At 54.4% G+C, this 70,191-nt stretch overlaps 1 protein-coding gene across 2 annotated transcripts; it reads left to right on the forward strand.

Moving 5' to 3' along the window:
* Positions 1–4,346: 4,346 nt before the first annotated feature.
* Positions 4,347–42,599, forward strand: ACOX3 (acyl-CoA oxidase 3, pristanoyl). Of its 2 annotated transcripts, none has more exons than XM_059380096.1 (18): positions 4,347–4,508; positions 9,472–9,629; positions 9,936–10,166; positions 11,253–11,327; positions 11,705–11,794; positions 14,515–14,658; positions 17,892–17,980; positions 20,568–20,664; positions 22,270–22,452; positions 24,159–24,281; positions 25,806–25,926; positions 28,410–28,532; positions 28,701–28,814; positions 32,286–32,401; positions 35,921–36,095; positions 37,477–37,544; positions 39,495–39,581; positions 42,024–42,599. In XM_059380096.1, the coding sequence occupies exons 2-18, from the start codon at positions 9,486–9,488 to the stop codon at positions 42,141–42,143; spliced, it is 2,100 nt and encodes a 699-aa protein (XP_059236079.1). In that variant the 5' UTR covers positions 4,347–4,508; positions 9,472–9,485; the 3' UTR covers positions 42,144–42,599. The 2 variants fall into 2 exon arrangements, with proteins under 2 accessions (XP_059236079.1, XP_059236087.1); XM_059380104.1 differs by lacking the exon at positions 4,347–4,508 and adding an exon at positions 9,204–9,333.
* Positions 42,600–70,191: the final 27,592 nt, after the last annotated feature.

Genomic DNA, 70,191 nt, shown 5'->3' on the forward strand with positions numbered 1-70,191 from the left:
TCTCTCTCTGTCAAATATAATAATAAAAAAAATCTTGAAAAAAAAACTGATGTACTGTATGTTGGCTAATTGGACTCAATATAAAAGTAACAGGAGGGGCGCCTGGGTGGCTCACTCTGAGCTCAGAATGGGGAAACCTCTTCCTCTGCCTCAGGCAGCACCTCACCTTTTCTGCTCCCCCACAACCCAGTGTTCCTCCTGTTGCGACACAACCTTGAGTGTGGCTTACATACCTGTTTCCTAACCATCTGGGGGCTTCTGGCACCATTGGCCTCTCCTCCTAACCTCACTGTCCAGAAGGGAAAAGTAACCACTTGGACCTAACACTGTCCACTTCAGATTTCCCCACTGGTGCACCAGGTACCACTTGACAACGGGGAAGAAATTTATGGACTTTTCAGTGGACCTGGGTCGAACTAACTTGTATGTGAAATATAAATATAAACTAACTCGTATGTGAAATAACTTGTAGTTTGTTGGTTTAATTAAGATAGACACTTCTTTAGAGTTATCAGCATTTAATAAGAAACTTCTATTCTACCAAGATTTACTGACGGTCCAATAAGCTCGTGCTATCTCTGCAGCAATTTGTTAGAAAAAAGATGACTTAAAGGGGTGCCTGGGTGGCTCAGTGGGTTAAAGCCTCTGCCTTTGGCTCAGGTCATGATCCCAGAGTACTGGGATTGAGCCCCGAAATGGGCTCTCTGCTCAGCAGGGAGCCTGCTTCCTCCTCTCTCTCTCTCTCTCTCTCTGCCTCTCTGCCTACCTGTGATCTCTGTCAAATAAATAAGTAAAAATCTTTTAAAAATGAGTTAAAATGATGGTTAATTTCATCTATCTCAAGATGTTCATGGGTCATTGTTAAGATAGCTTTCAATGTCTTTGGTAACCTGAAACTTTAAAGTGTTGCTCGGATGGTAAATGAGATTGAAATTGTTGGATATCTACATCTCTTCTACATAGGATGGAGTGCTAAAGCACTGATTACTGGGTGTAGGTTTGTGCTTTGGACTGCTTATTGCAGAAAAACTAAGGATATTTGGGTCCGGTGCTAAATATGCTTTGTGTTTTCTCTAAAGATTGTACTATGAAAAAACATGTTTTAAATTATAAATTATAAAATATATTTATATTTATACATTTCAGATATAAATAATTATGGCATAACAGTTCACAATTGATTACACTTAGTTTTCATGGGAGACTAATGCTTCTAAGAGTAAAAATTCAGCTAAATGTAATGAAGATTGATTTTTAAAGAAGGGCATAGGTCAAAATAGGAATAAATAAAAATGTTGTAGAAGGCTTATGAAGGAAAATCTTTGGAATTTTATGTGCTGTCAGGACTAAGACTGAAATGAATGGATTTTTAAAAATTTTTTTGAAGATTTTATTTATTTATTTGACAGAGAGAGATCACAAGTAGGCAGAGAGGCAAGCAGAGAGAGAGGGGGAAGCAGGCTCCCCGCTGAGCAGAGAGCCCAATGTGAGGCTCAATCGCAGGACCTTGAGAGGCTTAACCCACTGAGCCACCCAGGAGCCCCTGAAATGAATGGATTTTAAAAGCACACTGGTATAAGACTGAAATTCTGCTTTTCTCTCTCTTTAAAAAGACCTCGGTGTTTTTTTTTTTTAATGTCTGCCCAGAAAACCAAGTTTTCTATATTTTGTCTTTATCGGGTTTTTAATTAAACAATTAAAACTCTTCATTCAACATTAAAGGAGCTGAGTTTTGCTAACAACCATATAACCCAACATACTTGTCTTTGAAGTCTCTCATTCCCAACTTAGTTGAATAATTAAATTTTAAGTTTTATAATGATCTGTAATCCTATTTAGGCATGTGATTTGTAACTTTCTGAGGGTTTTAACAAACTTGCCCCATTCCCTGCCATAACAGATGATCCTTTTTGCTCAAGGAGACTCCCATATGTTATCAACTCCAGATACAGCTGCCTCAGCCTTTCCTAACTCCTATTCATTCCTCAACTGAGCAATCTTAACCCATAGGTAGGGACACATCTCCCATCTCCACCCCCATCCAGCAGGATGCTGCTCCAGAAGATGACACCGAGCCCCCAGCAATCTTAAAGATTTAAGGGTCAAATCTGTTCAGGGGCGAAAATGATGAGGGAAACAAAGGTGAGAGAAACGTAGCTTAAATTAAATATTACAGCTTGCAGCCCACGGACTCTTAAAACCTATAGAGCATGGCCCTTCCCAAGGAACTCAGGGCTGCCTTAGTGCCCTAATGTTTACATTTTATTAAAGACGAAAAGTAACCTGACCTTAGCAATGGCTATCCCCTCAAGGTCCTGAAAGCCTTGCTCCCCAATTCCTTATGGTATCCCTAACACACACTAATTAAAAAGTATATAATGAGCCACTTCTCACGACCCCAGTGCAGCTCTTTCTACCCACAGGTCTTGTCCCATGCTTTAATAAAAACACCTTTTTGCACCAAAGACCCTTCAAAAATTCTTTCTTAGCTGTTTGCTCACAAATCCAAAACTTCCAGATTTCATCAAGAGGCGTCTTAAACTTCATGCATCCCAAAAACTGAACTTGTCTTCCTGTGACCACAGTGTCAATCTCTCAGATCCCTTTAAACGGAAACCTTCTGACTTGGTCTTCCTTGCTCTTCTTGTGGTAAATTGCCAGATCCAGTTGCTTCTGATGTGATCTGATGCAGTGTGGGGTCTGGAAGTGAGTGGTCCAGAAAGAATTCTTGAGATGTTTTGGGTTAAAAAAAAAAAAAGTGGCATTATCAAAGCACAGGGACAGGACCCACAGGCAGAAACAGGTGCTCTGGGGGAGTGAGGAATAATTGTTTATACAGCTTTGGGTTGGGAGGGGCAGACATAAACTAAGTTTTCGACAGGATTTTCACATTTAAAAAAAAAATTATTTTTTCAGTGTTCCAAGATTGATTGTTTATGCACCATACCCAGTGCTCCATTCATTACGTGCCCTCCATAATACCCACCACCAGGCTCACCCAAACTTCCCACCGCCTCGCCCTCCGCTCCCCTCCCAAACCCTGTTTGTTTCTCAGAGTCCACAGTCTCTCATGGTCTATCTCCCTCTCCGATTTCCCCCAACTCACTTCTCTTCTCCATCTCCCCATGTCCTCCGTGTTATTCCTTATGCTCCACAAGTAAGTGAAACCATATGATAATTGACTCTCTCTGCTTGACTTATTTCACTCAGCATAATCTCCTCCAGTACCTTCCATGCTGATACAAAAGTTGGATATTCATCCTTTCTGATGGAGGCATAATATTCTATTGTATATATGGACCATATCTTCTCTTTCCATTTCTCTGTTGAAGGGCATCTTGGTTCTTTCCACAGTTTTGCGATTGTGGCCATTGCTGCTATGAACATTGGGGTACCTACGGCCCTTCTTTTCACTACATCTGTATCTTTGGGGTAAATACCCAGTAGTGCAATTGCAGGGTCATAGGGTAGCTCTATTTTTAATTTCTTAAGGAATCTCCACACTGTTTCCCAAAGTGGCTGCACAAACATGCAAGTTGGTGCAAGATTTTCACATGTTAAAGAAGACTGTCAGGGGCACCTAGGTGGCACATTTGGCAAGCTTCTGCCTTTGGCTCAAGTCATGACCCCAGAGTCCTGGGATAGAGGTTCCCCCACCCCTTGCTCAGCGGGGAGCCTACTTCTCCCTCTGCCTGCGGCACCCCCTGCTTGTGGTCTCTCCTTCTCTCTCGGACAAATAAATAAAATCTTAAAAAATAAATAAATAAAAAAGGAAGACGACGGCGACGACGGCTGTTTATCCGTCATAAGGTGGGTCCACCAGAGAAAGGCGGCCCCTGCCTGCCTGGAGTGTCTGCAACTGGCGGCGGGAGGCCACGGACTTTCATCTTCGTCTCCTCTGTTGTCCGCGCGTTTCGGGGGAAGGGGCCGGCTCAGTCTGGAGCCCCCACACAGCGCGAGACAGGGCTGGGGAGCGGTGTTTAGGTTTGCAACTGCCCTTGGAAATAGCAGCGCGGCAGCGGGCAGCTGGTCCAGCCCCGGCAGGACTGCGGGGTCGAAGACTGCCCGGCGAGGGGGCCAGGGAGCAGCCGCCCGGGGGCCTGGGAGGGACTGGGTAGTAGCACCGCTCGCAAATATCGCTGAGCACGCGGTGCAGCAGCTCCGGCCCACGGTTCTGTTGCCCTGGCTCCGGAGGGGGCCCAGGAATCAGCATACCGAGCAAACACCCCAAGACCCGCACACAGAGTGCATAAGGAGACCCACCCGCCCACAAGGCAGGTTCTCCCCAAGCGCACCTCGCGTCTCCCAGGCAACGGGCCGGCGGCGCGCTGTGATGACGTCGACGGGAGGACGGTGGCCGGGAGGCGTGCGGCGCTGTCAACCTGCCTATCTGGGCGGTGCTCGCCTTTGGATGTCTGTCATGCCCCAGAGGACATTCGTCGGGCGTCTGCTGTGTGCGCTGGACGGTGTGGGGGACCCAGCGACCAGGAGGGACGGCGAAATTCAAGGTCGGGTCCGTGGGGCCGGGGGCCCAGCGGCGCGGGCGGCGCCGGCGGCTCAGGGGCGGGGGGCCTACCGGGAGGGGTGGGCGTGGGGGGGTGGCTTGTGCAAAGGCCCCGTGGCACACCGGTTCCCTGCCAGAGCTGCTGGGGGCGAGACTGCCGGCGCCTGGACCTGGCAGATCAACTGGAGAGACAGTCTGAGGAGGTCAGACATTGTCCCCCAAGGTAGCCACAGAGCTGTCACCTAAAGGGAGAATGATCAGTCTGCATTTTAGTCACCTCTCTGCTGCTGAGAGGAAAACTGACTAAAGGCGGCTGTAGCTATTGTAATGATGTCTTGCGGCGAGACTGCTCCAGGGCCCCCTGGGAACTGCAGCAGACTAGACACTAGACACTAGACTAGCATGACCGTGGGGTCACCCTAACACACAGAGGGGTAAAGTGACTGGCTAAGTGCTCCCAACTCAGAAGTGCTAATGTTGGTGTCTCACGCCAGGCATTCTGGCATCAGACTCCTTGGTCACCACGGCGAGACCATCATGTAGTTATGTGGGTGACCTCATGTGGCATGGAGTCCTAGGGGCCTCCCTGGCTGCTTAGGATCTTGGGATTTGAGGTTGGGTGTGCTAACAGCTGTGGATCTCAGGCAACTTCTTCCATCTTACAGGCTTCCATTCACTCACCTGCTGAGAGCACTTCGGATTGTGAGCAGCGCTGAGATCATGTAGCTGCTTAACATTCACCTACAGTCAGGGATTGCTCGATGATTGGACAGTCTTGGCATTGGTTTAATAGTTGTGGAGGGAAGAAAGGATTCAGTAGGTGTTAGAAAGCTGCAGTTGGGGGCTTGGTAACCAATCAGTTCTGGGGGCAGAGAAGGGAATTCCAGCATGGCACTCAGGCTTATTGCTCCGGTAACCCAGGGCTGCGGAGCCCTGGGTTGGACCATTCAGAGCTCGAGGGCTTCTAGATTGTGTGTGTGTGTGGTGGCGGGGGATGGGGGAGGTTTCCCAGGAAACTGCTGACTGACCTTGCAGACCTGTAGGGTCCTGTCTGGGGGCCCTTGATGCATCAGGGACAATGTCAGCAGGTGATGAAGAGTGAGTGTGGCTGAGACTGAGAGTCTGCAGGGAGCTCGAGGGGCGCAGGAAGGGACACCTGGTGTGGTGTCCTGGACCTCAGGGAGGGAGCATGATGGGTGACCAGGATGCATCGAGGGCATGGAAGTCCAGAAAGATAAGAATTCCCCTTGGACTTCATAGCTTGCATTTTTGGAGCACTGGAATTCTGCTAAGAGTGTGGCTTACCTTTAGAAAAGTCTTGTTTGGTTGAGACATAACACACTATACAATCCATCCACAGCCATCCAGTGTGGTGCGACCACCACTACTTTTTATTTCCAGAATGCCTTCATCACTCCAGAAGAAATCTTGGCCCCATTAGGAGTCATTCCCCAGCTGCTGGAAGCCGCCAGTCTGCTTTCTCTGTGTATTTGCCCACACTGAACGTTTTGTTAAAGCAGGCTCATGCAATATGTGATCTTTGGTGTGTGACTTCTGTCACTTGACCTAGCACTGTCAAGGTTCATCCAGTGATATTTTATTGTATGGATAAACTACATTTTGTTTATGCATTCGTCAGTTGTTGGACATAGGGTTGTTTCCACTTTGGGGGAGTTATAAATAATGCCATGATGAACATTCGTGCACAAAGTTTTGTGTGGCTATTTCTTTCCATTTTTCTTGGGTGGGTACCTGTGAGTGGAGTTGCTGGGTCATGTGGTGGCTGTGTAGCTGAGCTTTTGAAGAACCATCAGACTTTCCCAAAATGGTTGTGCCCTTCTGCCTTTGCACCAGCAAGGAACGAGGGTATGAGGTTTCCACTGTCTGCACGTTCTGTCTCTGCACTTTCTCATCAATGCATGTTACTGGCTGTCATTTTGATCCTGGACATCATAAGGGAGGTGAGGTGGTGTCCCATCATGGTTTCGGTTTGCCCTCCTGGATGGCTAATGACGCTGAGCATCTCTTCACATGCTCCTTGGCCATCTGTCTATCCTTGGAGAAACCTCTATTTGAGGCCTTTAAATTGGGCTATTTGGCTTTACTATTAAGATTCTTAATATAGTCTGGAAGCAACTCCCTTATCAATAAATGATTTGCAAAACCTTTCTTTCTCTGGGTTGCCTTTTCACTCACTCATGGGTATTCTTTACAGCAAAAGTTTTTGATTTTGATGAAGTTTAATCAATCTACTTTTATTGCTTGTGCTTCTGATGCCGTGTCCAGGAAGGTGTGATCTCACTAAAGGTAGTGAAGGTTTAGTCCTACCTTACCTTCTTTGAGGTTTTAGTGTTAGATCCTACATTGAGGTGTGTGTGTGTGTGTGTGTGTGTGTGTGTGTGTGTGTGTGTGTGTGTAAAGAGTGGGCCCTTATTCCTTTGCACGTGGACATTGGGGACCCCCAACACCAGTTGAGAAAACTGCTCCTTCCTCAGGACATTGTTCGGGCGCCCTGGCCAAAGGCAGCTGACCCTACATATTAGGGTTTGCTGCTGGACTCTCAGCTCTCCCATCAATTTGCATACATCTGTCTTCACGTGGTGCCATATCAGTCCCTTTGCGTCAGGTTTGGACATCAGGCAGAATGGATTCTCCAACTTTGTTCTTTTTGAGGAGGTTTTGACGATTCTGGGTTCCTTACATTTCCGGTATATTTTAGGATCAGCTTTTTAATTCCTGCTGGGGAAAAAAAAAAGCCAGCTGGGATTTCGATGGGGATGACATTGGCTCTGTAGATGAGTTGGCGAATGTCAGTATTTTAACAGTGTTTAGTCCTTCTGACTCGTGAACAAGGGATGTCTCTCCATTTATTGAGGCCTCAGATTTCTTTAAAAAACGCTTTGTAGTTTTCAGAGTATAAGTTTTGCATTTCTTTCACTGAATCTGTTTCTCTGTATTTTATTATTTTTGATGCTGTCATAAATTGAATTTTTTCTTCATTTCATTTTTGAGTTGTTTGTGGTGAGTGTATAGAAATTGAGTTGAGTTTTGCATATTGATTTTGTACCCTGTAAATTGGCTGAGCTAACTGATTCTAGTCGTTTTTTAGTGGGTTCCTTGGGATTTTCTGTATACATGATCGTATCATCTGTAGACAAGAGATGGGTTTCTAATCCAGATGCCTTTGATTTCATTTTCCTGCACGACAGCACTGGCTGGAGCATCCAGTAGTGTGTTGATGGGAAGAGGCAAAGTGGACACCTATGTCTTGTTGCTGGTATTCGGAGAAGGGCACTCAGTCTTATTAACATGTGATAAGAGCTATGGGCGTTTCATAGACACCCTTTTTAGGTGAAGGGCATACACTCCTGATTGTTCAGAATTTCTGCTATGAAAGACCGTAGGATTTTGTCAAACGCTTTTTTCTGCATCCTTTGACACGATCATACATTTTTGTCCTTATCATGTTGGCATGGCATATTAAATTAATTGACTTTATTTCTTTCTTTTCTATTCTTTTGGGGTTTTTTGTTGTTTAGAGAGAAAGAGAGAAATGGGGAAGGGCAGAGAGAGAGATAGAGGACCCCCCCCCCCCCAGTGAGATTCTGTACTTAGCCGGGTCCTGACTTGGGGCTCAGTCTCACAACCCTAAGATCCTGAGCTGAAATCAAGAGTCTGACACTCAACTGACCGTACCAGCCACATGCCTTCTGATTGACTTTGTCCTGTTGAGCTGTGTGTAGTTTCCTGGGGGCACAGGTCCTTGTCCTAGTGTGCAATCTTTCTCCGGTGGGGCTGGATTCAGTCTGCAGGACTTACCGAGGAGATGTGCCCCTGTGTTCATAAGGGACGTTGGCCTGTCATTCTCCTTTCCCGAGATGTCTTTGGTTTGGGGTTCCAGGTGCCACTGGCTTTATGGGGTACCTTATGGCAGTGTTCCCTGTGCTTCTGTTTCTTGGGAGACTTTGTAGATAACTGGTATGTTTCTTTAACTGTTCGGTGGAATTCTTAGTGGAAGCCCCGTGGCTCGTCTTTGTTGGGAATTTGTTGGTTCTCCCCTAGTGTCCGTGTCTGCTGTAGGTCTGCTCAGATTTCCTGCCCCCTCGCACTTGCCTTGGGGGGAGTGCATCCCCTCTGTGCCTTTCCCCTCTCGTGCAGACACACACAAGTTCTTTTGTCCAGTGTTCAAGCCCCCATTGCTTCTCAGCAGTACTGAGCAGCCAAACTCAGAACCCCATGTCTGAGACTGTTTCCACACTCAGCAGAAACAGACCCAGGTTCCTGGAGGTGTTAAAGATTCGGCTGGGTGGGCAGGGGATGGTCCATGCTTGGGACCGCACTCTGCTGCTCTTCCTCTAGGTCTGGGTTCACCAGCCCTTCCTGTCCTGGGCCTTGATGAGCCACGGCACTGTGGAAAAGGAGCCAGTCCTCTCAGAAAATTCCAGAATGAGTCTTTGGTCAAGAGGGCTGGGTTGCAGGGTACCTGCTTTGTTGGTGGTAAGCCAGATGTCTGTTTGTGAAGAGAGTTCAGGACAAAAGTCTGTGTTCAAAGGCTCTCCAGCAGATGACCCACATCCAGATGGGTGGGAAGGGGACCTTTGCTCCTGTCCTATGTGGCCAGAGTGGACCAGTCAGCAGTGGCCAGACTCTAGAGGGAGGGTTCCTGGGTCATGAGGTGTGGCTGGGCCTTGAGGGACAGATCTGGTGGCCCTGAGAGCGTGAGGTGTCCTTGGGCCAAGCGGTAGCTCACGGAGCCTCTGGTCTCAGCTGCCCGGGGTTGCCCACTGCGACTGCCTCCTCACCCTGTCTTCGGGGAAGGTAGACGTGAGGTTTGTATGGTCATTCTCTCTTGCTGGCCCTTTGGGAGTCCGTTTGCTCCTCTCCTCCTTGCTGCATGGCATGCCCGCACTGTGGCTCGGGTAGGTGAACTGGCCAGCTCACCGGCTCAGGTTGTCTGTCTCCTGCAGGCTGATACCCCAAGATGGCGCCCCCATCAGAAGGTGGCGCTGATGCCTTGCTGCCAGATCTCCCCAAGGGGCCCCTGCAGGCCTACCGCTCCCGCGCCTCCTTCTGCTGGAAGGAGCTGGCGCTGTTCCTGGAAGGCGAGGACGTGCTGCGTCTGAAGGTAAGGCAAGCTGTCAGAGGGCTGAGCCGAGCTCTGCGGCTGTGCTGGATGTCTGCTTCATGGGCACAGGCCGTCTGGTCCCTCTGGGCGAGCCTCACTGCCACCCCTGAAGGACCACAGCCTGGTTCACCTTCTGAGGCCTTGGGTCCCTGTGCTCATGGCCAGAACAACTTCCATCTGTCCCTGGGGGGCTGGGCTGGACCATGTCCCGGGGGGTTGGTGGCCTTGAAAAGAGCCATAGTCAGAGCATGGTGAGGGCTGACCTTTGCCTCCAAGTGGGGCACTCCCCGTCTCCTGCATTTCCAGAAGACCATCTTCTCGACTTTGGAGAATGACCCGCTCTTTGCTCATTCGGGGGAAGAGCTGTGCCTGGAGAAGTGCCGGGAGCTGAACTTCCTCCGTTGCCAGCGCCTCTTGGAGCTTAGCTTCCTCTCCATGGAAGACATGGTGGCGAGCCCCCTGTTGGTCCAGACGCTCATCGCCAGTCTGGGCATGTATGACTGGTCCCTGGGCATCAAGTTCTTGCTGCACATGCTGGTGAGTGGGTGGTGAGGAGGGCAGAGGATTGCACCTTCCCTGCCTCACATGGAGCAGAGGACCCCCCCCCCCACACACACACCATTGCACCACCCCAGGCCCAGACGAGGTTGAGGCACAGAGAGAGAAGGTCCTCATTCATGTGAATGACACACAGCCTGTGGGACGTGGACGGTGCCCGTGGGCTGTGCTGCTGGCCAGCATTTGCTGCCTTATAGATGGCGATGTGAGCATTTGGGGAAGTGTTTCTTTTAAGAGAGTTCTAAATAATAATATAGGAAACAAAAATGGAGATGAGAACATGTGGGCATGATGATTTAGGGAGAAGTCCTGCTGTTCTCAGCTATCTGTGCAAATTGGCGAGAATTTGCATAGTCCTTGGGGAGAACGCCATGCAAACTAAAGCCTCATAAGAAGAGGAGATTTGGGGGATACCTGGGAGGCTTAGTGAACTAAAGCCTCTGCTTTCAGCTCAGATCATGATCTCAGGGTCCTGGGATGAAGCCCCGCATCGGGCTCTCTGCTCAGTAGGGAGCCTGCTTCTCCCTCTCTCTCTGCCTGCCTGTCTGCCTATTTGTGATCACTCTCTCTCTCTCTCTCTGTCAAATAAATAAATAAATAATCTTAGAAAAAAAAAAAGAAGAGGAGGTTTGGGGCTTTTTTTGCTTTATGCCAACACCTCCCCCCAAAAAGCCCCCACAAAAAGCAAAACAGGCAGGGAAGGGGAGGCAGGTCAGAGACAATCCTGGGGCTCCCACTGCCGGAGCACGGTAGAGGTGATGACGTGTCCCCAGCCTTGGTAGACACACGGTCCTCTGTGGGGCTCTGATGGGAAGCTGGGCTCGCCCGCCTGTCCTGTACCCTCGTCCCTCCTCTCCCCCTCCGCTCCTGTCTCCCTGTCCATCCATCCCCTCGGGATTTCCCTTGGGTGTCTTAGGTGCTCCTGCTTAACTTAAACGTGAACTGCTTGGGCCAGGGACTCAGGAATCACCCCAGCCATGGGCATTACAGTGCCTGCCTCCCCCAATGCCCCAGAGCAGGATGCCTTAACTTGCCTCTGTTTGCGTGACCATTTTGTACTTCCAGACTTTTGGATCAGCGATTTACAGCTCTGGTTCTGAAAGACATTTAAAATACCTTCCAAAGATCTTCAACATGGAGGTGAGTTGAGAGCCCCAGAGGCATGAGCCCATATTCTTCTCCCTGTGTACCCCAAGCACAGGAGGTGGGTCCCCGGGAGCTGCATATTCCCTGGCACTTGGTGGGTTTAGCATGAGGCTCTCAAAATGAAGCCTTCTGTTTTCTTCCGTTCCCGGGAGCAGTTCCTGGCTCTGCGTTGCCCGGGCGAGTAGCCCACTGTCCCCACAGGCTGGGGCCGTGGTGTCCCGCATGTCCCTGTGACTCCGTAAGACCCCAGCTGGTTGGGTCGGGGGTGGGGACTTGGAGCTTTGGACTCTAGTTTAGTCCTTCCGGAAGGATGGTGGCGGGACCCCAAAGAATCTCTCTTGCCTTAACCCTGTTTCTTGCTTTGATATTAGATTTTCGGCTGCTTTGCTGTGACCGAGCTCAGTCATGGCAGTAATGCCAAGGCCGTCCGAACAACAGCTCACTATGACCCCACAACTGAGGTAGGTAATCATATTCCTGTCAGTCTCACAGCCTCAAGCCTGCGTAACATGGGGTCCCTACACTCCGAGATCTGTCTTTGTGCACGTGTGCTTCTCACGTGCACCCTGAGATCGTCCCCCTGCCAAGTGTCAGCTTGGAACATGGGGGGGCTCATCTCTTTGTTCACTAGGCAGCCTGTCGGTGTTGGGTTCGCAAATCTTCAAGCTGCCCACGCTTTCTAAAATGAACAGTGCAAACAGGGTTCTTCGTGACCCTGGTCCCTTTCTAGCTGACCCTTCCCCATCAGTGGCCAGGCTCCACTGGCCAGGGGCCTTCCCTGTCCACTCCTGCCCCCACATCTGGCTCCTTGGGCCGTGTGGCCAGTGAGCACCATCAGCTGCTGCCTGGTGCCTTCCACTGGTGCATGTGTTATTCTCAGCACTGGGCCCTCACAGGCTGTGTCCTTGCTGTCAGGGAGCAGACACTTTAGGCTGTGGTCGGTGGGGGACAGATGTCAGCTAATGGAGTCATGATTTATCAGGTGGTCAGCTCTACGGACAGAAGGGAGGGCAGGAAGAGAATGGGGTGCATGGGTCAGGCAGCTTCTTCTCTCTGTGACCTCCATACCCTGCTACTTCCGTCGCTGGGGTCAGTCTCCTCCGCTTCTCTGAGGACCATGCCCTCTGCTGCCCTTCCCACACCTGGTTTGGTGTTTCAGGAGCCCTCCGCCTTCCCTGCATTGGGAGCATAGTTTGGAAGAGTCTGTATAAAGGAAAGTAAAGCCCTGTGCTCCTGTATTTGTTCTTCACTCATTCATTCTTCAGCAACGTGGGCCAGGTGCATATTGCACAGAGCCACAGACCTGAGGGGAGCCCCTGGCAGGCAAAGCAGGGCCAAGGGAGAGGTGTTCCTGGCCTGGCATGGACGGCCCTCCATGGAAGAGTCGGGCAGAGAGAGAGCTGCTTGGCCACGGCCCCCTTTGGCTTTCTAGCCATCGGATACCTTTCTCTGAGCCCAAGTTCTTCTTGGCCTGGCCTGGTCTCTTCACTCTGCACTCTGGCACTGTTGGCTCTTCTTGCTAAGTGGGGAGGCGGGGTGAAGCCTGGTTCTGACCCACTGCCTGTTGGCAGGGGCCTGCGGGGTGGCCTGGTTCTGACCCACTGCCTGTTGGCATCTGCACCTAAGTGACCAGCAGAGCATGATGTCAGAGCAGGGGGAGATCGGGAGCCTGGGGCCCTTTGTGGGCTGCTGGTCAGGTGCCCATGTCAACGACAGGTGTTTTTTGAGCACCTAGTATGTGCCAGGCCCTGCTTTAAGATATGGGGCACCTAGCAGTGAGCACGACAGATCAGCCCCTGCTCTGGGGGTTCACCAATGCTGGAGGGGAGACAGGGACAGAGCAAAGAGAGCTGTGAGTGTCGGGGACTGTGGAGACACCGAAGGGACGGGGTAGTGTGCCTGCACAGGGAGGACATCTGCAGAGATGATGGGCTGGGACTGAGGGAAGGCTGTGGGCAGACATGGATGGACAGAATGGCGGTGCCGTGGCCCTGAGGGAGCCCCCATCCCTCCCGTGGAGGACAGGTGGCGGGTGGAGGTGTCCCTGCCGTCCCGAGCAGTGGCCAGCTGAGGGACAGTGATGTGTGGTGGCACTATGGAGAGGGGAGCTATAGGCAGGACTGGCCGACCTGCCCCTGCCCCCACTTTTCTTGAGCGGGGTCTCTGCATCTGGAAGGGGGTCACCAGGGCCCTCGGAGTTGATAACCCCACATACACGGCTGGGCCAAGCAAGGACTTCCCTGTGCGCTTGTCTCAGCTGCCCACCCACAGGGAGAGGGAGACTGCCCACTGTGGCCAGTCCAACGCTGGCTCTGCCCAGCTAGCCCAGGTCTCCCAGCCTGCCTCCGAGCCCTGGGCTAGCTCCCATCCTGCCCCCAGCCCATTTCACTCCCAGCCTGGCCCCCCACATGGCCTGTCTCCTGTCTCACTGAGTGCCCGGCAAGCCTCCCAGCTCCTGCCTTGATCCGTGGGCTCATTCACTCTGATGTTTCAAGAGTCTGCCTTGTGCTCCTGGACACATGGCCCTCATGGAGCTCATGGGTTGGGGACACCGTGGAAGGGGAAATGGTAGTGCTCATGAGGGGTGAGGAAGGAGCACAGCCGAGGAGGGCCTCTGATTCAAGGCTGTAGCCAGGGAAGGCGCCCTGAGGGAGTGAGGCATGGTGCTAAGCAGGTGGGGTGCTGGCCAGCTGCCGGAATAGTGGGCATATATGTTATTGTCTGACGTGACTCCTCATTTTCCACAAACGTGTCTGCATTAAGTTATGGGACCCAGAGATACACTGTGTTTAAAAACAGGGCTTCCTTGGGGTACCTGGGTTGCTCAGTCAGCTAAGTGTCTTCCTTCGGCTCAAGTCATCATCTCAGGGTTCTGGGATCGAGCCCCACATTAGGCTCAGTGGGGAGTCTGCTTCTCCTTCTGCCTGCTGCTCCCCTTGCTTGTGTTCTCTCTCTCCCCCCTCTCTCTAACAAATAAATAAACAAAATATTTAAAAAAATGTAAAACAGGGTTCCCTGCTCCAGAAAGGAGCTAAAATGTTCAGTTGCTTCTACTCTTAGGACTTTTGAACAGAGAACGAACGTTGAGTCCATTGGAAAGGGAAGGAAGATCTATGTGTGCTTCAGTTGTTCATTATAACTTTGGTTACAACTTTATGATTATTACCTTTTTTTGGTGCAGGAATTCATCATACACACCCCCGACTTTGAAGCTGCCAAATTCTGGGTTGGCAACATGGGCAAGACGGCGACACACGCCGTGGTGTTCGCTCAGCTGTACACGCCAGGGGGCCAGTGCCACGGCCTGCATTCCTTCGTGGTGCAGGTGAGTGGATGCTGGCGGGGCGGCTCCGGCCACGGATGCGTAACCAAGTCTGAAGGCACCTTCGTCACTGCTGGGTGCTGGGGTGCTCCTGGCTTCCAGTGAGCACAGCCCAAGGGGAAGGAGAACCCCGCCTTGTGTGCATGGGACAGCCCATCCGCCCCCAAGAGGGCATTATCCAGCCCCCAATGTCAAGGGTGCTGGGGTCCTTCCATCCGGTCTAGACCCGAGATCACCGTGGGAGAATCTTTCCGTCCTTCTGGTGGCCACATCCCTGTGTTTTCAGCTGCTTGTCACAAACCTGGGCTTCCCAGCCGCACCATCCTGTGGTTCTGACCCAATGAGTGTGAGGTGGGCTCCAGTGCTTCTGGGAGGTCCGACTTGGGGGCCTTGATGTAGCCTGTTCCTGAGTTACAAGTGGGAAGCTACGGCCAGGGTCTGCCCGGGACCTGCTTGCTCCCGAACCCCCTCCCCAGGCCCTGGCAGTTGCTGGATCTCTCTGCCGCCATGGGTTTGCCTGCGGGATGTTGCATGTGGATGAGAACTACAGCAATGAGCTTTCCTGTCTGGCTACCTGTATGTAGTACGGTTCTGAAGTCAGCCCATACCGTGTCAGTGCCGGGAGTGCCGCACCTCTGAAGGCTGAGGTACCTTTGTGTGGACTGGGCCACAGTGTGTGTATCCACTTGCCTCCTGAGGGACGTTCGGGTGGTTTTCATCTTTTGGCTATCGTGAACAGTGCTGTGTGCGCTCACGAGCGGGTGTCCGTTTGAACCCCTGTTTCTCTACTTCGGGGTAGAGACACCCGGGAGGGGACTTGCTGAGTCCTACGGCGATGCTGTGCTTAACTCCCTGAGGCATTGCCATACTGCTTTCCACAGTCCCCACCAATCCGTATTCCCGTCTGCACCACCGTGTGAGGCTCCCAGCTCTTCAGACCCTCCAGAGGCGTGTTTTCCTTTGTGTGCTGCTGGGCATGGGCTCATTTTTGCTGGGTTCTTGATTGCATTTTCGTAATGGCCATGATATTGGGCTTCTCTTCGTGTGTCAGCTGGCCACTTGTGTATTCTCTTTGGAGAAATGTCTGTTCAGGTCTTTCGCCCCGTGGAGCTGGCTCCAGCAGTGAGGTGGCCACTGGAGGCTGGGACAGCCATTGAGCCTGGTCAGGGAGCGGGCTGGGCTTCACCAGGTTGGTCCTAGCCTGGTTAACAGGGCGGAAATGAGGGACGCTGTCAGTCACCCATTGCAACCTGGCCCATTGCCGCCGGGTCCTTGCTTGCCTTCCCACGCTGCTTACTACAGGCTGTGGCTCATGATCCTCCCGTCACGTGACCGGGCCATCGTCCATCAGTGCCTCTCCATCTGGCTCTGAATCGGTGATTTGTCTTCTTATTGTTGAATCCCGTGTGCTGGAGACTAACCCTCATCCGATAGATGATTTTCTCTCATTCCACCTGTTGTCTTTCTATTTTCTTGTTTGTGTCCTTTGCGGCACCAAGGGTTTTAATTTCAGTGAAGTCTGGTTGCTTCCTGTCCCCCTTGTTGTTCGTGTCCCTATTCTCAACTCACATTTGAGCCATTGAAGCCCAGGAGTCACTTCTCATGACCCCAGGCTGTCATACGCTGCTTCGGTGAGTACAGGTGTGTCCCTGAAGGGATCTTCTGATGGAGAATGGGCTAGTGTTCACTTTGTTGAGGGTTTCCGGCCCTTTAGGCAAGAGAACAGGGGTGTTTCACTCTCCGGCGGGACTGTGTCACCCCTCCATCCAGCAGGGTGTTTCCATGTGCCTAGTGTGCACCAAGCGAGGGCTTGTGGGTGGCAAGCGTCCCCGTCCTTATCGAGGAGGGGAGCATGAAATGAGGACTCACCAAGCCAATCAGAGGTGCAGTGCCTGCTACAGGCAGTGGCCGATCTGGTGAAGGGCGGAGGTTTCTCACAGGTTCGGTCTCTCACGTCAGTCAGGTTGGCGGAGCTCAGAAATTAGACACAGACACAGCTACTCCTGTTTGCAATCGGCATGACATTGACTCGCTCTGTTCGTTGGTCCGCTCCCTTTCCACGACTGGGAGGTTAGTCGGTATTGGTGGCAGCTGTGTGGTCATGGATTTTCATGGGAATCTGGACTTGTGCCCGCTCTATTTTTGTCTGAGATTCCTTGAAAAGCACCTACCTGTTTTCTTCCACGTTCACCTCCTTTCCAGTTTTTTTTCATTTCAAAATGTTATGAGAAGTTAGATCCTAATCTTCACTGGGATTTAATGAAAGCTGAGAAAGGGGGAAAGAGCATTTACGTTTGGACATCAGCCCTTGCTCTCATCTGAGATATCCCTCTCATGACATTCAGTCGGATTCGATGGTCGTTTCCCCAGAATAAACGAAAGCAAGCCATTCTGCAAATAGCTAAACTCGTAAGAGTGCGCACTCACAGTTTCCTTGAAGTAGAGTTTCTTGCCCTGTGCTGTGGACCTCTGGGCTGTGTGAGCCTCTCGTGGGGCCAAGCTGTGTAAGGTGGGTGTGCTCCACCCGCTGTTTGCTCAGGATGCCCTCCAGGATGGACAGCCAGAGGGTCTATGATAGGACATCCGGCCCTGGCAGCGAGGGGCAGTGCGGGCTCCCACCTGGTTGGGAGTCACTAGCATACTGGTGGTCTCGGGTGCAGCCCCGTGTCCCTGGCTTAGGGCCCCCGTGGTGAGGTGAGGAACCACCTGCTAGCCACACCTGCAGTGTCTGGGAAGGTAGCTCCATGGAACCCAGCTTTGGGGGCAGAGATCTATAGGACTGATCTCAGGCAGCATCTCCTCTGGCTCGCATGCCGGCCTCCTAGCACTGCTGCAGTGACACAAGACCACAGAGCCAGAGGCCAGATGTCTGACCTCAGTGTGGGCAGCTCCCCACCCCCAGGCTCCAGGGGACAGTCTACTCCTGCCTCGTCCCACTGCTGGTGGCTGCCGAGTCACTGGGCCTGTGGCTACATCGTCTGTCTCTTCCAGGACACATCATTGGATTTGGGGCCTGCCTGGGTCATCTGGGAGGACCTCATCTCCAGATCCTTTGCTTAATTACAGTTGCGAAGGCCCTAGCCCCAAATAAGGTCACGTTTTTGAAGGACATGGTTTCCACCCACGGATACAGGAAGGGAGCCTGGGGCTCAGTCACTGGGGGTTTTTAACACTTTTGTTTTCATTTCTGTGAGGTCCTAATGGTTGCCCTTGGTTGTTTTTTGTGTGTTGTGCAGATTCGGGACCCCAAGACTCTTCTTCCCATGCCGGGGGTGATGGTTGGCGACATGGGGAAGAAGCTGGGGCTGAACGGTGTGGACAATGGGTGAGTGTGCGCCCTGACCTCTGTGGTCACTTTGCTCCCTGTGGGGTTGCTGCTCGATCCCTGCTGATGTCGGCCTGTGAGCCAGGTCCCTCAGTGCTGTCCCCAGCTCTCCTAGACTCTTGTGGGGGAGGGGACACACAGTGGGACGCACACCTCACCTGCCCCTTGAGAGCTGTGCCTCACACGTCCCATGTCACACAGACCTGTGTTACACACAACCTGTCACACACCCCGTGTCTCACACACACACACATCCTGACACACACACCCGTGTAACACACCCTACATCACACATACCCCATATCACACACTCTTACGTGACACATACCCTATGTCACACGTACTCTCTGTCTCACATACATTGTTTGACACATGCTGTGTCACACAAACACATCATGTCACATACTGTCTCCCACATCCGTGTCACACATGCACACTGTGTCACATGCGTCTTAACACACCCTGTGTCGTGCCCACGTCCTGTGGCCTGGCCGCCACCTATTTCTGGAACAGCTTTTGTGGTCTGCACCTCAAAAGAGGTGCATGTAGTTTGGCTTTTAGTTAGACTCAAGTGATTCTTTTCACAAGTATCAACACGCTTGGCCTTGTTCTACCTCCTTGTAGTAGGAATGGATGAATGTTTTCCATTCCTTAGAAAGGGTGCTTAGAGTTTCCAGAGTCGGGCCTGCAGAAGCATTCCTCAGCCTCCAAGTGGTAAGTTGGAACAGTCCAGGGTGCCGGCACCCAGTCTTTTCTTGAACAGGGGACATCTATGAGTGCTGCCTGGGGGACCCCACTGTGGCCAGGCCAAGTGCCCCATGGAGGCCCAGGCACAGTGGTCACTCCTCAACAGGGCCTCGATGCTCTCTGTGGGCCTGTGGAAGAGCCGGTCCATAGCTGACCTTCATTTCATACCTGGGCGGGTGGCCTGCAGGGGTTGGCCTCTTTCCTGGATGCTGGTGGGGGCCTGGCAGCCAGCTGAGCTTTCCTCCCTTGCAGATCCTCTCGGGGCTTCCCAGGGAGTTTGGGAGGTGCTGCGCCAGCCCGCTCTGTGCCCCACCCCAGGTCTGTGCTCCTCCCTGGGGGTCTGGACAGGTGCACTGCACCTCTCCTCCAAGGCTGGCCTGGCCCCAGGATGTGGTGGGGAGATCAGTGGTACCCAGGGGACAGTGTCTCGCTTGCTGTCCACGTACTGCATGGCCCTCAGTAGGCATCTCCCAGGAGTCACACCCAGTAGCCATTATTAAATGGTCTGTAAGACCCACAGAAACTGCCAAGGAGGAGGTGGCCTGGTGAGAGTGTGGACAGTGGGCCATGGCCTCCCTGTAGTGGTGCAAGGATCCACCCATACCTGCTGCAGGCAGGGTGAGAGGACAATCATGATGGACCTCTGGAGGAGGCGGTGGTGCCCTGAGGGCTGCTGGCACAGGGATCACAGGAGAGCTGGGCTTGTTTAAGGGTCATGGCAGGTGCCATGTGGCTGGAGGCTAGGGAGTAGGAGGTGGCTGGCAGGGTCGAAGGGACTTGTGCAGTTGTCGCCGTTCTGATCAGCGGTCTGGAAGGGCCTGTGCTGCTATGCACACCACGGGCTGAACAGGCGGGTCTGCAGAGAGCCCAGGGGTGACTGTCGCTGTGAACCTGACCAGAGGCGGTGGAGGCTGAGTGAACATGGATGGCAAGGACAGGGAGGTCAAGACCCTGCTTGGGCAGAGCTCACACCCAGCTTTGATGGGTACTTGGCCCTGTCTTAGGAGGAACCACCGTTTGAGCAGGAGCTGGTGTGAGCCAAGAGGGGCTGCTCCCCTCTTGGGCTTGGTGACACTGTGCTTTCAGCTGTGACCTCCCATGGGCCAGAGCGCATTCGGATGACTCTGGAAGTGATTGGCCATCAGACAAGTCATGTGGGAACTGTCAGTATTTCTAAGATGGTTTGGAGCTGTGGTTTGGTTTATGTAGCATCCGTTTCTCTGTGTGGTAGTCTTGTCCTGCAGACGATCGTGAAATGGGTTTTCCCAGCCCAACACGGCTAACACCTTTGATTACTAACACACAGGGGTCTATGACAGTGTGTGAGTGAGCCTCTCATTTTAGTTTTTCAAAAGAAATGAGTTTATGTGCCTTCGAGCCCCAATGTGATAACACAGTTCTTTTGTTGGACATGTGAGTTTTCAGACCTTAGTTTGCTGGTTTTTCACATCGTCTTGTGGATCCTGGTATGAGTCTGAAGGCTGAGAACCAGATTCTGGTCTTTAAATAAATCAGTTCCCCCCTTTTCTGTTGACTCCCCAGCTTCATCCCAGCAGCATGAGGCCCCTGGCCCCGTGGTTACCAGTACACAGTCATTTGCTTCCACACAGAACCCTGCCACGAACACGCCACATTGTTTTCCCAAACCTACTTTTTAGATAGAAAAATGTTTTGAAATTTCCTGTCTCTGGTGTTTCCTCCCTTTTTTTCTGGGGCGGGGGGAATTGTGGCCCTTTTAACTTTCCTTTGCTTTTATTTGACTGGGTTTCTGGAGGGAGAGGAGAGGAGCCCCAGGGCCAGAGCCCCGTTTAACCAGAGGTCCTGCTGTCTCTCCACACAGATTTGCCATGTTCCACAAAGTTCGAATTCCTCGCCAAGACCTCCTGAACCGGACTGGAGACGTCACCCCTGAGGGTACCTATGTCACCCCCTTTAAGGTACAGGGATCCACACAGAACTCTGCCTGGGCTTGCACAGAGACCCGCCACCCATGCTGGGTTGGCCGGGGGAGAACCCCTGTTGGTTCAGGCTCCAGTGCCACCAAAAAGGAAGGTGGCACTTGGGTCGGATGCACCCCAAGGGTCCTGGGCATGACAGATAGTGGCCAAAAACTACCCATGGATGTCCACTCCTCTGCCCAACCCCCAGCTCTCCAGGATTAGGGAGGATGTCCCTTGCTGGTGCTATTTCCCTGAAGGGCTTAAGGGCCTAGGTCGCATGGTGGACCATTCCAAATGGGGGTGACCGTGTTCTCTTGAGTCTGGGGCTCACCACATCCCCAAATTCTTTGAGGGTTAGAGCCGCGATGGCCACAGCCCACATTGGAGCAGGCGGTCAACTCCCAGTTCTGAGCTCGCAGTCAGGGTGGCCACACCCCCAGCAACACGTGAGCCTCAGAGGCCTGGATCTGATGACACGTACTGCCTGACCGGAGCCGGAACCACAGGGTGGGAAGCAAGCATGATGGGGACACTAGGGGTGAGGAGAGAAGTTGGCAATATGGAACCAAGTCTCTTCCCAATGGGATGTAGCATCGGCTGTTCATTAGAAGCTGGTAGGAAGACGAGGGCGCAGAAGGCACATGCTGGAGGGGACGAGCATAGCGTGGGTTGGGCTGGAGGCTGGAGAGCCTGAGTGAGGAGTGTCCAGGGGCGCAGGAGAGGCTGAGGTGAAGTGAGAGGAGGGGAAGGCAGCAGCAGAGATGGGGAGCGTCTCACAAAGGGAGGAAAGACCCGATGGGGGGCCATGGAGCACGCTGCAGAGAAATGGAAACATTTCACAGAGAAACTTCTGAGACCTTCCAGAGAGGGGGTGCGGCTCAGACTCTCCTGGGGCGGGGGGCTCCCCGAGCCTTCTGATTTCCCTAGTGATGCTATCACAAACCATTGTGCCCTTGTGGGGATATCCCAACTGTTCTCTGCATTTGCCGGCATTTGCAAGGGCATGTAACTTGGGAAGAAAACCCCAGATAATAAAAGAAGTGAAGGCAGGAGAGGCAGCAACAGGTGAGGAAGGTCAGGATGGCTGGGTGAGTTCAGGCTGGTAGCACCCAGGCCACTGCTGCCATGGAAAATCATGCCTGGGGCCCTGAGGCCGGCGGCCGGAGAGTCACCCAGGTACATGTGAGGTCCATCGTAAGAGAACACAGACCTTGACCGTCACTGTCCTCAGCAAGGTTGTCCTCCCTGGAGGGGAGGCATTCCAGGGGAATGGGGGTCACGGGAATAGGACGTTGGCACCAGCAGCAGCCCCTCGGACTGGGGCCCGGAGTGGACTCATGCGGCTTGGTCCCCTTCATCCAGGGCCCATGCCTCTGTAGCAGAGCCTGCCCCCCAGGGGCTCCTGCCATCGCCGTCTGTGACTCAGGCCCCGTGGCATGGCAGCCCTGGCCTGGAATTCTGGGTTGGGGGTGCACCGGGGCTGGTCCAGGCAGGTGAGCTCTGTGGCCACTGTGGGAGTCACCTGGCTTCATGGCCCCATGAGTCTGTCCCCGAGGCCGCCAGGCCACCCGGTGGCCTTCACCACGTGCCTTCTTCCCATAGGACGACAAACAGCGTTTCGGGGCGTCCCTGGGCACCTTGTCCTTCGGCCGGGTCACCATTGTGGGCATGTCCATTGTGAACTTAAAGTTGGCTGTCTCCATCGCGCTCCGTTTCTCAGCCACCCGCTGTCAGTTTGGGCCCACAGATGGGGAGGAAGTCCCGGTGCTCGAGTATCAGATGCAGGTACGGGTTTGGCACGTCTGGGGCTGCACTCCCAGGTCACTCGCAACATTCCCGGGACGGGACCCTCATGGGAATAATCGGCCACAGCAGCTGGGCCTCCAGGCTATTCCTAGTGATGTCACTCAGGGGAGCAGGAGGGGCCCTTGTCCTGCCCGTTGTCAGGGGACAGGCCCCCTGGGATGGCCAAGGGGGGGACCTGGTCAGGAATACCAAAAAGCGGCTTGGCTCCTGGCAGAGGGAGATAAATTGTATCCTGGGGGTGCTCAGGGTGCTGGTGGGTTACCAGCGTTTCACCCCACGCCTGGCCCTCACGCTGCCTGAGCTCTGAGACGTCCTGACACTTTCTTCCACACATGCTGGGCCTTCTCACTCCTTTACATGCTTGGCCTTCAAATTTCTTCACACATCTGGGCCTTCACAGTAACTCCTCTCCTCGGCCTCATGACTTCCTCACAGGCCTTCCTCACACACCCGGCCTTCACCCCTTTCTTGTATACCTGGGCTCCAGGACGCCCAGCCTTCACCCCTCCTCACATGTTTGGCTTTCTCCCAGTGGGCTGGGGTTGCCATTCCCTTGAGGGGGTTCCTGTCTGAGTTCAGCAGCAAGTCTGACCCAGTCTTGGGCCAAGTTCTGTGTAAGCACAGGTGCATTCAAGTGAGAGCTGGAGGGAATCGTAATAGAGTCCCAGCTTCTTCTAACATTTCTTACCATGGCTGTGAGCCGGTTTTAATAATAAATAAAAGAGGAGAAGTAGAATATCGGGGTCATGACTGGGCACACGTCATCCCCTCCAGCGCGGGTCCCATGGCCTCTGTGAGCTCAGTGCCCCTGACTGTCTGGATGTTGAGGGTGGTCAGCGGTCGGAGAGCCTGCTCGAGCCACAGGCTTGGGCTCCTCACCCCGCTCCCCACTACTATCTGTGTGCCCTCGGGCAGGGTACTGAGCCTCTCTGTGTCCTGAGTTCTGGCTCTCTTATTAATAAATTAGAGTTGCTCACACTTCCTTCTGGGCTGCTTGTGAGGAATAAATACGTTAGTCCATGGGAAGCAGCTGGCGGGGTGTCTGGGTCTCGGCACTCAGTAAGGAATAGATGGTGGCCATGTCAATGGTGGTGGTGACAGCTTCCCAGGTCCTTTCTTGCTTTTTCCTCTATCCCCCTTCCATCCATGCAGCGGTGTGCGTGCAACAGACCCCCCTCCCTGCCTTGGGGGGACTTCTAGCTCCCTGTGAGCCTCAGTTTCCCCATCTGGCTGGAAAGGGATCGCTTGATCCCTGGTAGGTCCACAAAGCATGAACTATCAGCACAGGGGGCTGGTTTCCATAGCTGCAGATGGGCTGAGAGTCCCTGCTCCAGTCACCGTGTGCTGAGATGGGGAGCACGGTGCCCAGGGGTCGCACCTGTGGGCAAGACTGGGCAAGGCTGTGGGCAGGTAGGGAGGGACCAGCTGGGTTGGAAGCACACCAGCCAGTGGGGGGGCCTTCCTGGTAAGCGTGGCTGCAACTGCAAGGTCCTGTTCCCGACCTGTTGCCCCTGGTCTCTCCTCTGGGCCTCATCGCCATTGGCCATCAGGAGGGGTATTGGAAGGAGGCTCCCAGCAAGGATGTGTGATATGTTAACGTGGGGTTGGTTATCAGGAGGGGTGCGGGAGGGGGGCTCCCTGTGAGGACGTGTGACATGTTAACACGAGTGTCTTGTTGATTGTAGCAGTGGCGCTTGCTTCCCTATCTGGCCGCCATCTACGCCTTGGACCACTTCTCGAAATTGCTCTTCCTGGACCTGGCAGAACTGCAGCAAGGCCTCGCGGGGACTGACCACAGTGCCAGGCAGGTGAGCTCCCGTGCTCTTTTCTCTGTGGGCTTTACTGTTCCTAACTCTTACGAAGGCCGAACAGCACAGCCCTCAGCCTGTCTTTCAAAACATCTGTCCATCCGTGGCAGCCCTCTGGGGTTCTGAGATGCCCCCCGAGTTGTGGCCGCCTGCCTGGGCCTCCCAGAATCCTTGCCGTGATCTGGGCAATTGGGGTGCTGTCCGTGTTCCCGGGTAGCAAGGATGTGCCAACATGACTCCACTCCGGGCCGCGGGTCCAGCTGTCCTTCTCCTTTCGGGAACGCGATGACTTTACCAAATTCTCATTACCGGCCCCTCAGTGGATTTCATGGTTCTGATCCTTCCGTAAACAACCCTGTCAAGGCCTGAATCCAGCTGATGGGATTCGAACTGACCACCAAGGATTTGTGCCGCAAGTGAGCGTCCATGGGGCTCAGCTTCGACAGTCATCCTTGGCAGATCTCTGTGTAAACAGTTTGCAGCTGCCTTTTCGTGGCCCCTCAGTTGCCTCCTGGGCGTGAGCAAAATGGGAATCACGAGGAACGTGTTTGAAAACAGACTTGAAATACTGCAGATTGATGTTACATACAATCCCCTAGAAAGCCTGGATTGCATTAGCACGTTTTGGAATATTCAGCACAAACACCCAGGAAGTCAGGGGGTGCTGGGGGGTGTGGAGACAGCCAGTAGGCTGCGCTGCTCGGCAACACACGGGTCCTCGGGAATCAGGGATTAAATATGTTTTTCCCCAGCATGAGTCACCGAGACCTTTGCCAGCTGACACTGGACTCATTCTCCTGTTAATAACGTTATAAAGCGTAAGCATGCTTTATTCTCTCTGAAACTCTGCGGTTTCACGGAGGCATGCCAGGACCTAAAAGTGGCCCTTATTTCATGTTGAAAATACTGGTAGAAGGGATCGTCTTCTTTAGCAGGCGTGTGTTTGTCTCGTTCTCTAAATTCTTTCTGTTAAACGTTCGGTGGAAGCAGAAGGGTATCTGTAACATCCATAAGGCCCAGAGACACTGGCCAAGGATAGCCTTACAGAGTCGACTGCAAATCATCATCCCCTGCACAGTCTCCTGCGAGCTTGTCCCCGCCCGCCCCCATCCTCAGAGAGGGAGCCCTGTCTCCACCTCCTGTTTGATTTCTTGCTTTTCTTTCTGCCATCAGATTCTGCCTGGTTTCAGGTTCAGAAGCGTCCCCTACACGGAGTTGAAATGTTTATGTTTCGCGCTCTATGCCTGCGATCATCCTCACGCCCCTGGAGTTTATTTGCTGCACAGAGCTCTGGTCCATCTGTTTCCACGGCTGTGAAACCATCTGTACGCCAGTGTGTCCACTCTGAGATGAACCCCCCCCTTTTGAAGCTAAAATTGGGTTTCTTTCTTTCTCCTGCAACTGTCAGGTGTCTTAGATTGGACTGCAGGGGACACAAGACTTTGACGCTAGGGCTGAAGTGACCTCTGACCTCCAGTGTTGGAGCCTCTTTTCACCTGTTCTTGTTGGATTTCCTCTCCCAAGGCCGAGCTCGGACGTGAGATCCACGCCTTGGCGTCGGCGGGCAAGCCACTGGCCTCATGGACCGCCCAGCGGGGAATTCAGGAATGCCGGGAGGCATGTGGAGGACATGGCTATCTGGCTGGTAGGTTTTGAAGTGTGTGATGGTTTTCAGTCCTCAGCCCTGCTTTTGGCTACCACCTGCCAGCCAAAGTCGGCAATCGCCGGTTTTTGTGAATAAAGTTTTATCAGAGTGTAACCACACCTAATCACCTGTTCGTGAATTTTCTGTGGCCGTGTTCGCATGACACGCAGGGTCAAGTCGTCTTTGTCAAGCCTAAAATGTTCCCTGGCTGGCCTTTCCCAAAGCAGCTTTGCCACCCCCCTGCCCTAGACAAAGGCTTCCACTCACTGCTGCCTCCTGTTCTCGGTCTCCTTCTGGGGTAACGGGTGGTGGGGAGGCTGTGTGACGGAGCCCGCCAGCCCCCCAGTGGAACGTCGATTATCTGAATCTTTGCGTTTTTGTTGTCACTCTTTGCTTAATGACTTGGCATTAATCCGGCACCAAGCTTTGTCCCGCCGAAAAATTCTTCAACTTAGAAAAAGACGGTTTGCTTTGGCAGTGGCCCTTGTTTGGGCAGCTGGTGTGTGGTTAAGAGAGTGAGCAGCTGAGGGCCTGCGACCAAGTCCTTCTCTGCCACCCGCTGGCTGCACAGCCCGGCTAGTTAGCCAGCCTCACTTGGCCTCAGTTTCCTTGCCTGTAGCCTGGGGACAATTGTGGTGCATAACAATGATTGTTCCCAATGTGGTCACATGAGTGAGTGCGCGTTAAGTGCTCCCTGCGGTGGTAGAAGTGTGGCAGGTGGCCAGTGACTTCTGTTGGCGGTTATTGTTGAAGCGTTTAGTATTATTGTAGTTGCCGCTGTTATTTGCAAACATCCTGTGTGCGAGTGTTCAATAATTGGTAAAATCTAATTAGTCCAAGCAGACCAACACATGCGTTCCAAACAACGAAATTGGCAGAAACCTTGCTTTCGGCTAATGACCCCACAAGCATTTTAGGCTCTTGCCAACTTTGATCATCTCGGTGATGGTCTGTGGACAATTATGTGTTTTCAGCAAGGACCTGCCCCAGGTGCTTGTCATGTCAGGGCCAGGAGTGGCTCCTTGGCTCCCACCACGTGGTGCCTCCCCATTACCCACGGACCAGCGGGTGACCATGCCTGCGTCCAAGTTGCTTACATATCTCATCCTCTGTGCAACGTTCCATACTTTCTGTTTGTTGTCACAGCTCAGAGAGACGCAATAAATAGTTCGCTTTGTTGGGCTTTGACTAGAATACAGAATGGAGTCGGGCAGCCCCCCAGAGGACATAAACAACCGAGTCAGGTGTTGTGAGTACAAACGCTGGGCTGAAACCAGCAAGGCTGGGCTCAGTGGGGTAGATGTGATGGGCTGGTCTGGGTTTAATATCAACTGTGACCTGTTCCTTAGTAGTCATGCCTGGTTGCTTCAGTAGACTGGTCTGTGGCAGGGAGCAGTGGGTCGGGGGGTGGAAATGATCAGCATGTCCCAGGTGACCACAAGCCCCAGGGCTGCTGCAGGATGTCTCACACCCTCTCGGACTGTGCTCTCAGCAGTGTGAGCCTGGGACTCCCACTCCTCTAACTCCTGGCTCATCCTGTCCCACCCAGCCTCCCATGTGGAGAACATTCTTCACCAGAGGAAGGAGACCCAGATAAGAGGTTCTAGAAGGCATACCTTATAAAAAATTTGAAGGAATCAGGGCCCTTCACTGGTAGGAGAGACAAAAGAACGGAGAGTTCTCTTGAGATATTTGAAAAATTTATTTTTCATTTTTAAATTTTTTATGTATTTTTTTAAAGGTTTTATTTATTTGCCAGAGAGAGAGAGAGAGCGAGAGCAAGCAAGTACACACAAGCAGGCAGAGAGGCAGGCAGAGGCAGTGAGAGAAGCAGGTTCCCCGCCGAGCAAGGAGCCCGATGCGGGACTCGATCCCATGACCCCGGGATCATGACCCGAGCCAAAGGCAGCGGCTTAACCCACTGAGCCACCCAGGCGCCCTATTTAAAAATTTTTTAAAGATTATTTGTTTTGAGAGAGAGCACACAGAAGCAGGAGGGGCAGAGGGAGAAGGAGAGACAAACCCAAGCAGATTCAGTTCTGAGCATGGAGCCCGAGGTGGGGCTAGATCTCAAAGCCTGAGATCGTGTCCTGAGCCAAAATCCAGGGTCCAACACTCGACCAATGGCACCACCCAGGTGCCCGAGATATATGAAATTTCTTGTGTGAAAAGATGAACTCGCCACAGGGTAGGCAGGTGCCCTGCAGCACGCGTCAGTGACCCCCATGCCTGGGATCTGGTGTTTGACCGTGTGAAGCTTGGTGTCCACAGGGAAGAGGGACATGCGGGTGACACGGGGCGTTTCTCAGTGTTCCTGCTTGCCAGCGCCATGGGGTCAGTGGCTGGGAAGAACAGCTGCAGGAGGCGTGGGTGGTGCTGGGCAGCCTGGGAGTCCTGTGTCTCGGTGCTGGGGCTCCCGGGGAGTGGCGTGGGTCCTGCCCCTACATGCACTGGAAGTGACGAGGTGCACGGCTTCCTTGTAGTGAACCGGCTGGGTGACCTCCGGAATGACAATGACCCTAACTGCACGTACGAAGGGGACAACAACGTCCTGCTACAGCAGACCAGCAGCTACCTGCTCAGCCTGCTGGCTCGCCACATCCAAGGTGAGGCCCCCCGCACTCATGGGAGAGTGGTCGGCCCGCACACGCTGGCCCCATGAGGCGGTCCCTGTGTCTGCAGGAGGACCTGCGTTCTGAAGCATGACTGACCGGCGTCGGGGGCACCCAGCATGGTGGGGTGGGTGGTCACTCCAGGGCCTGATGTGCTCGCAGGTGGTGCTCGCATCGAGAGCCCTCTGAGGACAGTGGACTTTCTGGAAGCCTACCCCGATATCCTTGGTCGGAGGTTCACATGCCCGAGCGTCGACAGCTGCTTGGACTCTGCAGGTGAGCATATCGTCTCCCCGTTTGCCTCCTGCCGCGATCCCCCTGCCTGCTGTGCAGCAAGGTGGGCCGTGGTGGGCCCTGCATTCATCCAGACCCCCCCTCCTGGGTGTGGTGCTGAGTTAGGCGTCGACTCTCCCCAAGGATGGAGAGGGAGGGGCTCTGTGTCCTGTCCCTGCCTCACTGGGCGGCTGGTCTCCAGCCTGCCGGCTGCTCCTGAAACTGAGCTGTCTTCACAAGAACCCGAGGTCCTCCCACTCAGGGCCTTTGCACATGCTAGCCTCGCTGGCCTCACTTCTGTGGCCCCTGGCCCGTGGCACATTCACCCTTCTCAGCCCTGAGAGGCTCAGCTCAGCAGCAGTCAGCACAAGGCTCTGTGCTTATCGTGCTTGGCCATGATTGTTGAGTGCCCCTGTAATCCAGGGCATGGGAAGCCCTTGACTCAGAGCAAGAGAGCCGCTCACTTACTTGGGTCTGTGTGTTCATTGTTTTGATTCACTCTTGAATGTTATTTTGGAGAAAAGGCCACTCCGGCTGCTCTGGGAACAGAGGGACACAGGAGAAGAGGGTACCCCGGATGGGGCAGCAGCAGTGGAGGAGGGGGGCTAGTGCTGCCAGGACCTGGGTGGGGCAGCTTGGGGGGGATGGGGCTCGCTCAGGTGCCGGTCCCATCCGGGGGTCCTCTCCCTCTGCTCCTGCCCCAAGCCTGCACCCTCACCTCCCCTGAGCCCCTGCAGCCACAGCTGGAACATCACTCATCTCACTGCCATCTGACCCGTGAGCCCCGAGGGCATGTGCTTCACGTGGGTTTCCATACCCCCTGGAGACTGCCCCTGTGGGCACATGTCCCAGTGGGCCAGGCAGGAGCCTCCCTTGTACGGAGCCCCCCAAGGACCTGCCAGTGTGGGCCCCACCGGGAGAGTGAGGGGGTGCCCCCTCCCCACCCCAGCCTGCTGGCTGCACCCGGGAAGAGCCGCATCCACTCTTTCAGGCTCTCGTGGGGACATAGGAACTCACATCGTGGGGTGCTTTGCACTGTGCTGAGCTCTGCATCCATGCTCAGGATCCACTGGCCGCCGTGGTACACTCAACAACCCGCACCCTCTTCTCCATCATGGAAGGCACCACAAGGATGTCCCTTGTTCCTCTGAACACCTTTGGCATGGGAGGGGGGCAGCTGGTCTGGATCAGGAGACCACAGAGCCAGTGTCCCCTGGGGTCTGGGGGCCTAGAGCCCGTGGCTTCCCAGTGTCACCTGCTGTGGGTGCCAAGGGCACCCGCCTCACTCTCCGCCCAGCCACATACCCTGCTCCCATCTGGCCAGGTGGCACCAGCGGTCGGAGCAAGACTAGAACTCAGGCAGGGCTGATGTCCCAGCTGCTTCCTCCATCATTATCTTCATCCAGGAAGCTTCTGCCCACAAGTGCTTGCTTTCTTGGTGGTCACCACAGTCTGTCACAGTTTTCCCAATGACAGCCCCCTGACAGGTCCTCTCCAGCCTTTGTCAAGTGCCCATGGGACGTGGGACCCACCTGAAGGTCTATTTCAGATGGTTTCAGAGCACCCCAACCAACCGTTGCTGCAGAAAACACTAGAAAATGAGCTCATGCTTCTCATACCATCAATCTAACCAGCATTTTTCCCCCTAAAACCATTACCTGCTCCAAACCAAAGAACAAACAAACCATCTGGCAGCTCCTGGCCACGTGGGGTGCTCTGCTCTGGCGCCTCCCTTGTGGACACTATGCACGTGGACCCCATCTGTGTGGTGGCCACAGGACACAGGCCAGGCTGCGTCATCTGTTTTTCCTGTGAGTGCCCTGGTTTTTGCAAGATCCAACAAAGTGAAAACATCTTCTGAAGGGAAAAAAAATGGAATAAGAACTCCAGCAGTGCAAATGACACTGAATGCCTACGTCACTGTCCACGCGGATGAAGGAACTGGTGGCACGGGACTGGCTCCTCGTCTCTGGGGCCTGTGGTCCTCCGAGCCCATGTGTCAGCCCTGGCCTCTACCCATGGGATCTGCCGTAAGGACGATGTGAAATCTTTACAAGCCTCGCACTCTGTGGGACCAGAGATGGCAGCTCTCAGTACCGCGCATAGGCCTGTTGGGAAGGTCTGAGGGTTTTCATTCAGGGGACAAATCGTTTATCTGGGGAGGGAGCGGGGGGCATGGTCCCTGTCTTTGGCTATCTCTGGGTTTCCTTCAATTCTCACTCAAGCGTGCGTGCTGAGGATGGGCCTCACAGATGTTCCTGTGTGTTTGAGATCCGTACTGTCACTTGGCAACATGAGGCCCGTTTGTTTTCCTCAAGCTGGCTGATTTGCAAAAACAGTCAACGATTGTGGTTCACCATGTGTGGTGCTGACAGCTATGTGCGTGTACAGTGTAGTGGGCTCAAGTCGCATCCTGTTCCCTGGGGAACTTAGGCTCTGAAGTCGGCATGACCTAGGGCTCGATAGTGAACCTTTCTGAGCCTCAGTTTCCCCTGTAGTACATGGAGGTGGGGATGTGGTCAGCCCCATGTGGAGCCTAGTAGGGCCTGGGCTGTGGTTCACTCTTGCCAGGGGCTGGCTGCCAGGTACCAGAGGCTGGCCGCCAGGTGCTAAGGGGGCCACCACTCGGAGCACCCCCGCAGGCACGACACACACAGGGAGAGCTTAGCTGTTTCCCTGGCAGTCAGCTCCATGGCAGGTCTTGCACCTTTGGAGGAGGTCGTGTGGGGACATCTAGCCACACAGGAGTGTGAGGGTGTGGGAACACAGACAGACAGCAGGCAACACCCAGACCTGGGCCGTGCCAGCCAGGGAGCTGGGGCCAGTCGTCCCCGCCTTGTTTTTTGGGCACACCAAGGTTGAAGAGCTCTGCTTTAGAGGGGGAGATCACCCAGAAAATGGGCCCCGGGTGGGGGCAGCCTGGGAAGGAGAGGGGCAGGATAGAAGGCTGGGGAGGTGGTTGGAGGGGGCTGGCCAGCCTTGAGGGGCTCCCTGAAGCACCTGGGCATCAGGGTGAAGAGGTAGGAGGACGCTGTGAGTTCAGGTGTCATTTATGGAGTCTGGTGCTCTGCGGACATGGATGAGGCCCAGGAACCCCAGGACTGGGAGGTGGGGCAGGAGCGGCAGGTCTAGGGACCACTGGAATGCTATGGCAGTGACCCCTGGGGCATGTGGGAATCCGTAGTGACACTGAGGGGGCGCACCATGTCCCAGCAGACGAACACGTGAGCACCAGCCAGAACCAGCAACTCTCCCAAACAAGGCACTCTCCCCAAAGCTGGCTCTGCGGCCCCCTGGCCTCTGGGTACCGCAATAGTGCAGAACATGGGGTGCCTTCCGGGTGCCTCCACGTCTGTGTCTCACAGGCTCTTCCCCAAAATGGCCCCATGCTCTCAAGCTGCCCGTCCTGGGGGAGTGCTCACAGGCTGCGGGTGCTTCATTGTTACTGTCATTTTTCTGTTTCTTGTTTTCAAGTCCCCCTGGCGGCGTACGAGTGGTTGGTTTGTTACCTGCTCCGTGAGAGTCATCAGAAATTAATGCAGGAGAAAAGATCAGGAAGCAATGACTTTGAAGCAAGAAACAACAGTCAGGTATATCTGTTTTGAAAATTGCTTTTTTAATTCGCTTGGAATTCCTGTGCTGCCACGGCCTCGGTGAGCCGCCTGTCGTGGTGGTAGCAGCCAAGCCCTCTGGCCCCTGTGACCTTAGGACCGTGGCCACCCTGTGCCTTGGTGAGCTGCAAGGACCTTAATGGATGGTGGGTGTTGTGTTCAGAGTGTCTGGTGGCATCTGGACGCTGCCAGAGCCGTCACGGTGGGACTGGGGACACTGGGCCATGGGACCCCAGCCCTGGTCCCTCCCAGCCGACCAGTGGCTGCTCGGTGACTCACACTTGGCTCTCTCAGGACATTACCACCCTTCTCAGGGAGCCTGGGTGGGAATGGCCCCAGGATGGCTTTGGTTGTCAGGCTTAGACAGGGCTGAACCCACTGTGGAAACGCAGCCCACTCTAAGATGCCTCCTGTCATCTGGATCTGGGCTCTGGTGACCCATATATCCTGTCTATCTGGAGTGATGGCTGTTGCTTGGGAGAGCACGGATAAAGGAAACATAAGTTTCTAGAACTGGTGGTGTTCCTTCTCCGCGGCCTGGTTTTGTGAGGCTCGTCTCATGCCCTCTGAGAACTCAGCATCCACGTCTGCCCATCTCCCCTGAATGAACTCTAGCCCTCCTATTATGCTGTGATGGGCGGCCTCAGCACTGGGGTAGATGTGGCCAGGAGCGAAGCCAGTGGCGTCTCCTGGGACCTGCTAGACACACCTGACCCATCTTGACTGGAAAGGCCTGGATTGAGAACTCGAACCCAGGCCTTACAGGAATTCAGCAGGAGGCCCGGTCAGTAAACTTGATTTCAGTGCTATGGTAACCAAAGTAGGGAGTATGGTAATGATCTTCCAGAATGGCTGGGGCCGCTGTAGCCTTAGTCCCTTGGACACTGATGGGAGTGGATTAGCTTGTCCCATGTCACCCCATTCCCTGCCTGTTAGGGAGTAGAAACGGAGGGCCCCCTGGAGTCACAAGCCAAGGCCCCAAAGAAATGGAGGGCACAAGAGGCTCCCATTCCCACTGCATCCAAATCCTGGAGAGCTGCCTGGAGGTGGCTGTGGGTCTTGGTGCTGTCCTTCTGCACCCCTGCCAGCTGGCCCATGCCCAGAGCCCTGATGACGGACCTCAGGCAGGGGCTCAGCTGTTTTAGAAATAATTCCCCTTTAGACCTCTGTTAAAGCCCACTGTGGCAGCGCATTCAGTATGCCGCTCAACAGGAAAGGACAGGAGAGGCCAGCTGAGCTGGGATCTGGATCTTGGAGCCCGCTAAGAGCCAGCCCTAGGTCAGCTCTCATGGCCTGGGTTGGATGCTCATGTGTGCCCTGGGAGAACACAGCCTCTTCCCATACGGTGCCCTGAGCAGCAACCCCAGGCACAAGAGGAAATACTCAGAGAATGTGTGGGTAGCCTCGGTGTGGGACGTGCCTTCTTGAGATGGGAAATCAGAAGCTGTAAAAGATAGAAAGTAGTCAGATGTGACTGTGTAAACGCTCCTCATTTCTGTAAACAAAGTCAGGTGATGGGCTGCAGACTGGGGAAGCATGTGCAGCAGGATGAGCAGGGTGTCCCGGCGGAGAAGAGTCCCTGGCCAGGGAACCAGCCACTGGCACAGCAGCTGCTGAGCATATCCCGGGGACATGTGGGGGAAGGATGGTGTCTGGCAGGTCGTGGGGGCATGAGCTGCTGTGTCCTCTGGAGCAGTCAGTGGCTGCTTGCGTGGAAATATGGAGCGAGCGGACTCTCACTTGGTGGGGGCGGGGCATTTATCCCTATCCCCTCCCCCCACCCCTGGAACAGCTGCCCCTTGCTCTGTGCCTCCTGCAAGCGGGCCACACACAGTAAGTTCTTTAAAAAGAAGAGAGATGTGTTTATTGCCTCTTTTGGCTGAGTAGTACCCTCCCATGTTCAAAGGAAGAATGTGTAATAAGGTGAACGGTGGGGCCCCGAACCCCCAGAGCCCCGTACTCCCTGTCCAGAGCTGTCAACCTCGGAAGGCAGATGTGCCGTGTTCTCCTCCCCTCACCGCACCTGGGTCTCCTGACGTGGGTCATTTCCTGCTGTCTTCTCTGATGGATCGGGCAATCAGGGCCAAGAGAGATGCCTGGGGTCACCCAGCTCAGCTGTGCTGGGGCCGGCCTGGAACCCAGTGCCATCCCTGGGGCCTGGTCCTCTTCCGTGAACTGAGGTCTGAACATGGGCACTGAGGAGTTCGTTTTCTGCCTGGAGTGTCGATGATTTACTGACGTGCAGATATCCTCAGGAATTAGAGCACAGCAGGACCCAATAGCTGCATCTGATGGTTTAGGGCTTCATGGGGGTGGAGGCTCATGGGAGGGGAAGGAGCTGGGAGTAGGGGCTGGCCCTTGGGGCTCTCCGCTTGTGACTGCCCTGCCCTTGAGCGCTCGCACTCCACAAGCAGCAGTCCCAGGTTTGCTGCAGCTGCAGACAACTGACCCCAGGCCACATTAGATCCCCCAAGGGGACAGGTTAACATCTTGGCACTGGAGGGTCAGCGGACTCCGCAGGAGCCTAAAGATAGGTCTGTGGCCTCACTGTCTGTCCCTGCCTGGCGGAGCCTTGGCTCTGTCCAGAGGCTCCACCCAGACCCATCCATGCGTCCTGTACGCTGTTTGCTGCTCAGCAGTACCCCACCTCTGCCCACAAAGATGTCCATCGCACCCCTGAGTTCTGACAACCAGAGACGCCAGCCAGGGGCAGGTGTAGTCATAGCTCTGGGACGCGCCACGGGACAGCTCATCAGTGCAGGTCAGGCCCCACGCGCACTCTTCTCATTAGAACAAATCCAGTAAAATGACACGGTAGAGACAGAAGAAAACCTAATGAAGCTGCTGATACTCAATGGGATCTGGAGGAGCAGGTGAGAAAGGAAACACTGGGACCAGAGGACCTGCCGTGACCTCCTGCTCCCACAAACAGCGGGCATCAAAACTCCTGGAAATGTAGGCTGGCTGGGAACGGTACGCGTCAGAGCTGCAGGGAGCCGCCCTGGCTTCGGGTGGATACATGAGTGGGACAGAAGACAGGTTTCCTCCATGGCCTGGGGAGGAGTGCAGCCATGCCTGGAGTGGCCGGGGGCTCGTGGAGCACCATCACTGTGCGTGCAGTGCAGGAGAGGACTGCAGTGTGCCCTCACACCTCCTGCGGCAGGGCCTGGCATGGTTGTCCCTGGGCGTGTTGGGTGGGGCCAAGCTGAGAGCAGTCATCAGGCTTTCCCAGGTCATGGAGCGCACACATGCTGGCCTTGGCCTTCTCTCGGTGCTGGCCTTCTCCTGATGTTTGCGCACAGGCAATTCTCATGCCCTGCCCCCTTCGTGCCTGGCTTCCCTTGGTGTCATTGTCCCGCCCGGGGCCTTGCGCTGGAGCGCCCACCTTGGTCTGTGTTCCTGATGGTTTCTGCCCCTGCCCCCTGCCCCAGGCTGGAACTGCGGCCCTGGCTGTTGGCTCACAGGAGCTGGTGGCTCCATGTTGTGTTCTGTTCTAAGGTGTACTACTGCCGTCCCCTGGCCCTCGCATTCCTGGAGCTCACTGTGGTGCGGCGGTTCCACGAGTACACACACCAGCCCCACGTGCCGCCTGGGCTGCGGGCCGTGCTGGGCCGCCTCAGTGCCCTCTACGCCCTGTGGTCCCTGAGCCAGCACACAGCCCTGCTCTACCAAGGTGAGGCCCCTGCGGAGGGCACCTGATCCCGCCCTGGATCCCAGCCGCATCTTCTTTAGGAGGCCTGGCTTTCCTTCTGAATCCTTACCTCCACTGCTTTCCTTGAGCATTCCTCATGGGCTGGAGGAGCCTGGGGGCAGATGAGGATTCCAGATTCCATGGGAGGGAAAGTGGTGTTAGGACAGGACAACATTTGCCTTTCGTCCAGGGTCCCCTTGAAGTCTATTTCCTGTTCAGAGAATATTTCCAGGAGGCCCACGTTAGTCAGGCAGGGAGCTGGTCTATGGCAAGCTGAAGCCCATGCCTCCCAGCCCATGGGGCCCAGATAGACACAAGCCCAAGCTGCTAGGAGGCACCCTCAGGAAGGTCCAGCCTGAGGACCCAGGAGGGCTTCCTGAAGGAGGTGGTTTGGGGGCTGATTCCCAGCAGATTGGTGAAAAATGTGATAAGCTTGAGTCTGTTTCCATTATTGTCCTTCTAAGGAGCATCTTTAGACTGTTTTCCCTCATCTCCCCCCAAACACACTAATGATATAGACGGGCTGTGTATCTGTTCACATCCTGTGTGTCTATCACAGCTTTCTGAGAAGTGAGATCATTTGTCCTACTCCCCTTGCCAAGAACTAGTCTCCCTGCTTAGGGATGGTGTTGCCCTGTGGAGGCAGTGAGAGCAAATGGCTAGATTTACAAGGGAAGAGCAGGCTTCGAACCTAGGGAGTGGCAGTGTGCAAGACAGGGGACTGGGCACTAAAAAGTGACAATTCTGAGGGATGGACAGTTTCCTTCACAAAAATCCAACAAAAGATTCTATAGCAAATGTGCGCTCAAATGCTCAGGCCACAGCCTTGGGCCCCATGAGATGCCACGGCAAACCTACTGTGGTGGTGTGATGGTGGAGGTGATGGTGGTTGTGATGGTGATGGTGATAATGATGGTGATGATGGTGATGGTGATGATGGTGATGGTGGTGATGATGGTGATGGTGGTGATGATGATGGTCATGATGGTGGTGGTGGTGATGATGGTGGTGATGGTGGAGGAAATGATGATGGTGATGATGATGGTGATGGTGATGATGATAGCGATGATGGTGATGATGGTGGTGGTGGTGATGATGGTGAAGGTAGGGGTAATGGTGATAACAGTGGTGGAGGTGATAATGGTGATGATGGTGGTGATGGTGGTGGTGGGGGTAGTGGTGGTTGAGGATGTCTCCTGGCCTGACTGTGGCCTCCTGGCACATGCACAGTGATGGGAAAGGGGCACGGGAACCTGGCCCTGGCCAGCATGTTCCTGCAGTGGGGAGAGCTCATACAAAGCACCTGGGGGCTAAGGTGGACATAGGGTACCAGACCCCATTGTAACCAGTGCTGTGCTTACAGGTGGCTATTTCTCTGGTGAGCGAGCTGGTAAAATGATCCAGAATGCCATCCTGGAACTGTGCTCAAAGGTGAGCAGTGATCACTCTTGTGTCATCACGATCCCCCCACATTATGTGTAACTGCTACAGGGTGACACACATCTTTGCTTTGCACACACATGTGTCTATGCAATGCTGAACAAGAACAGGGAGATGACAGAAAAATACGCCGATGTCAGGGGTCTTAGGCAAAGAGTCACTTTTAGGGATCATCTTAGAGTCCACACTCTGTAATACACTTTTCACAGCCACCCTGGTAATTCTCTCAGCCTCCAGCTTAAACTCATCTCATGGTGTTTTTCTTGTGTGGGGGATTCTTTCATCTTTGTCCCCAGAAAGGTCATGTGGGCCAAACCCCGACTCTGCACCCTCATGGTGCTCTGTCCAGGGAGCCTTTCTACAGGGGCAGACATGGCCAGAGCTGTGCCATCCCATTGGTCACTGCAGCCCCCACAGCTGTTGGCCATGGACATGTGCCCATGTGACTGAGGGTATTTGTCTTTGATTTTCACCCACTTACACTTAAAAGGCCACCCATCCTGGTGCTGCCAGACTGGGTGACCATCCTTAGCAGAGTCATCTCTCCTCTCGATGGTGGGAAATCATTTTATCAGATGTCTCAAATGACCAGCGACCTGCCACTTCCTTTCTCCCTCTCAGAGCTCAGAGTCGATGTGGTTCCAGGCAGCCCCCTGATTGGTTCTAAACCTCCCCCATTCTCAGCTCGCCAGTGGCCATCCCTTGGTCTCCCGACATTCTGGGTCAGCGTGCATCCATGACAGTGCCACACCCATGTGCGGCCATGCGTACTTCCTGTCCAAACCCATGACTGGAGGGTTTCCTAGGTGTGTTCCCCTTGCTCTCAAACAGCTGCATCCCTGGGGACCTGTGCCTCGTGGCTGGGGGCCTGGGCAGGCTGGTGCTTACACACACAGTCATATAGCTGAAATATCCTGTCCATCCGCCACCAGGGAGGCTCAGGTCCTTGCTGCCATTCCAGGGGCTCTGGCCCAGACAGGTGGAGGGGGCGGGGTGCTCATCCCGCAGTTTACTCGTGCATTATCTGTGGGTGCACTGGTGCAACCACGGCAGAGGTGGCCACTGAGCCAGACCATTTCCTGCTGTCACATGGTAGGTGTGCCGGCCCCTATCTGGACAAAGGCCTTGCTCTGCGGACAGTTACATCTGAGGTGGGTGCACTCGTTCATCAGGAGCCAAGGGGCAGAGGGCACGTGGCTGCGGAGCAAGGGGCCAGGTACACTCACGAGCAGCACCCAAACCACAAGCTGTGCTCCCCCCTCTCTTGGATGGACTGGCTTAGTCCTGGCTGGCCAGTTGCTTTCCCTCTGCGTTGCCAAAACTGTCCCACCCCAGGACTCCAGTTGGTGCACCCGGGGGCCGCATCACAATTATTTTAAGAAAAAATCCTTTTGCATTTCAAGAACGTTCTTGGGAGTCTTACATAAATTTCACGTGTCCTATTGGAGAACTGCTTGCACGAGGGAATGGGGACATCCTCGAGCCACCATGCACCCAACAGTCCTCGTAGCGCGGCTTTCCCAGATGCCTGTAAACACCACCCCGGCACATTTTTTCTGGACGTGCTCTCCTCTGCTGGAATGGCAGCTGCCCGGAGTAGGCGGATTCACACACGAATCTGAGGACGCTTGCCCCGTTAGTGAGCTGCTGAGCTGCTTTTACAAGCAGCTCCCTCCTTGAGAAACAGTTAACGCACTGGAAGTTGTGAGTGATTAGCAACATGGAGAAAATATTCAGACACGCACCGAGGGAGTCTGTGATGCAGGCCAGCGGGAAGATAATGCATTAGTAACCAAGCCTCACATGCGTCTGCTAGGGTTACCGTTGCTAGCAGGTCATTGCTAGCGGGTTGTAGCAACAAATGGCCAATGCTCTGTTTCTCGGCAGTCGCCATGGAGACTCCTGGGGGTTGCCAAGAGAATGAACTTTGTTTTCCCACAGCTGAAAGACGATGCTGTTGCCCTGGTGGACGTGATCGCCCCTCCCGACTTTGTCCTAGACTCACCGATTGGCAGAGCCGACGGCGAGGTGAGTCCCCCCAGGGCCAGGGGCTGCTGGCAGTTACTGCTGGGTGGAGATGATGGCATGGGCCAGGGATGTTGATGCTCTCAGGCAGCAGCAGAGGGAGCAGCCAGGAGTGGGGGCTGGTTTGGGGAGGGTTAGCTGCACCCCAGCCTACCTTTCTTCCAGATGTTGGCTGGCAGCCCCGCCCTCACAGGCCCAGGGTGCTGGGGTCAGCACAGGCCCATGCTGAGTGCTGGGCCTTCCAGCCGTCCCCCTGCTCTCACAAACCCCAGGGGCCCTTCCCAGCGCTGGGTCTTCCTGACCTCTCGCAGTGCTGGCTCCTGACTCTTTCCATCCACTGACCACTCATCCCTGGTGTTTTTGCTTCCAGCAGCCCCCTCTTGGCTCCCCAATCTCCCTTGCCCCACCATGCTCCATCCAGAATGACTGCTTCAAGTGATCTTGTCAGACTGCCCCCTGCTGAGCCTCCCACCAACGTCCCTCATCCCCACACCCCTAGCCTACGCGACCTGACCTCCAAGGTCATTTTATGCTGTGCTCCTCCTGCCTGCTGGACTCCAGCCTCACTGTCCCCCTCTATTCTTTGATGACAGTAGGCTTTCCCACCACAGGACCTTTGCACCTGCTGTTCGCTCTGCCTGGAGCACTTCCATCCATTGCATCTAAGCAGAAGGCTGCCTCTCAGCTCTTCTCTGAGGCGGGTGCCCCCACTTTGTCCTGCCATCTCACCCTACAGTGCTCATTCCTGAGCCCGCCCTTGTCCCTACATGCTGTGTCCTCAGCTCCTCCCAGCAATGCACCCCCTACAGGCTGTTCAAGGCCATGTTTTTGTGCGGAAAAACCCACTTTCCACTCAAGCTGTGTTTCATTGGAGACCGAATGTGAGGGGACAGGAGCCTTCCATGCATGCTCAGGGGAACAGACTTCTCCTGGGCAGGGGGTAGGCACCCCGACCATGGCCAGTCTCAGGCCACACTTGGGCTTGGGATGGTGTACTGGGCCCTAGGGTGGATAGGACAGAAGAAGTCTCCAGGCTGGCATGAGGACAGTATCATCCTTGGAGGCCTGCTGTCCTCTGGCCCGTCCCACACGGTGTCTGTTACACACATGCTTTGCCACGGAGAAACCCAACACCCAGGGAAGCCAGGTGGCCTGCCCACAGCTGCCCAGCCAGGAAGCAGCAGAGCCGGGATGTGGGTATAGACCTACCACCTGGAGAGAAGACAGGAGACTGGACCTCAGTCCCCAGTGTGGTCAGGGCCCCAGTGAGCACCCGCAGGAGGACATGCCAGTAAGGCTGCAGGAGGGGGGCTGAGCTGCCCATGGGGGCATGACCAGGATGCAGGTTGGCAGGCAATGAGGAGGACCTGGACACAGTGTCATGTGAGGCCCCGAGCCCCCGGGAGAGTTAGCGGGTACAGAAGGAGCCAGGGCAGCTGACTCACTGGGCCCCTTGTGTGCCCTGTAGAGACAACCCCACTCCAGGTAGGACAGTGGCTGGTGCGCAGGGGCCGTCCCTGTGCTGCGGGCTCCTTCCGGCTCTGGAGTCCACCGTGGACTCCTGAGGCCCCGCCTGGCAGGAAGGTATATACAGCACACAGTTTGACCAGACGCTGCTGGTTGAGAAGTGCAATTTAAGGGAACATGCCAGAGGCTAAGACGGCCATTCCCTGAAGCATCAGGCTCCAAATTGCAATATGTAACCTGTGTGAAGAAAGTGGGCCTGAGTGTGCCTGGCGGGGCCCAGGAGTGCACTCAGCAGGCGCAGGGACACTGGCTTCTTCGAAGTAAGGAGAGCCCGGCTGACTCAGTGGTCGAGCGTGTGAGTCTTGATCTCAGGTTGTGAGTTCAAGCCCCATGGTGGGTGTGGAGCCCACTTAAAAAAGAAAAAAAAAAAAAAAGCTGAATTTGTCAAGGCCAGCCAGGGACACAGGAGGCCCCTTCCCTCGCTCCGTGGACTGGAGACCTGCCAGCCTGTGTGCCACGTTTGGGGCGGATGGAGAACGCCAGCAATGCGCATGGCCTTCTGCCCATATAGACGCTGCTCTGCTTTTCCCACGGGGCAGCCCGGTGGAAAGGGTTTGGTGTGAGCTGCTGGAGGAGGTGGTCTGCCAGCCTAGCTGCTGAGGGAGAGGGCACGCTTCAGAGCAGACAGCCAGCGCTCACCTGCGGAGCCCGTGTGGGCCTCCCCCTACAAGAGTCCCCAGAGGAAAGGACGCATCCAAAGCTGTCGTCATAAATTGTTTTAAAGTATTACATGTTTCCAGTTGTTTTCCATGAGGAAAAAAGATTGATGTAAATGAAATCATCTTAAAATTTTCTAAGAAGTGACAAGAGGATTTTCTGTGTTTTCAGCAAAAAGTGTGTATGAGGGGCTCAGCAACTCCCTCCTCGGCTCTGTGAGGAATCTTGTTTATTACCCATGTATGTGCTTATTTCTTGTAGCTCTATAAAAACCTCTGGACTGCTGTCCTTCTGGAAAGCAAAGTGCTGGAGAGGCCATCGTGGTGGGCGGAGTTTTCCATCAGGAAGCCCAGCATGGGAAGTTTGAAACCAAAGCTATAGTCGCATCACACACTCAGCTGAATCTAAGTGAGCTGATCCTGCTGGCAAAGACGGTGACCTCAAATCCTAGTTCCATATGATGCTGGAAACACCGCTGCTTTCTGAATATACCCGTACTCGTCCTGCACTGGCCTCTCCCCCCACCGCCCGGGGACAGCTCCCCAACACGGTGCCGGGAGGACGCCTCTGCCAGATTTGCTGTGTGCAGAGAAAATCCATGTGATCACCTCTCCTCCTGATGGTCTGTTTTTTTGGTAATGAGGACATCGCACATGCTGTGTTCACATGCCCGAGAGGAGGCTGCGTGCTCATAATCAGGGCATTTCTGGGCCAATGGTCTTCCGCCTCCTGAGATTTCTTACAAAGCTCTGCTTCACTAAGTGCTTAATAATGCCAATCTGATTCTTTGTTAACTGGTTTGACTTTATCATGGAATTAAATCCTATTTTAAGCTTACCTGAATGCTGTACTTTGAGATTTCTAAGGAGAAGAAAATCTATTTTATGGGGAAATCCAGGTTTCCACCAAGGAAACGTTTCCAAAGAAAATAAACGCATCACACAGGTCTGGTCAGTTTAAGACCCTGAGCTGCCGGCTGCATACATGTTCCTTCATTCTGGTTAGAGGCTCTTGGCAGGATGCCTAGTGCTGCTTGGCGGTTTTCAGAGGAATTGTTTGCATTGTCACGCCTGTCCTTTGGGAACAACTGACGGCAGCTAGCACACCCTCCGGCCTGCTGGCCTCTGATGTCGTTTGTGAAGCCAGCACATGGCCATCAGGCACTATTTCAGGAATGTAGAAACCATCAAAGAGGAAAATGTCACAGCTCCACTCTTGAGTGATAATGACTGCTTACGTATCATTTCCTTTGGGACCAGAGGTCACAGAAGGGGGTTCATGGTTGTCCTGGGTTCATACCGGTTTTGACCCATGCTGCTCTGAGGCCGGAAAGATGACCGTCTTGTCCACACTGGTCAGAGCCCAGTGGACAGCTCATCCCGTCTTCTGGTGGCGTGCTGCGGCACCCCATTCCTGAAGCCCTCTGTGTGCTTGTGTACTCCCGTATGTGTGCAATTTTCCTGTGTGTGCGATTTTCCTAACAGAGCCTGGGGCCATCCTCTAGACCCTTTTTCAGGCTGAAGGGCACTTCTTAGGCACTTCTTGTGTCAAGCAGCATGGACATACAAGCTTAACAAGCCTCCTGAGGGATATGGAGATTTAGAGTTTCTGCCCGGAGTAGCTCTGTGCATGGGTCAGCTCCTGGAAGCTGGGGCACCCAGACCAGTGCCTTGGGGGCGGGGCTTGTGATACCAACACCAAGTCAGAGGTGAAACAGCCTGATGGACAAGCATAGGGTGAGAGCCGGGCAGAGCCAGATGGTGCCCATGACGAAACAGCATGAACGACAGAATCTGCTTCACTCTGCCCTTGTCAGCATTGTCACAGGCTAGCAAGGAAGGCACAGAACGCAGGCCTGGCCCACAGACGGCCGCTGCTTGAGAGGTCTCCACATTATCACACTCCTCCCAGGAAGGCACCTGCCTTTTTGCTCTGTTACCCTTCCCAGTGGTGTCCAGTCTGGGGCTCCCTGGGCAGATATGCTCTTCCCTACTGAGGCTGAACATGTCTTCCCAACTATTTATGGGCTATCTCTATGTGCTCAGGATGATTGCCACTTATCGCTTTTTGCCTAATGGAGACTTTAGGCGTCACAATATTTTTGTTGATTTTAAAAATACTCTTTATATACTAAGAATAATAAACCTGGGACATATGTATTATCTATCACTTTTCTTTGTTTATCCTTCGCCTTTTGATTGTATTAATTTTTTTCTTTTTGATTTAACATGAAGTTTAAAATAGAATTTGAAATCTTATATAAAATTAAGAACCTTTCCTGCTTTGCCCTTTGAGGTTGTGCTTGGAATGTTCTCTCCCATACTGGGATTATTTCTACCTATCTGTTTCTTCCAGCGTGTATTGCCAGTGCTTTGTTGACCAGGAATTGACTTCAAGATACAGTGCAAGGTAGGGATCCCCGTGGCTGGCCCTAACCAGAAGTGCCATCTGCAGCAAATGCCAGAATCACGGATGTTCCTGGGCCCATTTCTGCTTTTTTCTATTTTGTTGTCTTTTCTCACATTAGCTCCTATGATTTCCATGAGTGTGGCTTTCATACTTTCCGGTATCTTTGAAGCAGACAAAACCTCTCTCATCTTTTGAAAAAAATTTCTTAGGTGTGCAAACTTTGGTATTATTTTGTCAAATTCAGTGCCCTCCCTTCCCCAGATTAATGAAAGATTCTTTGGAATTTGTGGGTTTGGTTTAATCTATCGATTACTATCAGAATTTAGATCTTTATGGTGAGTAATCTCTCCATCTAAGACCATTTTTCCATGTTGTTTTTAATAAGCTTCCTTGCTCTGGTGTATTTACTTTGTAAATGATCACTTAAAAAAAAAAAAAAAACCTTAGTTATAATAGTCTTACATTGATTCTCTTGGGTGTTCCTTATATGTCATTGGCAAATAGTGATGGTTTGGCCATTATCAAAACTTTTACCAGTCATTTAGCCTTCCTGGCTAATGTCTACTGGTCTTGCCAGAACAGTCTCCTTACAGCTGACAGTGAGCGCCTCTGTCCAGTCTCAGACACTCAGACATTGCCTTCAGTGGTTTGCACTGATGTGATGTTGTATGGGGGATCGATTGCTAAGAGAGACAAAGGCAGGGGACCAAGCCAAGGACCTTCTCTCTGGGCTGCACACACAGGCATGTGCTTGTGCCTGGAACTCTGACTCCCCAAGGACAAAGGCTGTGGAGTGGGAGTCCTCCTCTGCCTGCAGACCAGGAGCCAGGCTCCCGCGGCTCTATGGGGCTGGCTGGGCGGATATGAATGGAAACCACTGGAGCATAAAGAAGACAGTAAAAACCCACCCAAACCCCATCATCATTCTTGAGAGCCCACTAACATCTTGGGATCAAGGTCTTCCTCGTAGCCGCTAAGGTTCTTGGTGGCCGTTGGGCCCTCTGTTATCATGGGCCATGTTATTGACATTTGGGGAACGTCCCTTTTGATGTGCTTCTGGTAGCCTGACCTCAGCTCTAGTCACCTTTTCCAAGTCTATTTTTATCCCCTACAAAAGACTGAAGGTGGTCTTGCCCTTGGGACCACCCCTTCCACAAAGTCAGTGACCACCCAGCACCCAGCCACACCAGGCCCCACACAAGGCTGTGCATCTCTGTTACAAGGTCCCTTTCTGTATGACTTGGCTCATGCAGCTGTTTGGACATTCCCCAGACTCCGCGGGGAGTGTGCCCTGCCAGACGGTGGGCCCCATCTGATTCTTTTTTTTTTTCTTTTAAGATTTTATTTTTATTATTTATTTGATGGACAGATCACAAGTAGGCAGAGAGGCAGGCAGAGAGAAGAAGGGAAACAGACTCCCTGCTGAGCAAAGAGCCCGATGTGGGGCTCAATCCCAGGACCCTGGGATCATGACCTGAGCTGAAGGCAGAGGTTTAACCCACTGAGCCACCTAGGTGCCCCAGTGGGCCCCATCTGAAGACAACAGGAGGCCACCCAGTTTGGGGCAGTGGCCTCCAGGTGCGTGAGCCACCAGCTGCCTAACCGCCCATGACCACAAGCTGGGCCGACAGGCTGACATGGAGCCCCAGTGCCAAACCGGCCCCTGGGCATCCACAGAACGGCTCAGCCGGGTGGCTCCTGACTACACTTGCGGGAGGTCCACTCTCCATGAGGAGCAGGAGAATGCCGGCCGCCTCCGGACTGGGGACTCCTGGCCACATGGGGCTGCCCAGTGAGCCTATGCGGCCCTGGATTGCTTTCATGTTTAGTCACAGCCCCTTGCCATCCCTGAAAACTGATTATCTGGGGACTTTGTTGGGCTGTGGGCATTGGTCCTGAGTCCAGGAGGTCAGGAAGTCTCAGGAGGACCCCCATTCCTACCAGCTGCTGGGAAAGCTCCCCCACCCTATTTCCCTTCCAGTGCAAAGACTGACCTCAGCTGGTCCTGTCTTGCTAGATGGCCCAGAGGCCCAGGGAGGTGGCTCTGCTTCGTGATGCCCAGAGGAAGGCAGTGCTGGTCCCATGAAAGGGCGCAGGAGCAGTTACTCCCCTCACACACTTGCTTCCGGGAGTAGGTTTGCCAGTCGGTTGAGCAAGGAGGCCTGTGGTGTTCACAAGAGAAAACTCGACTAGGGTCTTACAGAGGCCAGAGGCTTGGGGCGAGAAAACCAGACATGAGACTCGCCCCCAGGTATGTGTTCCAGGTGCCCCAATGGCATTTGCAAACATTGCTGACCTCTCCCAAAATTCCTCATCTTCACTCCAGAGTGAGGCTTGTAAAAACAAAATACGTTTTTAAGAATATGTCCTTAGGTCATCATCCATAAAAACTCTGGCCTGACATTCTTTTTTTTTTTTTTTTTTTAATTTATTTGACAGAGAGAGATCACAAGTAGGCAGAGAGGCAGGCAGAGAGAGAGAGAGAGAGGAGGAAGCAGGCTCCCTGCCAAGCAGAGAGCCCGATGCAGAACTCAATCCCAGAACCCTGAGATCATGACCTGAGCTGAAAGCAGAGGCTTAACCCACTGAGCCACCCAGGTGCCCCCTGGCCTGACATTCTTCCTGGCAGCCTGGAGAGGTGGCTGGCCGCCCCTGGAGAGGACCAGCTTTGGTTCAAGTCCTCTGTGGTTGGTCGCTGGCTGTGAGGCCTGGGGCACATTTCTTAACTTCCCTAAAGCTGTTTGTTCCTTCCTAAGTTGAGATACCTGTTTGCTGGTTTGCAGGAGCTGATAGAGGCAGTATGTCATGTGGGAGGGCCCACGGCGCACTGACCGGGACTCTTGTGGCCGGGCCTAGGACTCTGCATTTCTTTCAGCACAGTGGGCGGTTGTGATGGGCAGAGTCTGAGGACTCCCACCTCTGTTATGGGCCCGAATTCTGGGGAGAACGGAGGTGGGTCAGTGGCCTTAGGGACAGGTGAAGTACCATCCCATGGCCCCTTAAAAAGATGCCAAGATGAGGAATGACCATGTGTGGTCCCACCAGCTGCCCACAGGTGCCCAAAGGCCAGCCCCGCTCTTGGCCTCCAGTCCTTCCATCTCAAAAGAGGGTCTTTTCCAGGGACCAGACCGTCCACAGCAGGAATTTCCTGTGGCTGCAGGCTGGCCCTTCTCTGTGGACCCTGGGCCTGCACAGATGGCCACCCCTTGGCTCTTTGTATCTGTGTGTGTACCCTTAACACCCAGCCATCAAGGGCCAGGGACCTGGGGGATGGTTCACTCCACCCCTGGGTGCTGCCTGCTGCCGGCTGCCCACATGGGTTTCTAACCCCAGGATGGCCACCGGGCCCCATACCCAAGTCTGGCTCTTTCTGTGTCATTCCTTGGTGCTTCTGTGTGGACGTGGGTGTAGTGTTGGCAGGAGATGCACTTCCCACTGACGTCACAGCTACACTGGCCCAGCACTTTCCCTGCCCAGCTAGCACCCTTTGGCCACAAGGAATTTCATGACATTCCTCTGTTATCATGTCATATCCCAGATTCCCTGGATAGCCCTGCTTGGTTTGTGGTCAGTCTTCCCACCAGTCTGGAACCTTGTTGAAGTCAGGGATTGGGCCCGAATCCTCTGCGGTCTTCAGCACCCAGCACAAGGCCACTCATGGGAAGTGTTTGGCAAGCACTGAAGGGAGGCATAGATGGATGGGTGGGTGGATGGATGGATGGACGGGTAAGTGGGTGGATGGATAGGTGGATGAATGGACAGACAGATAAAAGAATTAAATGAAAAAGATAAATGAGTAAATACATGTGAAGAAATGAATTAATGAATGAGTAAAAGAAAGGTTTGGGTGCGTCTAGATATTGCAGAGTGAAGGATGACCATTTGGGCCCCAAGATTCTTAGTGATGGCCTTGAGAGCTATGGTCTCATCACTGTGTTGAGTAGGGCTGCTTACCATATGAGACATTGTCTTTCCTGTCACTATATTGGGCTTGTGCTGTCCCTCAGCCTCTGTGCTAGCTCCCTCCCCACCCCTGCCACCTTTCCAGGTCCAGTGCCGGCTACAGCTCCCAGTTAGCCCCTCTGGGGGGGGGCTGTCTCCTCTCTGCACCCCTGTGACCAGGGACGGGAGTCCTGTTGAGGTCCTTCCTCATGGGACCCCACCTGTGTGGTGATGGGTGGAGGGATTGGTGAGCAGAGGGATGGACGCATCTCTTACCCTGAGGACAGAAGGAGTCCCATGTCCCTCAGGCACACCACGTGGACAGCTTCGAAACTAACACGGAGCGGTAAGACTAGACAGAGCTCGGGAGCCAGCAAAAAAACCCATTTTTCATCTTGCAGTGTCACTGCAGCTAAAATTCTTTAAAAACCACCACACGGAAAAAAAAGCTCGAGCCGCTATTCTCATCCAGTCCCATTCCGTGAACACATGTTTCCAGTGATGCTCACTAGCCTGTTACAGTGACTGGGGGTGGTTTTAAGGCACGTGTGTCTACTCCCATACCGAATGTCACATGTGGTACGACAGAACGTAGGATAACGGCTTCGTGAGCACAGACTCCGCCAACGGCCCAAGGAAGCGGCCATCACTTGTGCTCCAATTTTGTCATTTGGCACAGTGTGCTGGCCTTCCATGGCAGCCCGTGCAGCTGGGGACCCCCGGAAGAGCGGCTCCAGGAAGGGTTGCAAAAGGGGAGCTCAGCAAGGACTCCCGAGAAAAGTCCCAGGTCTTCCCTTTGGCCATAGTGCTTCTAATCTCAGCTTTATGTCCTCCTTCCCTGCGGTAACAGCCACACGGGTGTAATGGCTGAACTGTGTCCTCCCCAAATCTGTATGCAAAGCCCTTCCCCCACAGAACCTCAGAACGTGACCGTATTTGGAAGTGGGGCCTTTACAGAGGTGATGACCATGAAATGAGGTCCTTGGGGTGGGGGGGGGTGGGGGGGTCCTGATCCAGAGTGACAGGCGTCCCTGTAAGGAGAGGAGATTGGGACACAGACATGCAGAGAGATGACCACGTGAGGACATAGGAAGAAGATAGCTGTCCACACACCGGACAGAGAGGCCTTGAGGGAAACCAACCTGTCCATACCTGGAGCTCAGGTTTCCAGCCTCCAGGAGCATGAGGAAAGAAATTTCTGTAGTTTGGGTTCTGTTCTGTGGGTATGGCAGCCCGAACAAGCCAGGGCACGAGGATTCATTCCTTGTGTGATCTCTGGGAATCCAGCCAATGGCTGGAACATTCCACGCATTTCAAATAAGGAAACTGAGACAGCGAGTGACTTGGGAGCTGGTCCAGTGTCCCTCTGTCCATGGGGCACATGCATGTAGGTAAGGGGATTCTAGCTTCTGGTCCAGCTGCCCAGAGGGAAAAGGCTAGGGACATAAAGGGGCATGTGTGTGTCCAGGGAAATCATGGGGCCTGTGGACACTGGCCAGTGTAGACATCCACAGGGAAGAGGGTTGGCTGGAGAATCAGCATCTACTTGGCGTGGCAGCTGGCATCTGAGTGAGGAAGTAGGAAGTGACCCCTGAGGGCAACCGGCGGTCCAACCAAATGCCCTGCCGTAGGGTGCCCTGGGCTGCTGGCTGTTTATACCATCTGCATGTCACCGGATTCAAGGAGGGATCTTCTTTTGTCCTCCTTTATCAGGACACTGATATTCGGAGAGACTGAGTGACCAGCCTGCAGCACCAGGTGCTCCCACAGTCCCCTTGGGGAGGGTTCCCATGGGCCAGGGGCCCCTCAGGGCAGATGCTCTGCTGGTCCAGAGGTGGTTTGGGACCCCTGTGTGCCAAAAAGAGCAAAAGAAGACTTGCTGCCTTGTGTTTATCTGCAGGAAGCTCTTCCTTCTAGAAGGTTCCTTCACTACCCCCTCTCCTCGGGCCTTTCCAGCCACATTTCTGAAGTCCATAGAGATACCAGGACATACCAGGGGACAGAGAACACAAGTTGGTGGTTCTTTCTGGAGTGTTTGGGGGTAGGCAGGGGATGTTCGATATTCAGAGAGGCTCTGTTACGGAACAGAAAGCTCCAGACTTTGGGATATCCAGTCCTCACAGGACCTGTGAAGAATGTGGGTGTCCAGTCGGCAGTCCACAGGTGTGTTCACTCACCTGTGTTCAGAGCAGCGCTGGGGGCACAAGGGTTTACAGGCAGGCAAACCCTCTTCCCAGAGAAGTCACTCAGGGATAGGAGGCCACAGAAGCCTCATCTGTGCACCCCTCCTACTTGCAGTCTGCAGCCACGGTGACAGTGATGATGGGGATGGCAGCTCTGTGAACGGAGTCCGGACCCACCCCTTCCTTGCTGCCCCCTGCCATCCAGGCAGCAAAGACATCGCTTTGCCCAGAAAGCCATGGCACCCGCCCAGCCAGTGGGACACACGGCTCTTTGTGGGGACAGGAAGGCGGGCGTCTTGCCCACTTGCGGGCGTCAGACAGGCTTCTGATCTGTGTTTGCATCCTGTCTTCCCACAGCCAGGCTGGAGAAGTGCCCCCCTCCCCTGCTGCCAGGGAGGGATTATTTCCTTTCCCTGCTGCGATCCAGGAACACAGTGGCTTCTACTGATGTCAGCCTCTGACCAGGTACCACGCTTCCCGAGGCCACCTTGAAAACTACAGGATGGATGTGAGTGAGCTCCATGAGGCAAGACCAGCTGCTGCTGCCAGAGCCCATCACTACCCACATCCCTCAGCCCCTCCCACACCCACCAGCTCCTCCTACATCCCTCAGCTCCTCCCACATCCACCAGCCCCTCCCACATCCCTCAGCTCCTCCCACATCCACCAGCTCCTCCCACATCCCTCAGCCCCTCCCATATCCACCCAGCCCCTCCCACATAGACCTGCTGGTCCTCAACTCCATACCACCCCTCTCCCGTATCACCAGCCCCTCCCCAACTCCATCCCAACCCTCTCCCAAATCCTCAGCCCTTCCCACATCCGCCCAGCCCCACTGCCCTCATTCACCCAGCCCCATCCCTCCTTATCTACCCCTCCCAACCCACTAGCTCCTCCCAACTAAACATACACCAGACATTCCCACACACACCCAGCCAGGCCTCATCCCTCATCCTTCCAGCCCCTCCCCCACCTCTCCTAGTCCTTCCCCCACATTTACCCAGCACCCCCACACCCACCCAGCCCCTCCCCAACTCCATCCCCCCTCCCATCTTCTTCTGTCACCTCCCAGACCACCTAGACTCACATCCATCGCCCAGCAAGGATGACTATCTCTTCACTCCTGCCAGATGTGCGGGCGTGTCCTTCCTGCCTCCCTGCTCTCTCCCCTGCTGTCTGCTGTCCATTCTTCCTGAGGGCGCTCTGTCCCAGCTCCACACCTCCACTCCCAGCCGCCCTCTGTTCCCAGCCCATCCTTCCTCTGAGGCCCTCCGGGGCTCCATCCAACACAGGCTTAACCTTGGCCCACCCCAGAGTCTTCCCAGGATGCCCCTCTGCCCTACGGCCAGAACCTGAGGGCATGACCATGTGAGGACACAGAAGGAGCAGATGTCAAGGCATGAGGGCATGACCATGTGAGGACACAGAAGGAGCAGATGTCAACATGTGGGTCATTGCTATGGTGGCCCCAGGAAACTGGGGTGCTGTGCCTCCTACGTCTGGGCAGTGGGTGGAAGCATTTGGGGATGGGGTTTCTGGGAAGGTTTTAAGGAAGTGATCGATTCCGGAAAGCCCCTTGGCCCTTCCCTCTCCACCTGCCTGGGAAACCGTGGGATGCCAGCGACCATGATGGGAAAACCAGTAACAGCAGGAGATGCCTGAAGGGGCTCTGTGGATCCCAGGGATGGACCCCCAGCAGAAGCCAGTGCATGGTGGGTTTTCTGTCCCTGGCTGACCAGCACAGGCCCCCACTTCCCTGGCCTTCCCTGTGAGGGGCGGGCTTCTTCTCCATGCCCACACCTGACTCCCTGTCCATCTATGGCACCGTGCTGCCCCAGGCCACCTACCCAGGCAGCCAGATCCAGAGGACCCTCCTATTATCACCAGTTGTCAGCAACCACTTCTGCCCCACCGACCTGACCTGGGGTCCAGACTATGACATTCATGCTGCCCGGTCTCTGCCCACCCTGTTCTTGGCTGGAGGACACGTGGCCTCCAACGCTTGCTCTTGGAACCTCCATATTAGCAGAAGGGCACTGGGCCCAGCTCCTTGCTCTGGGGTCCGACATGAGTTCCTACCTCAGTTTCCCCTATCTGCTCATCACAGACCTCCCCAGGCTGCCCTGACTCAGAGCCCAGGCTGGAATCCCATCCTCAGGCCTCCAGTCGAGCATCCTTCCTCACATCCCACTCACATCCCACTGCCTCTTGGCCCTCTTGGCCCTCTTGGCCAGATGTAGGTATCTGGAAGGGAAGAGACTGTGCGTGCTGGTGTCCAGAGCTCCTGGGCCTCGCTATGGGGCTCAGGCCCCTGATGCAAACTGGGGGCACCTCAGTTCCCTCATCTGGGAAATGGGACAGCACCACCTGCATGAAGGGACTCCTTCAGGATTCCAGGAGGTGATGGGCCCGGCTGGCCTTAGACTTTCAGTGGATGCTGTCACAGCGGCTACTCTTGCTGGGGCTCACAGCAGGAGGCTGACACTGTCCGGCAATCTGAGAGCACAGAGGACGGTGCCACACCGAGCGTGTGCTCAGTGGGGACAGTTGTTGGCTGCACCATCCAGGTCCCATGCTCAGGCCAGTCCGGTGAGTGGGGTCTGAGAGTGTGTGGAGACACCGAGTGAGCTGGTCTGGGTGCTTCCCCCACCAGGAGTGCTCCACCCACTGGGACTGCTCCACCTGCCAAGACTGCTCCACGTGCACGGAGTGCTCCACCTGCCAGGACTGCTCCATCTGCAGGGAGTGCTCCACCTGCCAAGAGTGCTCCATCTTCCATTAGTGCTCCACCCACGGGGAGTGCTCCAGTCACAGAAAGATGGAGGAGGGCAGACTCTGTGCTGGCCTGAGTCTGAGGCCCGAAGGGCAGGGTTGCCATCCTGGTTGTGACCCCCAGATGGGTCAGCTCAGTTCAGACTGTGCGTGGGATTGCTGCAGCCAGCCCTGCCTGGGTTGTTTTGGGACCTGGCCCCACGTTTAGAAGCTGGGCTTGTAGTATCAGAAGTTTCTCCAAACTACCCATTCTCTCTTGGCCTCACAGCTGCTTTTCCTTAAAAAGAAAAACACAAATCATAACCAAAACAATGAAGTGGGATTTCAGAAGCGCCCTTGCCAGGTTGCTGTCGGATATGTGAACAACATGAACAGCTGTGCCGGCCAACATCCGCTGAGAAGAGCTCTGACCCTTCTGGCTGAAGTTGTCATGTGAGGGGCCAAGCAGCGTCCACCCACAATCCCGTCAGGCCCCTCAGAGAACACAGGGGCAGCTGGGGCTTCCTGCTCAGAGCCTTTGCACAGGCTGTTCCCCCAACCTCCAACACTGTTCCCTCATTGTCCTCCCTGCAGCTCTCATTGTGGTTGTGCTCCCAGCCAACCCTTACCCCCTGCTTCTCAGCCATCTGTGTAACCTGTGTGCTTCTGTTCCACGGACATGCTGTCTTGTGGCTGTGGGCTGGGCCATGGCTCTGTGGTTCCCCTCTGGGTCTCCAGATCCAGATCCAGTTACTACCTGCTACATGAAGGCCTTAATGGTCTGTGTGCCTGCTGATTCCAGGTGCACAACAATGCATCCCCAGGGCCCCTGCTCTCTGCAAATGCTTCTCTAAGGCTTCATCCCAATTAGCAGGGAGATGAGATGTCCTTACAGAGCCCATGCTGATACGAGTCACTGCAGCATATGGTTTTTGAATGTGCACCGCCAGGCCGACTCAACTCAGCCACACCTCCTCCAGGAAGCCCTCCTGAGCCCATCGGTCAGCACCCCTGCTCCATAATTCCCTCCATCAGAGCACCCCTTGGGCTGGCCCCCCTGCCCTGCATCTGCCCTCTCTCTGATGGCTCTAGGATGTGGGTGCCTAGGGAGCAAAGAAGAGGGCATGCACTGCTCCTCAGTGCTGACATCCCAGCAGGGAGAAGGGGAATCAAACAACACACCACAGTGGGAAACAATTACTGAGTATGTACACAAAATGCCAGACAGCAGTAGCTCTGCAGGAATAGCAAAGATGAGCAGGATCGGGCCAAGGGCAGCAAGGGGAGACGCAGAGAGATGGCCAAAGGTTCCTGCAGACACAGAGGTGGTGAGAACACTCTAGATGTTGTAGAAGTGGCACCTTTAGGACTGGCTGGCGGGTTGCATAGCATGCTAGGAGAAAGGAGTGACGGCCGTGGTCCAGTGGAAGGGTGTGGGACAGTCCCCAGGGTGGAGACCCCAGGAGCAGATCTGACTGTGAGGGTGGTGGGGAGGCAATGGGCATGTTCTCACTGGGCCTGACCCGGAGTCCCACTCTGCCGGGTATAAGCCTTGTGACCCGGGACAAGTAACAGGTCCCTGGGTCTGGCGTCCCACCCATGGAAGGCAAACACAGTCCCACTGGGCAGCTGTGGGAGGGCAGCCTGGCCTACATGGAGGAAGCCATCCCCCTCAGGGTTCCAGCATGGCTGCTGTTCTTCTACAGGTATGTGTGTCCCCCCGTCCTGGGCACCTGCTTCCTGGAGCCCCCTGGGGTCATTTGGGGTCAGAATCTCGGGGGCCAATAGGCTACATACTTGCTCCCGCACATCCTCCCTGCCTGGGGCTTCACAGGCCACAGCCCCGGCCATTTGTCCCTGGAGCTGGGGACACGTCCCCGTGGACATGGGTGTGTGGGCCCTTACCAATGTAATAATGGACCCAAGAGGGGCTGATCCCTGAGGAGGGGGTGCCTGTGAGAAGGAGGTGGTCTGTAAGGAGGGGTTGATCTGTCAGTGGAGGGCAGGCTGGGAGGCTCGTTCTGTGTCTGCAGCGGCCGGCACTGTGAGCTGAGCCCAAGGATGCAGTCCTCAGTGCCCAGAAGCCAAGCCTTCCCATGGCTCTTTCTAGAAGTCAACATAAGCCGGTTGGGAACATCTCCTCTCAAGGTTCTGGCATCATTTCAGACTCTGAGGACCTGGCATCTCACCTAGCAGGTGGGGCAGAGTGGGGTCCAGCAGGCCCTGCCTTCCCGCAGGGCACCCACGTGCTGGGCACCCCATCCTGAGGGTCCCCTAGTCTCCTTTCCCCCTGCCTGGCCCTCAGCCCTGCTCCTCCTCTCCCCAGTGGCCTCAGCCTGGGGTGGCTTCCGGGAAGCCCCTCCACCCATGCCCCTCCCCCACCCCTTATTGCTTCTCCCTCCTTTTCTCTGCTGTCTATTCACCACACAAATCTAGAGAGCTCCCCCTGTAAGGGGCTCCACTGTAGACCCCCAGCAACGAGTAACATCCTTCTTCCCCAGCTAGTCTCTCATTCTCAGAAGAGGAAACTCTAAGCACAGAGAGGGCGGGTGGTTTGCCCGAGATCACACAGCCAGCAGTGGTGATGCCGGGCTCTGCCCTGTGCACTGCCTTCTGCCCTTGCTTGCCCCCAGCCTGTCTTCCCCATGGGCCCCGGGTGGGGCTGGCACTGACCCCCGATAGGCTCCAGCTCGGTCTGCCCACAACCGAGCAGGGGCTGATCATAGTGTGCAAAATCAGATCTTCTCCCCTGTTGCCAGATGAGGAAATGTCCTTAGAGGCTGTGTTCACACGAGCTGGCCACCACCCTGAGCCCCCACAGCTAGGCCCTGGGTTCGAGACCAAAGTGTTTATTCATACCTCGTCTCACCCCAGAGCTAGTCACTCAGCCTCACCGAGCCTCCCCTTTCTCACTGGATCCCCTAACCTTGTGTGATTGGGGTGGGAATTAAGTCCTGTGAGCCATAGTGCCCTGAACTGTAACATCCCCACGTAGCTACTGAAGGCAGACCCCGTGTTGGTGAGACTCACCTTACCCCCAGGTCTTGGGCGACACCAAAGCTGCCTGCTGTGGCCCGTGTTCCAAGCAGCAAGGGCCAGCACAGGACCAAACACAGGGAGTCCCCCCCTGAGCCAGCCCCCTACCATGCCTCTGACTGGGGCATGTGGGCACACTGGGCTCGGGGCAGATTTAGGGATTAGGAAACTAAACCCTTTGGGTTGGCATGGGGCTCACAGGGAGAGAGCAAAGCGTGCATGGCTGCTGTGAGAACTGTAGAATTTGCCAGGAATTTGGAAAGAACCGGCCCAAAGCGCAAAAGACAGATGGAGCCTGTGAGCGTGGGTCTGTATCTTCTCTCTCAGCGAGGAGTTGTTTGCTCCCACACTTGGGGCAGAGGAACCAGATGTATTTTTCTCAGAATGTAAATGATACTGGACCTCACTTGTTTTCCCTCCGATGGGAAAAACAATTCATGTTGGCTCTCCATCTGGTGGCGGAAGCAGGGGAACGAAACTCCAGCGTGGCAGGAGAGCTGACCACATGGGCTCACAGCACGAAGCACTAGCTGTCCCCGGACCCGTGTCCATGGCCCCTACCCTCAAGGGACTCCAGTTAGGATCTAAGAGGAGGCAAGCATAAGGTGCCGCAAGATGTCCCCTATTCACCTGGGCTCTGCTGATGTGACTCCCCCGTGCATCTCAGGTCGTGAGGCTAAGTACCTTCCTCCCACACAATGGGCAACAATAGGAAGGTAGACAAAACTCCACAGAGTGGGGACGGCTCACCTGCTGGACACTGAAGTCTATGCCTTCCACCAGGAGCCTGTGGCCTGAGGTCTCTTGCCTCCCCCTCCTCCCTGCCTCTCTGGCTAGGATGGGTCTCCATCCCCTTTCTTGGGCATACACCCCTTGGGCCACTGTCCAAGTTCTCCTTTTGCCATGCCTCACAGGAAGACTTTCTTTCGGTCTCATTTTAAATCAAAGTTGTATGTGCTTGTGATGTAAGGAATTAAATCATTTCCAAGGCTTGTTATAAAAACCAGCCATCCCCTGCCTCCCGTGCACCCACTCCAACTGTTCTTCCCAGAGGGAACTGTTTCCTTTTTTTTTTTTCTTAACTAATTCTTTTGGTATTCATGTCTGTATTCCTTAATAGCCTTCTTGTGTGTTGCTGATTCTAGCTTTTTCAGCTTAGGCAATACTACTGACTTCCTTTATGGAAGAGAGGCGCTAGCTTTCTCTCATCCTGGCCCCCGCCCTACACACCTCCTTCCTGTCATCTCCCCCATCACAGAAAGTGTAGTTTGAGTTAAAGTCACGTGATCGTCCAACTGTAACTCAGAGCGGAGCCAGGTCATATACTATGATCATTTTACCTGCCTTTCTGTTTTCCCCCTACGGTTATCAATCGCTATGTTATTTTATGTTTTTATTTTTTAAACTAATGGGCTTATTTCTAATTCAACACCAAGCTTTTTGCTTCTTGTCTAAATTTCCACACCTTTGGACACACCAGGTGTTCTATATCTTGTTTGGTCTGAATTTACCCCCTTGTTTGGTGGAGCTTGCATTCTGTTGGCTTTCTAATGAGGGTGCAGGGGAAGCAAACATGTTGTGATCTCAATGTTATGCCCCAATAATGGGTCTGTGATTAAAGGAGCGAGACTGATACAAAGTGAAGGTCAAGCAAAGCTTTATTTCACTCCAAGCATCAAAAATCTAACCGAACGTTTGGGGCTGCGCCTCTTACAAGAGAGGGCGACCCTTTTCTGTTTCACAGGCTAGCTTTTAAGGGCAAAGGCCATGCGGTCGGGCCTGGCCACGCACAGGTGGCCAATGAGATTGTAACACACACAGGACACTCCACAGTGATGCTAGGTGACCAATTGAGTTACAATTTACCCTAGTAGACATTTGAACCAGCCTATTACACCTTGATTGGGATTGGCACCAAAAGGGCTCCCAAAAGGCGGGGCCCATACTCCTTGGTAACCAGGGAGACAGTATGCATGCCCCCCACTGACCGGATGTCTCCACCTGGCCAGACCCACCTTTGTATCTGGGCTTTGTTACCTGTAAATCCTCTGGGGGAAGGGGAGCAGGGACAGTTTCTAAACTAGGTCCTTACACTCAACTGCCTGAAAATGCCCCACCCTGTCCTCACACTTGATTGGTAGTTTGGCTGGCTATCTCAGTACCACAGACTGGGGGGCTTAGAGACAATAGGAACTTATTTCTCATGGTGTTGAGGACTGGAAATCCAGGATCAAGGTGCCGGCAGATTCCGTGTCTAGTGAGGACCTGCTTCCTGGTTCATAGATGGTGTCTTCTCCCTGTTTCTTACAAGGTAGAGGGGACGAGAGCTCTCTGAGTTCTCTCTCTTAAGGGCACTAATCCCATTAATGGGGCTCTACCCTCATGACCTAAGTACCTCCCAGAGGTGCCACCTCCTAATGCCGTCACACTGGGGGTTAGCGTTTCAACATATAACTCTGACAGTAGGGCACAAGCATGCAGTCTATAGCACTGGGCAGAATTCTAGTTTGGAAATCATTTCCTACAGGAAAAGGTGGACAGAACCAACTGTGCAGGAATTCTTCAATCCTCTCTTTGTCAGTATAGCCATTGTCAAGTCCAAAGCCCTTCTGATCCCTAATTCTTTATGAATGACCTGTCCTTCTTATATTACCTATTGAAGAATAAAAATAAAAATAAGTTCATTGTTGAACACTCTGATCTGGCCCTCACTCCTGTATCCTCCAAATTGGAAAAAAAAGAAAAAAAAAAAAGGCCCATCTTGGTTTTTCTGAGGGTCACAGAAGCTGACTACAAACCCCAAAATGATTTAAGGAGTCAACCATGGCTTTGTTTCCTCCTCAAACCCATCAAGTGTGGAGCCACGGAGGGTCATTAAAAATGCCATCAGCTCATTGTTGTCAGGAATCTCGGCTGTTAGGTCTGCATGTTGTGGGCACCGGCTGTGGGACAGTGAGGGCTGTGCCTGGTGCCAGTGGGACTGCCATGGGGACATTCCAGTACCAGCATCCCTGCACAGGGCCCTTGCAATGTCCCATTCACCCACTGGGGCTGGGCTCTTCCTGGCACACACCTGACCTGGCTGTCCCTGATTCAGCCCATCCCTGGTTTCCGTGGCCCTCCCTGCTGGCGAGAGCTGACTCTATGTATCCTCCCAACTCAGGGTGGAGTGGGGACACCCAGGCCCAGAGGCCTCTCACACTGCAAGTGACCCTCTGCGGGAAGCAGATTTCTCCCTCTCCCACCTATGTTGGATTGAAGTGGGATTGTCTCTGCTGCAAGCACAGGTCAGAAGGGTAACATCCCAGGGCTGACTTCACAGTTGTGTAAATCGAGGTTAGGGGCTTGGTCTTCTGGGGCTCAGTTTCCCATCTGTAAAATGGGGAGAAGAGGGCTAGTTTGGGAATTAAAGCAGTGACAAGATGTGCTTTGACAAACAGTGCACAGTAGGGGATCATATTTGCTGTAGAACTGTCTCCCAGAAAGCTGGGGTTCTTGGATGGCTCAAATGCTCGTGATAGACACGCCCTCGGAGGCTCTGCCTAGAGAGGCCCCAGGCTTGTCTGACGCCAACTGCAGGCCCCTTGGCTGAGGAGGCCTGGGAGCAGCGCCATTCTGGGATTCTAGTGACTCCTGCCAGGAAGGGCTGGACTGCCAGCTCCCTCTGGTTCTCGTTAGGATGCCCCGCCTCCCTCTCCCTTGCTGGGCAACATCTCACCTCACAGACCCCTTGGGACCTTCGTGGCCCAAGTCCTGTCAGTTCACCAAGGTCAAGCCAGAGGCTCTGAGGCTTCCAGAAAGGAGGTGGGACAAGACCAGACTTCAGCCTTCAAGCTAGTGAACCAGGCCCAGGCAGGCTGGGGATGCTGAACCAGGTGGCCACGAGCATTTGGACCTGAGGGGATTGGGTCGGGGGTCTCCCTCACAAACAGCTGTGCATGGTTGGGCTAGGCAGACCCTGAGACAGAGGCAGAGACTGGGATACAGGATTGGGAGCTGGCCCTTACCCTGAGGCTCTAGGGGCCATCAAAGGGTGTTCTTGCCCTGGATGGGGGGTTGATGTCAGAATGACTTCTGGGGGACTGGGGCGGGGCAGGTGGGGCTGATGGGTGGAGATATCTAGGAGGTCACTGGGTACCCAGTCAAGTGCTGGGAGAGGGCTTCGTGTGTTCCCAAGGCCGCCTGGAGTGCTCCGATCACTTATTCCTGGGTCCCCTTCCCAGACGGTCCATGGGTCTAACTAGACCAGGGCCTTGGGTACTGATATATTTGTGGGGGTTGCATCAGATTTCCAGCAACTTCTGCCCTCTTCCTGGACACCTTTCCAAGTGACCACTTGGCCCAGCATTTGGGGCACGCTGCAGGTGGGGTTGAGGGCAGGGCTGGGGGCTCTGGCTGGCCCACTCAGGCCCAGCATCTCCAGCAGACCAGGGCCCTGCAAATGTTTGGCTTTAGGTTCTTTTAAAATCAGAAAGTAAAGAAAACCAGTCTAGAGCCCTTTCATCTTTGTACCAACTCAGCTATAAAACATCATGCAAAGAATTTGTTTCATAGGGAGGAAGTAGACCATGAAAGCACTGTACCATGAGCCCATGGGGGTCACCTGGCAGCCTGGGGTCACATGGACAAAAGAGGCATTGGGCTGTGTGTGACGCAGGCTGCACGTGGGGCTGATTCACAGTGGGGTGACTGTTTCCCCCGTAGTGATGCTGGCCTTCAGGTTATGACTTTCAGATGCAGTAGACCCTTACTGGGTTTGTCTGGACCCTCTTGTGACAAGATGTCAAAACATAATCCAAATGGGCAGTTGACGGACTCAGTGACCGATAATGCTAAGTGAGGTCAAGATGCAGGTATGGATTGATCTAGGCTCAGATGGTGTTTTCAGGGCTCAGGCCCCATCTGTGGTTCTGAGAAGGCTCTCTCCTCCCTCAGTGTGTAAGCCCGAGTTTGGTCTGAGGTGTGTTCAAGTTCACACTCGAGAATGACCTCCTGTCTGCCCCACCCCCAGCAATCCCTGTCCTGGGGCTGCAGGGTAGCCCAGGCTGAAGGACACGTTGCTGACCACTCCTCATTCCCATTCCACATGACCTAGTGGCACCTTTAAAACAGGAAGGGCTGATACTTCTATGACCTGGTCCCCATGCTGCCCATGGGGAGACAGGCCTGTGATCCATGACTCCGTGCCCACCCTCTGTGGCCTTCGAGACCTCCCTGTCTGTGGGTCAGGGGCAGCTCGGGCTGGTCTTTGCCTGTACTCCTCCCTGGGCAAGTGACCCCCCCGCCCAGCCCTCACCCTCCTGGGGGGCCACAGCCCCGGTCACCCACCTTGCGTGAGGCCACTTGGCTCAAACCATAAACAGCGTCCAGCAGCCCACAAGTAGCAGCGTGTCACATCCTTGCATTCCAGAGCCTTCTGCAGACTTGCCAGCCTAGGACCAAAAACTCCCTGCCATGGTCTTTCGGTCTACCTGGCCCTTAGGCCCTCCTGGGGCAGCTGGGGCAGCCCCCTCTGCCCGGAGCGGCCCATCCATGGGGCTGCATGTCATGGTCTAAGCAGCATTCTGGCTTTAGTTGTTTGAGTAAGCAAGTGATGCCCTCTGACCCCGGCACTCCATCTTTCCCTGGCTCCCCTAAACTGTCTAGCCGGCAGGACCCCAGGAGCCCTCTCAGGGCCTGAGGACCGTCCATCCGGTTTGCTCAGTCCCCAAGCAGGAGGCTGGTCTGGGGTTTTCTCCCACTGCACAGGTGGGGGTTGTGGCCTTGGTGGGGAAGGGGCTGGGCAGGGCTGCTCGGTGCCCTCCACCCTGCTTGCTGCGCAAAGTATCTCCCCATAGGCCTACACTCTGCACCTCTGTGTTCCCCACCTCTGTGCCTTCACTTCCCTGGGCACCAGACACTACCTCACCCGCCTGGCTCTGCCAACCATGGGACCGTGGCCACAGCCAGCGAGCCAGACCAGGAAAGGGACATGAGTTCCTAAGTCTGCCTCATGCTGGCTGTGGGATGGGTGAGTGCTTGTCCTTCCCATCTCAGACATGCTAGAATGGCGAGCTGTCACTCATGCTGGGCAGAGAGGGGGAGGGGCTTCTGCAGTCCTCTACCGAGTGACCTGGGTCATTCCTGAGACTCTTCCTACAGATTCTGTGAAGTAGAGACTCAGGGACCTGTTTGACAGAGGAGGCCTCAGAGGTGAACTGACCAACGCTGGGTCTCAGCTCTAGGGAGTGGGGGTGGGCAGGGCGATGCCAGCCCACGCACATGTCCCCAGGTGACACACAACTTTCTAAGGGCTGGATAGCCTGATGACCTGCTGGAATCCCACCAATGAGCCTCGGTCTGTGCAGAGCCTGGCAGAGCCTAGTGAGATGAGGAGGTCCAGAGCTCAGCTGTCGCCTGTGGTCAAGAAGTCCAAGGTCGAGGCCCAGGGAAGAGCTGGGTGAGGAGAGGGGGGACCAGAGTGAGGCCCGGTGGGGAGATGTGCTGACCCCTTCCTAAATGCTGTGTCCCGGGGCCACTCTCCCTGGCCTGTCCTGGCCCTGATCAGCCACCTGTTTCCAGCATCAGGAGCAGGGCATGGGGAGCTGGGGAGAGATGGTGGGCAAGGTTCGGGAAGTGAGGGCCTGCTCAGAATGTTAGCCTAGACTGGACCCAGCCTCACCTGGAGGAGTGGTTCTAAGAGCAGGTCTCTCCAGCCAGGCATTGCTGACACATTGTCACTTTGTTACTTTTGGCTAAATACAATGTAATTCTTTCTGATTGTGGAAGTAGCGTGTTCTTGTCCAACATGGTAGAGCAAGGGGTGCCTGGGTGCTGAGGTTGCCGCCTGGTCCCACCAGCTCGTGTGAGGCTTTAGACGCTCCATGCTTCAGTGTGTCTCCCTAGCTGTGCGCAGCTGTGGATAGGGCCGCAGGGGGAGGGGGCTGCCCTTCTACTCTTCTGCACTCTGACTTCCAAGATCCCAGGGTTCAGAGTTGGGGAATTCAATGTGGTTTTTTGTTTTGGTGGTTTTAGGTGGGGGCTGCTAAGGACTGAATGTTTGTGTCTCCTCAAATATATACGTTGAAGCCCTAACCCCCAACATAGAGGGGTTAGGAGGTGGGGGATCACTCTGGGAACGGGATCAGAGAGAAAGAAACAGGCTCCCTGCTGAGCAAGGAGCCCGATTCAGGACTTGATCCCAGGACCCCGGGATCCTGACCTGATCTGAAGGCAGCTGGTTAACCGACTGAGCCACCCAGGTGTCCTGGGATTAAGTGTTCTTATAGGAAGAGATGGAGTTGAGGTGGTGTCTCTGGGCCACCTGAGGACAGAGCAAGAAGGTGGCTGTCTGCACACCTGGGGGACTGAGGACCCAATTTGCTAGCCACTCGCTCTCCGCCTTCCAGCTCCCAGAACTGTGAGGGATGGATGTCCACTGGTAAAGCCCTCATTCCTGGTGTCCCGTTGCAAGACTCCGAGTGGGCCAGAAGCCTGCCCCCTCTGTCCCACCCCGACTCTCAGTTGGCAGACCATCTACTCCCTGCAGGTTTCTGAGCAGACTCTGATGGGTCCCAGGGCACAGAGTGACCCAGGTGTCTCGGGGGTCAGCAAGTGCAGGGGTGTGTCTTGAGCGTCACAGGTACAGCCTGATGCCCAGCACCCAGGGACTGTCTCAGCATCTGTGAGCTCCAGGGGCTGCAGGGCCCAGCGAGGGCACAGACCCCTGGCCTAGGCTACCAGGCATCCTCTGGTCTGATTCCTCGGCCGGGCCTCCAGTCTGTCATGGGTGTGCGTGGACCTCCCTTGCTAGGGAGCATGCCCAGCTGTGAGTGCCTGGACTTGGGGCGGCTTCTAGGATTTCCCCCTCACCCAGCTGCCATGTGGTTGTTGGGACCACTGTTCCACACCCCCTCCTGCCAAGTCCTAGTGCATTCCCTCTTCCCAGGTTGGTCTCAGTGCAGGGGCTCCCGAGGGAGCATAGGCATCCCCAGTCCATCTCTGGGTCCCAGGCCTGGGAGAGACACTTCCTGGGATGCATTCCCAACCTCCTCTCTTGGAACTGTCACTGTTCTGTCCCAGAAGGCTGGGACACTCTGTCCTCCTTCTCCTCTAAGAGCCTGGCTTCGGGGCTGTCATAGCACCCATAGTAGATCACCTTCCCCTATTACCCAAGAGACGCCTGGTCCCCGCACAAGGATCAGGCGCTGGCGACCTGTCCCATCCCCTGGAGAGCGTCACCCCATTGTGACAGGCTCTGAACTGGGGCTGGCACTGATTGTGTATCATGATCCCTAGACTTGACCTTAACTCAGGCGGGGTGCAATGAGGACAGGGCTCACTGCTGGGGGAGCATGGAGAGGAGTAGGGGGTGATGATGAAATGAGTCTAGAAAGGCTGGATGCAGCTGGGTTCTGTTGCTGGCCTAGGGGACAGGCAGAGCCAGTCAATACAGCTACAGGGCAGGACAGATGGGAGCAAAGTCTCCAACCTGGGCACTGTGGACCTAAGGGGCAGGAGGATGTGCGGGATGCGGGAGGGGGGTGCCCTGCCTGGGGGGAGGCTGAGCAGCCTCCCTGGCCTCGGCCATCCTAGTGCCAGCAGCACCCTGTCAGTGTGGCCATTCAGAAGCCCGCACACACTGCTCGTGTCCCCGGCTGAGAGCCCCTGGGTGAAGCCGGGGATGGATGGTCACCCCCGGCATTCCTGGGGTACCGGTATCGTTCCCCTTGTGGTGTGTTCACGCTGCAAAGTTGTACCATGTGGTCCACGGTCGTCAGAGCCCTGCTCCGCAGCTAAAGTTCCTGAAGAAAAGTTTCCTGGGAAAGTAGGACGGAGGACATGCCATAGGGTTTCAGGGTCTTTGTCAAGAGCAAGCTCTGAGGGTGTCAGCGTGGGGTAGAGTCTGAAAGAGCCCCGAGGCTGCTTTGCATGCGTAGATGTACACCAAGGTCAGCCCTGGCACTCAGGCTGGACTGGGACCGCTGGCGGGGTTCCTGTCCTGATCCTACACTGCTAGGAGATCCCCGAGCTCAGAAACCCCAGGGCCCAGCACACAGTAGGTCTCAGCGATGCCCCCAAGTGGCCGCAGCTGGCACTGGGACATGGATAGGCGATGGAAGGTGCATGAGCAGTCTCCCAGGCTCTTGGCCAAACTGTTCCCAGGCTTTTGTGAGCCAAAGATAAGCCTGTTGGAGTGAAGAGTGAGCCTGGAGGAACAGCCCTGGCGCGGCTGGCAGCTGGGAGGCAGGGGTGCCCTGGGAACCTGTGCGTGGAGAGGGGCCTTGCTTCTGTGCGGCAGGGTGGGAAAGCAGACCCACAGGCCCCACGGGGCGCAGCCTCAGGGCGGCGAGCCTCGAGCAGAGGGAGGCTGGCCACTGAAGGGGTAATCAGTGGAGGAAACTCGTCCCTGTCAGTGGACAGGGAGTCTCAGTATTGCTCCCCAGCTGGCTCTGCGGGTTCAGAGCAAGCCCATCCCCACACCAGCAGGCCCCTTGGTGGATGTCGAAGGAGACCACAGACCAGAAAGCTGCATAAACCATCTCCACAGACTGACTTTAGGAGTGTTTTCAGTTTTTTCTTTGTGCTTTTTGGATTTTTCTGCTATGAACTGTGCTACTTTTACCATGAGGAAAGGGCAGTCAGCTTATTATTTTATTGAAGGAAGAAATGCAGAGAGAAGGACCAGCAGACTGGGGCCGGGGCAGATGCGTTTAGCAGCAGAGCCTTCTGGAGGGGGCTGGCCGGGGCCCAGCAGAGCCATTGGGCCCCCCTGTCACACATCTCCGGCTGGCGTCTGGCGGCCCCGGGCCGTGGGCTCTGACGGGAGATGGGCCCGCCGTGAAATCTGACTCGGGCTGGCCTGGGGTGTGGGCCCCTCTGCCTCTTACAGCTGTAGTGGGGGGATGCCTGGGGAGCAGCCCATATTCTACAGTCTGGATGGGCTGAGAGGGGATGATTTCTCCAGCTGTGGTCCTTTCTTTGAAAAGCCTTTTAAAATAGATGACGGGACAGGTCCTCACGGTCAAGTCCGTCCTCAGAGCCTGCCCTGGAAAGGGCCTGAGGAAGCCCAAGGGCAGTTACAGGCTTGCCCCTCACACTCTGCTCAGCGTCAAGGGGTTAATTCTGGGTCTTCTTCCTTCAGGAAGCCCACCACCCTCCCCCTCCCGCAATTTCCTTGCCCACGGTGCTTGCTCTCTCCCCTGCCATCCTAATGTGTTTCACCTGCCCTGTGCTGGGTCCCCAAGCAGGACAACCCCAGCCAGGCCCTGCAGAGGAGCCGGGAAGGGAGGACACACACCCAGAACTGCATGAAGAAGGCACGAAGAAGCTGGTGTCATCTATGCAGCTGTCCCTGTCTGGCTGGGGGCTGCTCCTGGGCATGGCTTCTCCAGCATGGGGCTGGAACCTGCCCAGGCTGTCCCTTTGGCCCAAGATCAGCAGAGGCAGACAGAGGCAGCCCTCGGCGGGAGTGATGGGATGGTCTGCAGATGAGCTGGTCAAAGTGCGGGGATGGGCACTACTGCACCTACTCCTGCATCCCCACGGCCACCAGGACCTCTGAGGCTGCACCCTCAAGACCCGCCCAGAGCCAGTATCTGATGAGCTAGAGCACATGCCCAGGACCCAGGGGTGCCTCTTCCCTGAGCCCCTCTTGCCTTGAGCCTCAAGCAAGTACTTGGGGAGGTTTGATGAAGGAAACAGAGAGCAAAGAGGGCCCGTGCCAGCTCTGACTCAGTCCTGGAGAGGGAACAAAGCATTCATTCCACAAATATTTTTTGTCAGCCCTGTATCTGCTTGGCCCAGAACCTGAGCCTGTCAGAAAGGCTGGTAGTGGCTCAGAGACTCGGACTCAAAAGCAGGACCCTCGGTCCCTATGAAACAGGTGAATGCTGGGGTCAGACTGGTTTTGCGAGCAGTGTGCACGAAGCTCACAGCTTAGCTTTGGAATCTGTGTGGACGCCTTTGCGCTGTGTGGCCTGGGCACACTCCTTGCTCTCTGAGCATGTCTGCTTGTCTGCATAAAGTGAGAAACGACTCGTTTCTAAAGTCGTGAGATGACACCCTGTACGACAGGTGCTCTGATGCCTTCCTCGTGGGGTGTGGCCAACACAGCGTAGTTGCTGTAACGGGCAGCTGGGTGGGGCTCTCCCCACCCACGATGAGCATCTTAGAGCAAAAGGGCCGCACTCCCACCTCTTCTAAAGAGCCCTCTCTGAAGGAGTGCCTGGGGGTGCTGGATACACCAACAGTAGTCGTCCCTTGCTTTTGGCAAATGGGAGGAGAGTGGAGGGTAGTTGCCCAGGAGAGGGCTGGCTGGGCCTGTGGTCTCCCGCACCTGTGGGGAGGGGTGTGCACAGCCACCAGGCCAAGTGAGAAGCTGGACAGACCCGCTCGGCGGAGCGCACAGCTCAGCCTGGCCTTGGCACAGGGAACCAGGTTGGGAGCACTGGCCTTTGGAGAATGTGGGGTGAAGACCCCAGGTTCCAGAGCAGATGCCATGTGGGCTCCAGGAGCCTTCCTGCCAGGCAGGGGTCCCCAGGAAGAGCATCTGCATCACCCTGCCCTGCCTGTAGTAGACCTATAGTCATCTCCTCTGCCCCTTGATAGCAGGATGGCATCTCATTGTTGCTGTCACTCAACTTCCCCCCGTGCCCAGCAAATCCAGGCTGGGACCACTTGCCTCAGAAGAGCTTTGTAGACACAGTCTCCAGCTTGCCTGTTACACTTCCTTCCAAAACATCGGGGACAGAGATCCTCATTTCATGGGTATGTAGAAACAGGCTCAGAGGAGGTCCCTTGCCCAAGGCCACACAGCACATTCCTACCCTGGTTCCACTAAGCGAGCAGAACTGACAACCTAAGAGCTGACCATTCACAGTGGGTGCACGCCCAGCACACATCTCCCTCTGGGAACCATCACCTTTGGCCTGTGCACTGGAGTGAGCTCTTGAACATCTCCAAGCTCAGTTTTTTGTTTTTTGTTTTTTTTTTTTTTTTTCTGGAAACATCTGATGAGGTGCTAGCACAGGGCTGGATGGGTATTCTGTGTAACAACACAGAACAAATGTATGGAAAACATTGACTGTCCTGGGATGCTTTGTGGGGAAGAAACCTCACCACACTTGATTCAAGAAACACCTTCATGGCCAGGGTGTCTGCTGGGCCCAGTGCCACTGGTAGAGACTCTAGAAAACAAGGCAAAGGACTTGCTGCTCCCTGGGGATCCTGGGAGGGGAAAGGAGTAGCATGCATAGAGCAGGTGGAGTGGGGTCAGAGGGGAAGGCGGCCTCCAGTGAGGGCTGAGGTTCCAGGAGGAACCCGCCCTCCTGTGGGACTATAACGCTGTGATGTACTTTCCCTCCCCTGCTTCCAACCAAATCTTCAGCAATTTAACATTTTCCTTTTATACCATTAGCTTCTTGAGAAACACTGATGAAGGTAATGATGATGATGGTGAGCATGGTGGTGGTGATAGTGATGGTGATAATGATGATGATGCTGATGGTGATGGTGGTGTGATGATGGTGATGATGATGGTGATGATGACGATGGTGGTGATGATAGTGATGATGATATTGATGTTGATGGTGGTGATGATGATGGTGATGGCTGCTAATATATTGGGGACACTTATTAAGCGCCAGATAGAAGTTTAATTTTATTTGACCTAAATTATCCCATTAATCCTAATGAGTCTTCTCTGAAGTGTACCTTTCTTAATCCCAGTGTGAGTCCCACACCCAGGGTGCTCCAAGTGAAAGATCTGCTTTTTTAGGTACAGGAGTCTAAGGGCAGCAAGATAGGGGGCATCTGGATATTCTGAGCCTCACAATCGCCCCTGTGAGGAGGGATTGCTGTTCTGCTTCCCAGGTCCAAAAACTGATTCCCAGAGAGGCTAAGTGATTTGCCTAAGGTCACAGAGTTGGGGATGGCAGAGACAAGGTAAGTTCAAACTCAAAGCTTTCACTAAGCACCTAGGTTAGTGCTAGGAAAGCAAAGATGAATCACATGGACCCTGTCCTCAAGGAGCTAAGTTTCCTGGGAAAGACAGGCCAGTAAACGGACAATAGGGAAGGAGCAAGGAGGCTGCCCCCAGCCAGGTAGTCTAGAGGGCTTTCCAGAAGAGGCAGCATTCGGAGACAGGGAAGCATGCTCAGACGGCAGAGCCATGGAGGCAGGAGGAAAGGTTGTACATGCTCTCCCCACATTCTCAGCCAAGGATCCATCCTGAGCCCTAAACCTGTCACTGGCCATGCAGAATACTATCTTCAGTGGCTACCTTTCCAAAGCATATTTTTAGATCCAATTCTGCTCTAAATGCAAACACATTGTCAAGACAGTGGCCAATTTGGGTCCCATCCATGAACAGGCCCTCTCTGAGATACCAAAATAGAAAATGGCTCTATTTGTGGATGACATGGACTGTTGGCAGAGGTGTTAACTCCCAGTGGATGGAGGCCAGATTACAGCCCAGCCCTTGGATGACCTGACACATCAATGCTTCCTACCCAAATACAGTATAAAAATGCATGCAGAAGCATGTTAACCTCATAAGAAGGCAGCTTTCTACTCAGGCAGACGGCGGTGCCAGCAAACTTCAGGGAGAGAGTACAAATCCTACTTGCTTGAAGTGAGTGTGCTTGAGAGAGTTAGTTGTTACTTTTCTAAGTTAGAAAGCCACTGGATGGGAGGAGGGAGGACCTTCTGGGCCATCTTAGCAATACAGAGACCATATTAGCCCCAGCTTGCTTACTGCATGGCCACTATCGGCAGGAGCTACACTAGATATTTCACCCGTGTCTGATCTCAATGAACATCATCAACCCACAATGAATGCACTGGTTTCCCATTTCAAAGATGAGAAAATTGAGGTTCAGGGAGGGGAAGTTATTTGCTTTTCCATCTAGTAAATGCGAGGCTTTGGATTTGAATTTAGGTCTGTTGAACCACAAAGATCTCAGATTTAATTTCTCCATGACATTGTTTCTCTGTTTTGCAGAACTTCCTCCTCCTAAGTCATCTCCAAAAGTTAACTCAAATGTCGCCTCCTCCAGGAGGCATGCCTTGTTTGCCACACCAGGCTGGGTGCTGGCTCTGGGGGGTTGTACTGAGACACCATTCCTGCC

This window comes from Mustela nigripes, chromosome 1 (assembly GCF_022355385.1).
Source record: "Mustela nigripes isolate SB6536 chromosome 1, MUSNIG.SB6536, whole genome shotgun sequence".
NCBI classification, from domain to species: Eukaryota; Metazoa; Chordata; class Mammalia; order Carnivora; family Mustelidae; genus Mustela; species Mustela nigripes.

Coding starts and splice junctions, on each gene's coding strand:
- ACOX3 (XM_059380096.1), top strand. CDS start 9,486: ATGGCGCCCCCATCAGAAGGTGGCGCTGATGCCTTGCTGCCAGATCTC. Junction 24,282..25,805: donor CTGACCACAGTGCCAGGCAG/GTGAGCTCCCGT, acceptor TCCTCTCCCAAG/GCCGAGCTCGGACGTGAGAT. Junction 39,582..42,023: donor TTGGCAGAGCCGACGGCGAG/GTGAGTCCCCCC, acceptor TATTTCTTGTAG/CTCTATAAAAACCTCTGGAC.